The sequence below is a fragment of the Brachyistius frenatus genome, unplaced genomic scaffold (assembly GCF_029030835.1).
Source record: "Brachyistius frenatus isolate BFR_SWC_R1_liver_20210118 unplaced genomic scaffold, ASM2903083v1 Contig_11, whole genome shotgun sequence".
Taxonomy (NCBI): domain Eukaryota; kingdom Metazoa; phylum Chordata; class Actinopteri; family Embiotocidae; genus Brachyistius; species Brachyistius frenatus.
In genome coordinates this window covers 689,545-750,492 of record NW_027210610.1, presented here as the reverse complement: position 1 = coordinate 750,492, position 60,948 = coordinate 689,545, and the positions used below count along the sequence as shown (strand labels likewise).

The 60,948-nt window shown below is 41.1% G+C and overlaps 4 protein-coding genes across 4 annotated transcripts in view; 3 read left to right on the top strand and 1 right to left on the bottom strand.

The window, feature by feature from the left end:
• Positions 1 to 8,374: 8,374 nt before the first annotated feature.
• Positions 8,375 to 24,266, bottom strand: tex2l (testis expressed 2, like). The gene is made up of 12 exons (XM_069691336.1): positions 24,092 to 24,266; positions 18,525 to 19,963; positions 16,068 to 16,268; positions 15,177 to 15,492; positions 13,711 to 13,970; positions 13,392 to 13,541; positions 13,206 to 13,305; positions 12,145 to 12,280; positions 10,908 to 11,045; positions 10,187 to 10,396; positions 8,935 to 9,055; positions 8,375 to 8,855 (listed from the first exon to the last, which is right to left on the bottom strand). Exons 2-12 carry the CDS (start codon positions 19,920 to 19,922, stop codon positions 8,697 to 8,699), a joined length of 3,189 nt encoding a protein of 1,062 aa, XP_069547437.1. The 5' UTR covers positions 19,923 to 19,963; positions 24,092 to 24,266; the 3' UTR covers positions 8,375 to 8,696.
• A 2,692-nt stretch (positions 24,267 to 26,958) lies between these two features.
• neurl2 (neuralized E3 ubiquitin protein ligase 2) lies at positions 26,959 to 28,550 on the top strand. Its single transcript, XM_069691337.1, has 2 exons — positions 26,959 to 27,727; positions 28,254 to 28,550. Exons 1-2 carry the CDS (start codon positions 26,971 to 26,973, stop codon positions 28,367 to 28,369), a joined length of 873 nt encoding a protein of 290 aa, XP_069547438.1. The 5' UTR covers positions 26,959 to 26,970; the 3' UTR covers positions 28,370 to 28,550.
• Positions 28,551 to 29,886: 1,336 nt separating this feature from the next.
• Positions 29,887 to 32,586, top strand: msrb1b (methionine sulfoxide reductase B1b). Its single transcript, XM_069691226.1, has 4 exons — positions 29,887 to 30,068; positions 30,755 to 30,897; positions 31,013 to 31,130; positions 32,021 to 32,586. The coding sequence occupies exons 1-4, from the start codon at positions 30,014 to 30,016 to the stop codon at positions 32,035 to 32,037; spliced, it is 333 nt and encodes a 110-aa protein (XP_069547327.1). The 5' UTR covers positions 29,887 to 30,013; the 3' UTR covers positions 32,038 to 32,586.
• Positions 32,587 to 51,436: 18,850 nt separating this feature from the next.
• The window catches only part of LOC138616703 (heparan sulfate glucosamine 3-O-sulfotransferase 6), a 21,340-nt gene continuing 11,828 nt past the window's right edge, over positions 51,437 to 60,948 (top strand). Inside the window, exon 1 of the mRNA XM_069691225.1 lies at positions 51,437 to 52,233. Coding sequence (XP_069547326.1) covers positions 51,761 to 52,233 — 473 coding nt within the window. The 5' untranslated portion in view covers positions 51,437 to 51,760. The remainder of the gene's footprint in view (positions 52,234 to 60,948) is intronic.

Genomic DNA, 60,948 nt, shown 5'->3' with positions numbered 1-60,948 from the left:
ATGCAACAGACTTACTGCCATATTTATCTTTAAAATAATAATATGAAATATTAAGGTTCAAACTTTATTTTTATGTTATGTTAGTTATATCTGGATGAGTTTTGTCTGCCCACCTCCAGTGTGATGAGTAAAAGTAGCACCTCATATGCTCAAAAATATGTTTTCTGTGAATCATAATTATGTAATATATAAACATACTTTGTGACTTGTTTGCAGAGGAAGAGCTAAAAGAAAATATTGACACAGGGGAAGATCCAATTTCCTTTAACCATTTCAAATTAATAGTCCTTGTTTCAAATTTCACTGTATGTGAAATTACCTTGTGTGACTTGAAACATGGGTAATAACTCATCACTGATTATATTGTGCTTGCGCCATAAAACGTGACAAGATGAAACAAAAGTTATATGTCATCATTCATTTACTGCACTGAAAATGAAAATAGGCCTGGGGATAAGAATGGCGATAAGCCGTCCGTTTAGTTCAAAGAAGGCCTGATAATGTCACAGGTTTTACTGCTTTTCCTGACAACTACAAGGAAATCTGTGGTAGATTATTACATGAATTGCATTGCCTGTGTGTGTGTGTGTGTGTGTGTGTGTGTGTGTGTGTGTGTGTGTGTGTGTGTGTGTGTGTGTGTGTGTGTGTGTGTGTGTGTGTGTGTGTGTGTGTGTGTGTGTGTGTGTGTGTGTGTGTGTGTGCATGTGTGCATGTGTGCAGGTATTGTTTTTCAGGAACCTTACAGGAACTTTGGACATCAAGGAAGCGAAACTAGTTAATTTTTCCTGCAAATAGTCTTTTTGAAAAAGTGCAATAAATCACTCCATTAACCACAATAAAAAGCATTCCCGTGATTTACGTTTGGTTTACTCCCAAGATAATTTTGTTCATAGTAAAAAATAACTAAAACATGTAAAAAAAAAAATAAAGAAGATCTGAGGTGGTGTTCAAGTGCACACAAAAAAGAAAATATGCACACAAATGGAAAATTCTTCCATATGTTTGATTACAAAGTATGTGATTTTCATTGTGTAAAAAAAAAAAAAAAAAAAGGTATTAAAGTGCTGCAACTCTGCAAAAAAACTGCAACATTATGAAACCTCTGCAAAGTATAACATTTAACCAATGTTATTATTGGTTACACTGAGATTAGGCTCACTTTTTACAGTGTTTCGTAGCAGTCTTATTTTAGGCACTCAGCTGATCCTCGTAACAAAAGCTCTAAAGCTTTGATAGTTGCTCAATCTAAACAACCAAGAGCATTGTTTTAATATTTGAGTGGGCAAAATTTAGCTCCAAACCAAACTGGACAGTTTGGTTTTATTGCAGTTTCAAGTAAGAAAGAAATGAGGAAGACAAACGAATCTAGCATAATGAATTAACTGGAACCGTTTTTCCTGTTTCCTTGACTGTATGATGTACAGTAATGATCCACCCACATTGAATTACATCATACCATACGTAACCTGTGGCAATCAAAAATAATGTAATGAGCACACAGCCCCACTATTAAGGTTACAAATTCAGGTTACTGTAATTCGATCTATGAAAGCCTGTGACCGAAGTGTGGTGATTCATCAGTGATCGTCTTGTCATTAAACCTGCATATCCTTGTAGTGGTGATGGTTTGGGTGTGATCAGACTAAAAAAATATAGCTGTCATGTAACAACCTACAAACAGTTTGACAGGACGTACCAGTGTTCGAAACCATGAGTAAGAAAAAGTCAACAGATTTCTTTAATGTAAGCAAATACTCATGTAACATTACATATTTAACACAATAACATACATGAAGTAACTTACTGTATATGACGAACGGAACGTTTCTTACATTAAATGATCTATTGTATCCCAAACTATGATCAATTTGAACCCTAACCAGGTAGTTTTGGTGCCTAACCTGATCCTAATTGCAAATGTGTCATATTTAACCCCAACCATGACCTTTTCCTAAACCTGCACTTGGATTTTGGCGCCTAAACTCAAGGTAAACTTGTGTGCATTTCTGAGAGGCCAACTGGCTGTAACAAAATATCAGTATTTGACGCATTGAGAGGAGAACAGGTTGAAATTACATTTAATACCGATTAAAAGATTGGTTCCAATTTTTCTTTAAGTCTGTCTTAAAACAATACTGACATGCCACTCATGGAGAGCTCTGTTGGGACCTGGAAACGGTCTCCCATGCTCCAGTTCAAATGGGGTGTGTCCAGTGGTCCTGTTGACTGATGACCTGATGGAAAGCAGAGTCAGTGGCAGAGCATCTACCCAGTTCAGACCTGTTTGTGCACATATTTTGGATAGTTTAGCTTTGACAGTCTGATTCATTCTCTCCACTTTTCCTTGGTACTGTGGGTGATACACCGAGCCGAACCCATGTCTCAGCCCCAGCATTGCTTCTACCTGCTGCAGATCCTGATTCTTAAAATGTGTACCATTGTCTGACCTAATTTATTCAGGAAAACCATGCTGTGGGATGTAATGGTTAATCAGGCATTTTATCACAGTTTTGCTGTCCTCCTTCCTTGCTGGCCAGGCTTCAGGCCAGCCAGTGTATGCATCAACACACATCAGTATGTATCTGCATCCTCGTACCGGCTGGATCATATCTGTAAAATCAATGATTATTTCTTTCCCTGGTACAGTTTTCAGTTCATACCTACCCGGGCCCGGTTTATAAGGAGGTTTGACGTTGTAGTTTGTGCACTCTGGGCAGGCTTTTCTCACGTGTGCTATCATGTCCTGTAGATATGGATGCCACCATTCCTCCAGGGTTTTCCTCATTTGCGCTGCTCCATGGTGACCCACTCCATGGGCTTCCTGTAGGAGAGATTCTCGTGGTCCTGGAGGCATGACCAGCCGGCCATCTGCGCTTCTCCAGATTCCATCAGCTTTCTTTGCTCCTCTTTGCACCCATACTGATTTCTCCTGCGGGGATGCTTTGTCCTGTTCTTCTCCTATTTTGGAGAGATTCAACATATTATGCCGGTCTTCACAATCATCTCTTACCATGCACATCGTGACCTGGTATCCTGCCGCTTTTTTGGCAGCTGTATCCGCTGCCTGGTTTCCTCTGGCCTGTGGGGAGTTGCCGCTGTCGTGTCCTCTGCACTTGAGTGTAGCCACCTCTTCCGGGAGTTGTAGGGCGTCCACCAGCTCTCTCATTTCTTCTTCATGTTTGATCGGTGTTTGACTGGCGGTTCGAAATCCCACCCTAATCCATTGTCCTAAATCTACCTGGGCTGCATGCACTGCGTAAGCCGAATCAGTGTATATGTTCACCTTTTGCCCTGCTGCCGATTTAAGTGCTTCGATCAGGGCCACCACTTCTGCTCTTTGTGCCGATGGGGCCCCTTGAGGCGTTCAGCTGTCACTGTCAGGTAGTCGTCTCGTTGTCTTTTTATCACTGCATATCCTGCTTTGAGCCCCTCTTGTGGGTGTCTAAAGCAGCAGCCATCTGTATATTTGATTTGATTTTTGTTTTGATTTTATACACTTTATTAATCCCCGAGGGGAAATTTCTTCACTACAGCAGGGGGGTTTTAGGGGGGGGATGCTGCAGCAGGCTGCCACTAGCGCAGCGCCAGGTAACCTGACCTGAGGTGCATGTTTTTGGATGATGGGAGGAAGCCGGAGAACCCGGAGAGAACCTACGCAAGCACAGGGAGAACATGCAAACTCCGCACAGAAAGGCCCAGGACCGGATTCGAACCCGGAACCTTTTTTGCTGTGAGGTGACAGTGCTAACCACTGCACCACCGTGCCGTATACACGTCGTCTGCCCCGGCTATTGGGCTTGTTTTCAGGTCTGGTCGCGCTTTGTCTTCTAATGTCACTCGTGTCGCGCACTCGTGTGTAGGTCCATGTCCTATTCTGTCGGCCATGTTGATGCCTTCGTGTGTGAAGAGCAAATTCGGAGCTTCGAGAACTTTGGATAGTCGTTGTTGTCTCAGTGAGGTCATTGTAAATGTCTGTGAGTTTACATATGCCACGATGCTGTGTGATGTCAGGACGTGCAGTGGGTGTCCCATGACTATGTGTGCGCACTTAGTGATCAGTTTGGCCACTCCTGCTGCGTGTCTTGTGCATGATGGATGTCTTTTTTCCATTGGGTCCAGCATTATGCTGAGATATGTCAATGTTGTTCTATCACCCCCTTTTTTCTGAAACAATACTCCATTGACCACGGAGTCTGTTTCAGAAACATCCAAATGGAACGGGAGGGTGTAGTCAGGTATGGCTAGGTCGCAGGATTTAGCCAGAGCCTGTTTTAATCGAATGAATGCTTGTTCAGCCTCCAAAGTCCAGTTAAGAGAGGCAGTGAGGTTGTGCATTCCAATTTCGCGGACTAAGGCCCGTAGCTGTTGTGTGAGACCGGTAAAATTGGGAATGTAATGTCTGCTGCAACCGACCAGGCCCAGAAACGAGAGCATGTCTTTGACAGTGTGTGGCTGAGTGTGGTGCAAGATGGTGGTGCGGTGTGCAGGAGACATAGAGGCCCCCTTTTGAGATATCAGTCTCCCCAGGAATGAAACTTGCTGTCGTGCTATCTGTAGTTTACCCTTACTAACCTTGAACCCATGTGTGTTCAGATGTCGCAGGAGGTCAGTGGTGGCAGTCAGGCAGTCTGAGGCTGTGTCAGATGCGAGGAGGAGGTCGTCAACGTACTGTATGAGGACAGTACCTGGTGGCAGCTCGAGGTCAGACAGACAGGATTTCAACACTTGATTAAATATGCCTGGGGACAAAGCAAAGCCCTGAGGCAGACGCGTGTATCTCAACTGTTTGTTCTGATATGTGAACGAAAAGATGTCACGTAGCTCCGGGGCCAGTGGGAGGCAGAAAAATGCGTTAGCCAAATCGACACAGGTAAAATACTTGTGAGTAGGACTGAGGTTATTCAGAGCTACATAGGGGTTGGGAACTGGCACCGTGTTAGTGGTCAATATTTTGTTAATGGCTCTTAAATCGTGTGCCATGCGAAACCTGCCTGTCCCTTTCTTTTCCACCGGCAGGATGGGCGTGTTCCAGGCCGATGTAGATTCTTCCAACACTCCGGAATTTAGGAGGCCTTGTATCGTTTCTGCAATACCTGCCACCGCCGCTGGTTTGTGTGGATATTGTGGTACCCACACAGGGGAATCTGTATCGATAGAGAATGTTACTGGTGTGCACTGGACAGAACCCACATCTGTCGGGCCCTGTGACCACAGAGAGTCAGGCAGCGCTGTCAGGAGGGAAACTGCGTCAGAGTGATCAGATTTGTCACGCCCGTGATCCCTGGGGATCAACAAATGCTCCAGTGTTTGCAAGACCTCTCAAGCTCCATCAGGTTGGATGGGGAGTGTCGGTGCACAGCCATTTTCAGATCTCTCCAGAGATGTTCAATCGGGTTCAAGTCTGGGCTCTGCCTGGGCCTCTCAAAGACATTCACAGAGTTGTCCCGAAGCCATTCCTTTGTTATCTTGGCTGTGTGCTTCGGGTCGTTGCCCTGTTGGAAGATGAACCTTCGCCCCAGTCTGAGATCCAGAGCGCTCTGGAGAAGGTTTTCATCAAGGATGTCTCTGTACATTGCTGCAGTCATCTTTCCCTCCATCCTGACTAGTCTCCCAGTTCCTGCCGCTGAAAAACATCCCCACAGCATGATGCTGCCACCACCATGCTTCACCGTAGAGATGGTATTGGCCAGGTGATGAGCAGTGCCTGGTTTCCTCCAAACATGACGCTTGGCATTCAGGCCAAAGAGTTCAATCTTTGTTTCATCAGACCAGAGAATTTAGTTTCTCATGGTCTGAGAGTCCTTCAGGTGCCTTTTGGTAAACTCCAGGTGGGCTGTCATGTGCCTTTTACTGAGGAGTGGCTTCCGTCTGGCCACTCTACCATACAGGCCTGCTTGGTGGAGTGCTGCAGAGATGGTTGTCCTTCTGGAAGGTTCTCCTCTCTTCACAGAGCAACGTTGGAGCTCTGTCAGAGTGACCATCGGGTTCTTGGTCACCTCCCTGACTAAGGCCCTTCTCCCCCGATCGCTCAGTTTGGCTGGGCGGCCGACTCTAGGAAGAGTCCTGGTGGTTTCAAACTTCTTCCATTTACAGATGATGGAGGCCGCTGTGCTCATTGGGACCTTCAATGCTGCAGACATTTTTCTGTACCCTTCCCCAGATCTGTGCCTCGATACGATCCTGTCTCGGATGTCTACAGACAATTCTTTGGACTTCATGGCTTGGTTTGTGCTCTGACATGCACTGTCAACTGTGGGACCTTGTATAGACGGTGTGTGTCTTTCCAAATCATGTCCAATCAACTGAATTTACCACAGGTGGACTCCAATCAAGTTGTAGAAACATCTCAAGGATGATCAGTGGAAACAGGATGCACCTGAGCTCAATTTTGAGTGTAATGGCAAAGGCTGTGAATACTTATGTACATGTGATTTTTTTCGTTTTTGATTTTTAATAGATTTGCAAAAATTTCAATGTTTTTTTTTCTTTCACATTGTCATTATGGGGTATTGTGTGTAGAATTTTGAGGGGAAAAATGAATTTAATCCATTTTGGAATAAGGCTGTAATATAACAAAATGTGGAAAAAGTGAAGCGCTGTGAATACTTTCCGGATGCACTGTATCTTTAATGATGCGAGTAGTCTGTTCACAGCTAAATGATGAACAAGTACTGTCCTCTAATGTTTGCCTGGTCATGAGGTACAGTATATGATCACTTCATCAAGACTGTTTAATAGTACATGAACTTGACTTTATTTTCTCAAGGCCGGCTTTCATCATAAAACTGTAACATTGGGTTGAAAACCACTTGATATAAATTTTGAAGCATCAAACAAACAATCCTGACATAGTGTACATCCTACTAACCTCCCACTGCATTGATTGCCATATAAATGCACAAACACTAGTTTCCATAACATTCAGTACTGTTTTGAATATAGCTGCACTCATCAATTTATCACTTTTTAGATACGGTGGCTGTGCATCTGACCTTGAATCACTGAGGTGAACATAATTGGACATAATTTTTACATCAGATTTGACTTTAAAGCAACTTATTTTATACGTAGAGACATGTGTTCTGAAAGCTGTAACGATGGTCCTGTTTAAAGTTATCGTTATGGTCAGTAATGACCTCATAAAAACATTAACACTGTAGAATAATTACATTCACATGCAGCAATGAATTGCATCTCATAACCACTTCAAACACAGACTGATGGCCTGTCTAATGAACCGTACAGCAAATAATTCAACAGTGTCCCACAGAGTGACATGTGCACACTCACACACGCACCTTCCCACACATTATCACACTGTTTTACCTCGTGATTTCATTTCATGCATCAGGTTTCTCCGGCATTTTGTGCTGGCTGATTTTTCTCACCATGTCCTTTTGCCTTTTCAGTGAGCAGTTAATACGTATCTCTCCACCCAGACGTTTGGACCACTGATCTGTTTGTTCTTTTCGTCAGTGAGCATCTGTTATTCCTTTATTGCATTTTCACCAATATGCTCCCATGTAAAACTAATCCTAGCCTTGTTAAAGATTCTCTTTTACGAGTTTATTCAGTTTCTAGGCCAGCTCAAGCAATTGCTAAATTCATCTCTTACTCTGGTGCTTTAAATTCAGGGACTTTTATTTGGATAAATTATGAGGTAAAAGACCACTGAAACAGCTTTGACAAGATTTTTCAAGCAAAAGGAAAGAATGCTCATTTCCCCTGGATTATAATTCACCTGTGTGTATTAGGCAGTGGGAGATGATCTCGAACCCCAAACTTTGCGACAACTGTTTTAGAGTCATATTTTTCTTATAATCCAAAACAAACCAGAAAAAAAAAATCTCCCTGGACATTAGAGTATTTTTGCAGTAAAAGTAGGAAAGTGAGCTCTGCACTTGATCTGTGATTTATCTGAGGTTGATGCTATCGGCTTTCAGCGTCCGATCATCTACATTAAAAAATTAAGTCATGATCTAAAAATCTAAGCAGCATTCGATGCTTTACTTAATTAATAACTGTGAAAAAGAAACTAAATGCAGCCTTATAATTAAACTTAAAAATATACATTAATTCCTGCCACCTTTTTAAGAGTCTGATAATGATTACATGCTGTCATTTCTTTTGTTTGTCATAATTATGTCAATAGATGTTTTGCTACATTTTCATGCATTGGTGTTTGACTAAGGAATACTTTTAATTATTATTATGCCATTGTCATTAAATTTATAATAGCTCCTTTCTTCTGTGTCTCTACACTGTGATTGTAATTAGGTAGAAAAAAACAGAAAAGTGTTTTTCCAGCTTTTATTTAATAATATCCATAATCTTATTATCCAAAGCGAGACTGAGTTGTAAACATCAAATCTGTATATATGTATGTTCTCATAGGGATCATTCACATGTAAACATTTGTAAAAGGTATCACTTGTAGTTGTTTTACAGCATTCACTCTGACTACCAAATCATGAAGTTATCTCTTAAAATGACATGAACAAACTCATCAGCAATCACAAACAATCATCCACCTGAACACACAGTGCTAAACATCGGACTTTCACAAACCCCTGGTTCTGACACAAGGGTTAGTAAGTTTGCCTAAGAGCTACTGAAGTCTATGGAGGCAAATTGGACTTCATGTAATGTGTCTGAATTCATTCTGCAGGTTTCCACTGATCTTCAACAGTGAGGCACTAGTCAGATTCAGCCCCGGAGACCTCGGGTGGGATCCTCTCCATGGACTCTGTGGACGAGCTGTGGGACTGTCGGGACTCGGAGGCTTGAGGACTGTCCACCCCAGAGTGCATCAGGGGGAAGTAGATGTCATCCATGTTCGGCAGCACAAACACTTTCTGGACATGAAAACAGGGAGGCCATGAAGAGGATATAATTTGCATACTAAGATAGAAGGTGGGTTTGTTTTTTATTTACCTGAAACTCATCCTGCAGTTTCTTTTCAATCCACTCAGTCACATGACAGAGAGTCACCTCCCTCTCCCCCAGTTTGGGACGGACGCGCAGATCCAGCTTGGGTGGCACGCAAAAACTGTACCTGCAGAAGACATTTAAATTATCGAATGCAACACGTTCATAATTAGACCGTTTCAGACGTAATCAACCACATTTCAATCTCACCCTCGGTACTCGACTAAATAAACTGGGTGAATAAATAAATGTTCTTTTGGCAGGAATGAGGTGTAAAAAGTGAGTCATGCCACAAAAAGTCACAAACACAACAGCTGCTGATTTATTTTTGAGCATTGTTTGTGAAGTAAAAACGATTGGTGCTTATCTTTATTGCAAACTTTATTGGTCATAGTAATTATGATGGGAGCCATGGAGGCAGTGTAAAGATAGGTAGATCGATAGATAGTTTCTTTATTAATCCCGAAGGGGCAATTTTTTTTTCGCTACAGCAGCATTTATAGATACAGGAAAGAAATAAAATAACAGTAAAAAATATTAAATATAAAAATGCACAGTATATACAAAAAAATTGAATAAAGATTAGATGTCTGAGGTAACGATAAAGGGTCGTTACACCTCGGGCTTCTCTCCAACGGTGAAATTACCTAATCTGTCGTTCATGTGCGAGGAGGTGTTGCTCCTATAAAGAGCACTTAAAGGTTTAGTGTGTGGGATTTATGATCTCTTTTTAAAGTAGCTCAGAAGGGACAAACCAAACACTGACTCTAAAAGGGGGCTTCACGGCCACCGTAGATTCTCTTACATGTTTGGAAGATGAAGGTGAGGTGAGGGGTGTTCACCTGGTTGCAATCAATCGCCATTAAATGCTTCACACTGCCCCTTTAAAGTACCATGTTGTTTTGGGAGTCAATGGACACACACACACACACACACACACACACACACACACACACACACACACACACACACACACACACACACACACACACACACACACACACACACACACACACACACACAGGCATGTTTGCGTCACTTGAGACGACATTACACGGACTAGCATTCATGTTAGTGGGTCGTATGAGTTGTAAATGTTCCAACCCTTTTAATCTGGTTGTTGAAAACAGACAGATTAAAAGGGCAGATTTTAAAACATAAAACATATCATCTGATCCAATACTGAAAGATGGCCCTGCCTCACACTTCTCCTATTATCCACCATGTTACCGTACGGCGTCAGTATGTCTGTTCGTACCATATCCTATCTGTGGGGGGAGGTGGGATGTTGACGACCAGACTCCCTGACAGTTCTTGAACCTCCACAGTGAGCAGAAGGGGCGTGTTGGACATCTCCTCAAACTTCTTCTTAATGAACTCGTTCTCCGTCGCCTTCTGGAAGTACTTGGATTTAGCGATTTTGTCCACAAATCTCAAAATCTTCCTCCCCGTCTTCCCTCCCCCTGTCCTGTAAGAGAGGATTACAGGAGAGGAGAGAGTGAGCAGGATCCTACGTTCTTCGGCTGATTTAGTGTTTCCATGCTAAAGTACAAAAATCTGAGGAGAGTCTGATATGTTAATCAGAGCAACAGCCTTCTGGAGTGTGATCTCAGCACAGAAACGAGCATTCACAAGACAGATGGGGAGAAGTAACACTTCATGGTGCTACTTACGAAAAGTTACACCTTCACTTAATCATGCTGATTATCTCTCAGAACGTGATGGTACATGTTCATTTAGAAAGTAATTCATGCAACTTCTGTTTCGGTTTCAGCACTTCTTATGATAACATAATGATCATTGTATTCCCCCCCCCCCCCCCCCCCAACACACACACACACACACACACACACACACACACACACACACACACACACACACACACACACACACACACACACACACACACACACACACACACACAGGCAGTATCTTTTATCTTTTATTTAATTCATGACTTTATTTAATTCCGTTTTTACCCTTCGGCTGCTGCTGTGGATCCCTTTTCTCCAACCGGACCCTGAGGCTCAGAGAGAAGCAGCTCCTCCTCATCAGATGAACCAGCACTAGAGGACTCCTCATCGCTGTCTGCCAGCACATTGAGGACGGGCCTGCAGCTGGGAGGAAACACAGCCAGACAAGTTAGGAGTGCAGAGACCCAGGAAGAAATAAGGTATAGATAGAAGCATCGATTCACTGTTTCATGTCCATCCTTTAAACCCCCAATTTACATCTCCAGGAACCTGTGTATGAGAGCAAATCTTAAAATTGATGTGAGTGAAAAACTCTCAAGATAAGATTTACAAACACAACTACAGCTTTTCTGTCTTGACTTTCAGCTTCAGACGCAGCACAATGACAGCTAGTGTGAAGCTTTGCCTGGACTTTAATCCCCATTGCTGTGGGTTTATGACAGGCATGTCTACGCTGTTCAATGTAATGTGAGGCGCTGTAGATCAGAGACGGGAGGGATCAAGAGAGAGAGAGAGATGTGTAGGTGTGTGTTTGTGTGTATTTGTGTGCTACAGATAGGATAAAAATATAAATCCCACATTTACAATTATTTTGAACATCACTCATGCTACTTGGGCCAGGAAGCATGATGAAATATACATTACAGATCAAATAAATACAGAGGTTTTAGCTTTTTAAAGGGGCACTCCATAGATTTGACCCCAAATAGGGAGCTTACATGCCACGAGGAGATCTTCTCAGCCTTTAAAAACAGCATTATAGTGCCTCCCTTAGTTTTGGAAGGAGTTTTCTAGAGAGGGTAAAATGAAATTAAGCATGCTATTGTGTTTTATTAGAGGGATTGTAAGCTCTACCGTTTTTGTAGCTTGACTCAAGGAGTAAAAGTCAGGAGCCTGTGCTGCTTAAATTCTCACCATTTACTATTTTTTTTTTTCTCACTTTCATAAAATCCATTAGCTTCTTAATCACTGGAAGGCCTCTTAAATATCTCTAATTGTATTTGGCCATTACAGATAATGTTGCAAGTCTTAAATTGCTTTAAGGGAACATTTAAATATGTGTTAAATTAATGGGATTAACCATAAACAGACATACACCACTTGTTTATTCATACATATAGTATATAGTATTTACTAAAACCATTCAGAAAAGCATACAAAATAAAAATGGACAGCTGGAAGAGGTGTTTCGTGTGTGTGTGTGGGTGCATATAGTGTGCGTGTCTGTGTGTGTAGCACTGACCGTGGGCTACCAGTTTCAGTCGCACAGTTCACCGTGTCCGGACCGCCCTCTTTGCCCAGTTTGGACAGGTTGAACTTGGTCTGCAGGGTCATCTGCAGGTTCCCGGTGTAACCCAGCTGCAGCTCCAGCCACAGGCCTGCGGGGGGCGCCACAAAGAGGTCAACACCGGACTACACAAAATTAAGACAAAACTCCTCTACACACTACCTAATCTGGACACAGGGCGTTTAGTAGACAGATTAAACAGCTTTCACTGTGATTATCGGACCTTGAAATTAAATTTGCACTAAATTACGGCAGATTATTTATCCCCTTTGGCGGATGGGGACTGAGCCTGAAAATTTGTTTGCGCCAAGGTTGTGAGAAACCGAGAAAGATGAAAATCATGAGGTCAGACACCGACACTTATGTTGACGACCTTGAATTCCCGTCATCATTAGGAGCTGCCAGAATGCCTAATTTTAAAGCACACACACACACACACACACACACACACACACACACACACACACACACACACACACACACACACACACACACACACACACACACACACACACACACACACACACACACACACACACACACACACACACACACACACACAGGCGTGTTTGCGTCACTTCAGACGACATTACACGGACTAGCATTCATGTTAGTGGGTCATACGAGTTGTAAATGTTGCAACCCTTTTAATCTGGTTGTTGAAAACAGCCAGATTAAAAGGATTTTAAAACATAAACACACACACACACACACACACACACACACACACACACACACACACACACACACACACACACACACACACACACACACACACACACACACACACACACACACACACACACACACACACACACACACACACACACACACACGCTCTAAATGCTTAAGGCCATGGCGTAATGGCTGCCCTGCCTGAGATTACGACAGGATAACATTGTCTGATCTGATGCTGTGCGGTACTCGGCTGTAATCACACGAGCGTCTCTTGCTGCTACTGTGTCTGTGTGTTTGCCCTTATGTTTTGCAGTGCGTGATCTCTGGCCCGTACTCACCTCTGGGGTTAACCTCTGGTCTGGACGTAGCGGTGATTTGTGGCATAGAGCAGCCCATATCCAACTCAGTCAGAGTCAGTTCATTCATAAAGTAAGGCAGCTGTAAACAAGATGTCAGAGTTCAAAATGTAGCAGATTTATGGTCAACTTTTCTGTGACTCTAACTTTCACTAAAACTGCTCTCACTCTGATTTTGCTGAGCTTCTTCTGGATCTTCTGGGAAACGGCGTCGGCCCAGTGCTTCTCTCGCAGGAAGTCCCAGAAGATTCGACCAATTAGAGCATTGGCCCACGCAGTCTGGCTCTTCCCTGGGTACTCGGCTAGATCACAGGTACACTATGGACAGGAAAAGTGCAGGTTCAGAACAAAAAATTGGGGAAGAAGAGTAAAACATTTCCCATAGAAGAAGTTTTTCAGTCTCTTATTGCCCTAAAACATGAATAAATTTAGCTTGTTTTATTCTATATACTCTCCAGCTTCACTTAAGTGAGCAACTGTGACTTACATTTCCTCTGATGGTGGGGCTTGTCTCTGTGCTGCTGGCTCCAGGAGTGGAGAGGGGGGTCCACTCCTCCGCAGCCAGGAGACGAGTCATGTAGCTGGGGTAGTCGAGTACGGAGAGGCCCCTGGTGCCGCTGGAGGGAGCTGCAGAGATGCAGGGGACTGGAGGTGTGGAGGGGGCGTCGTCGTCGCTGCTGCCCACTCCACTGGAGCCTCTGCTGCTCGGGACATGAACTTGTGCTGTGACGTTCTGTGTTGGGTCAGCTGGAAGAATGCGGTAAACATTGTTCTGGTTTATTGATCATTCATTAATATTTAAAGACACAGGCTGACAATTTGCAAAATTAAACTTTCTTCCTGTCTTTGTTGATGGGAATTCAATGACAAGATTGAGTCTACTTTCATGTCTGTGCAGTAATTATGAAGCTGCATTATACAGCTGGCTAACTTAGCTTAGAAACAAGACTGTAAATGGGAGAACATTCAGTCAGGCTACATCCAAAGGAAAAACAAATCCACCCAATCCACTCATTCTCATCCCCAAGGCATCAAATGTTTGTTTTGTCAAAACCTGCTGTCATAGCCTATAACTTTAATGTTCGCTCAGCCACTCTGATCTCTCTGAGATAACATCGAGCTTTGACTAAACGCAGTATTTAATACCTTACATCAGGGACTGGGCTGCACCAGGACTTATCACTGTGTCATTAAATCTGGATAAAAAGTGTAAAATTAACATTATATTTTTAGGAAGTGCATGAGTATGGCCCGTTGTCATCTTTAAGAGGCTTCCTACAGGTAACTACAACCCGCAAATTAGGTTCACTTTACCTATGGGCAGCAAGTTAGTTGAAAAGCAATTGTGTTTACTTTTACTGAAAGTGACCGCATTGGCTTTTTACTACAACAGCATTGAGCAGTTTCCCCCTCATTATCAATTATTTGTCCAGCACACAGTGTTTTCCAAGGACAGTTGTGTTTTGTCCAGACAAACTAGCTTTAGGCTAATGAAAATTACCCACATTAAGCCTTCCGTGTCACAAAGTGGTCACATAACTTTCACTTTTGACAGAGTGAGCTAAACCTGTAGGCCTAGATACACGAGACGGGTGTCTCTTGTTTCAACTAACAATTTTAAAACATGGCATGGATTGAGATAGATGACAGATTTTGTTTCAGGAATTAAAAAGCAAGTGAGTATTATGGTTGTTCTTCTAACTCAGTGATTTCCTCCAAAACAAAGCTGTTCCCTCTAATAGATTTTTTTTTTCCTGGTGCCTTTGACCCACCAGGTCACCAAACAAGTGAGAGATCTGTGTTCCCTTGAAATGGATTGGTTTTGCAATGCAAAGAACTGGAGCATGTAATCCATAATCCACACATATCTAGCATTTTGTATGGATGCCTTATCCAGAGGCCTTCTCTTCTCTAAAGCCTTAATAACGTTTCTCATATTCGATCTGGACGCACATCTGCCAGGCCTCTGTCGGTCCCTCTCCCGCTCCCTCTCCGTATCCATGGATGTGAACAGGAAATGACGAAACCACTCCTCTTTCTCTCTTCCCGTGCGGCCAAAGAGGTAGAGAACGGCGGGAAGGTCCTGGGGATGTTTGGAGGAATTTTGTTTCGGACTTGCTGGATCAGCTCCTGGCTCCTCTACCCGGCTCTCCTCCGACCTTCCTCCTTCATCCTCGTGGGGTTTTGTCCCTGCAGCCAGCTGGATGCAGATGGGATACTTTGGGTTCCACAGCCTCTTTCGAGCCAACACAGATGGCAGCAGGAATACCTTTGAAGAGCAGTGGCAGAGTTGAGTTATGTTAAAGCAAAAGAAAACTATTAAATTATCAATATGGTCAGATGCCATATTCATAAGTCAATAACTGATGCTGAAGAGTTTACCTCATTTTTTTTTTTGTTGCTTTTAACCTTTATCTTAAAATGTTGTTTGTCTCCTGGGCATTGAGTAATTTCCGGCTCAAATGTCACTGTAAATGTCAGTCTAACATCCATGCATTAATTATTCAAAATCATATGCATTTATTCATTAGATACTGAACACATTGATTAAAAGCTCTACTTTACTTGTTTAGCTGGTGATTTCACTTTTATGGTGTCCAGAATTTCCTGAATCCTGATTGTGGCAATCCCCTGAATTTACCATGATGCTGACATTTGTCATTAACTAGATGGACCTTCTTAGGATAAATCTTGAATTTGACTTCTCATGTCTTGACTAAAAAGTACAAGTACATTAGATTGAATCAGATCTTCACTTTTTATATTCCATTTATAAAATTCAATAGCCTAAAGTACAGTGCAGATATTCCCTCGAACCCTGTTACTTATCAGGAGTCTTCATACTTTGCTCTTTGCAAGCTGAAAGCAGCGTGACTTGACAAAGGTGGCCTCGTCGACTCTCTCATCGTACGTGGCCCTGCGGCTGATGTTATTACGCGGGGAGTCCAGACGGAGACATGAGCCCTCCAGAGTGGCAAACACGGAGTGAGTCAGAGCCGGGTGGCAGGTTTCTGGGTCGTAATCATGAATCTCATTCATCCAGCCCTGAAAAGCCAGAAAACAAGAGTTAATTTAAATCAGGACGAATGTTGATGTGTTTTCAAGTGAGAAATAAATACTTCATCTGGAATTGTTCCAATCTTGAAAATCATGTGGGGAGGGAGAGCAAAAAGTAAATGTTTTTTTTGGGTGAAAGCTTCAGTGACAGAGTTGTGAGTCGTCTGGTCCTCAATTCACCCCGGTGGATGTCAGTATAACTGACTGAACATGGACAGTTTAGTTCAGTGATTTCTGCAAACTGCATAATGTTTGTACTCAAGAATATGTATGAAATACTGAAGAAAAAACAACCTTGAAAAGTGCCTCAGATTTGGCGTGCCAGGCGACGCATCTTTCCAAGCTCTACACTGCTGTCAACAAACTCTACCAATCAGAGGCTTTAGGGTAAAGATAGCATGAGTGGAAAATGCGCTACATTTCTATTTGCTAAGCAAGCAGACTTAAAGGAACAGTGTATTTAGTGGCATCTGGTGGTGAGGCTGCAGATGGCAACCAGGTAAACACCCTCCCTTCCAAGCATGTAAGAGAATCTAAGATGACCATTAAAGACGCAAAAACACAAAAGGTCCTCACTGGAATCAGTGTTTGGGTTGTCCCTTTTGGGCTACTGTAGAAACAAGGCAGTGAAACATGGTGCACTCCGTGATATGTAGATATCAAGAGCTCATTCTGAGGTAAAGAAAACCAAATAATTATTCTACACTAATGAAAACACATGAATGAATATGAATATTATATTCCATTTCTGCCAAAAGATCCCACTAAAAACGACACACTAAACCTTTAACTTGGCAAGTTATGTGCAAAGTTGCATAACCATTATTATGGAATATTAGCCGAGCTCATTGACTTCCTAGAGTCTCCGCTGGATGCCTGGTAACCTCAAAGCAACATCAAGACCCCAGGAAGTGACTGTGATCATAAAGGAAAATCCTTTCTGCAGTTAATACTCCCTAAAACCACAAATTATTATTTTTTTTTTTATCAATGGACAGCTAGAATAAACTGTTTTGTCAAACTCTTTTTGTTTTGCAAAGCTTAATTAACCATCTCCTGACTCTATAATTAGTGCACAAACACAAAAGGGGTATCAATCTTCTTATATAACTCTAATATATAACTAATATAACTGTAAAAAAAAAATGTCCCAACAAATCAAACTATTTCTTCCATCTGGGCTTACGTAAGGTAAATGCACTGTATAGATGCTTTATCTCTTGAATTTTTAATGACATAAAAGCATAAACACTGGCTTTAACAAAGAAGACCAAATTTAAATTCATAATACTTTGTTCCGGTTCAAAAATACCCTGACATGTTCAGGACCAACCCTTAGTAGCTCGACACTTTCCTCTTCACGCTCAAAACAATTATTTGGCAATGTGTTAACAACAACTGAAATTCTATTTGTATTTAATTAACTACAGTCATCCTCTGCCGTCACCTCAGATATCTGCCTGCTATCAAACACAGTAATTGTTCTTATTCTGTCATCAGATCACAAGATGAATTCTGAAAACACCTCACAAACCTCAGAGCTCTGACTTTAACAGCCTTCAAACTGAAATCAAACCGCTAATGACCAAACAAGGGAATTATCCCAATACAGAGATAGTGAACTCTCATCTCCACCACTCTCCTCCCCCAACCTGCCTCGCTCCCTGACAAATTACACCTTATTCCTGCCTCTATTCACCACTAATTACCACTGGAACTGACAAAGTCTTGAAAGTGGCTGTCCTTTCCAGCTGCCTTGTGTCAAGCTCAACCAGGAGGAGAACAGTAATTATCACTGCGGCTCCAGCAGTTTTCATTATTGAGGGTTTTAATTGCGTTCTGGGCACCTCATGTACTGTAGTTGAACGCATCTCTCAGAGGCTTTAATCTGTGAAGAAAACAGTCAGCGAAGTCGCTGGAGCGACAGGCCGACTTGAGGCTGCTCTGTTAATCAGCATGAGTAAAAACTACGAAGAAGTACTCTTACTGCTGGAGTTTTATTGGAGTAGCTTTTAAAACTGCATTAAGGAATGAGTCACTTTCACCAAGTAAGTCCTAGTCTGAATTTGTATACAGTTTTTCGGAAAGTCTGCTTATCAGAGTAGTCAGCAATTATACTATTATGGCAGTTCTCTTATTCCTCTAATGTTTTTGTGGAAGACATGGTGAGAACGTGTGAGTACTGGAGTGGAAAACAGTTAAAAATAAGGTGACATTTTCCTCCTTGATGACTCATCTATTTACCTGGAGGGTGTCAGGCTCAGAGATGACAATGCCGCCCGTCAGAATCCCTTCTCCCAACATTGTCTGTGCTGGTCTGCATGTAGGGTCTGAGCAGTTGGAACTAGAGGAACCGATCCTGATGAGCAGCAGTCCTAGCAAAAAGCCCAGTGCTAATCCCAGAGCCAGGCCGGAGAAGTATGTACTGAGAGGTAGGATAAAGTAGCCATAGGACAGCACTGCCACACAGAATAAACTCATTCGTGGTAGAGGGTGAGGGGGCTGAGCAGCACGGGAGGTCCTGACCGAAGGTGCAGCTACAGCCTGAGAACCAGGTGACCTCCAGGTCGCCTGCCTGCGAGTCTCGATGGCTAACACTTGCATCATATCCCCGTCTGTACATATTTCCAGCTCCTCGTCCCTGTGATTCTGTCTGTGGTGATGCACAGGGCAGGGGCAGCGCTGAATTCTCCCATGATGTCTTACAGAAGGCCACTCAAAGACAGGACAAACATCACCGTCTGTTTTTTTAGCGGTTCTCACAGGAGACTCCGAAAGAACCGTGTCGGTGCTACCTTCTCGCCCCAAACCTCTGGAGCTGATCTGGTGAGGGCCCTGGCTCTTGCACTGGTGTTTGGGGCTGCCCACGCTCTCCTCTCTCATGATCTTGCTGAACATGCTGCTCAGAGGTTCCTGTACAGCCTCCGAGAGCTTTCTCTTGGTGTCCTCCAGCTCCATTTTGAAGAAGCCACTTTTCAAACCCTCTGCACTCGGTGACAGTGAACTCGGAGATGGGGGAGCAGTACGAGAGTCCCCGTTGCTGCGGGTTTTTGGTTGGGTCAGCTGCTTCCACAGGTGGAGGTTGAGGCGGGAGTCCGATTTGGACTGGGACACCTCGGGATCAGAGCGGGACATCTCTGTGGAGATTGACTTCACCAGGCTGAGAAAGGGCTTGGGTCTGAGAGTGGAACCCTCTTTCAGCTCCAGCTCTGTGGAGAGAGACTTGACCAGGCTTGCCAGGGGCCGGCGGCTGGGTGAGGAAAGCCCGGGGGAGAGGAAGCTGGGGCCCGCAGTGGAGCAGTTCCCCAATGAACCAGGTGACGAGGGAGAAAGAGGGACGTGGAAAGCTTGGGACTGCAAGCCTCTGTCATCCTCAACGGAGAGCTGCCTCTCCTTGGAGAGTGATATAGACGGATAGTCCTCATCGTGGTCAAGAGAGAAGATGAGCTCGCTCTCGTCCAGGCTGTCCCACTCTCCTTCCGTCCCAGTCAGCTGGATCACAATCCCTCGGGGGAGATGGCGCTTTGTCCCAAGAGAGGTGGCACCTACCGGGGAGATACTACGGGGCTCCTGGGGCGGTATTCCACCTCCTCTCCCTTTATCCTCGCTTCCTCTTTCCCCATTTATTCCACTCTCTGCCATTTCTTGACTTTACATCTCCAAGTCAAGGCACCTATGTGTCACTGAAAGAGAATAAATAAAGAACATGGTCAGCTACATTATTAAGCACCGGGGGCAGAACAAATAAAAGCAGTCAGGGGATGAGCTGTGGAAGGAGAGGAGGGGCATCTTCTCTGTGCTTGTGCCTCACTCTAACAGAAACTGCTTGCTGGTGCCAACTGCGCATTAATGTGTGAATGTAGCTCTGAAGAGTTGGGAAAATCGACATTAATCTGACGACTATTGAACCTGAATCCTCGCCAACTAAGCACCTCTCCCATGGCTGTCGCTCCACATACCGAATGAGTTTAAGGGACACACAAAAATAGACGAGACTTTCTCCCCCAAATGTTGCACAAACTAGGGCAGCTCAGGCTTGGATCTAATGTCTATTTGGGCTGATTGGATGTCCATATTAAATGCAAGAACAATCTGCACAGAGTCACGACACAAAAAAAGCATTATTCAAATTTGAAAGCAATCTTTTAGTATAAAACATGATGAGGAGATTTATCAAAATGTTTTTTTTGAAAATTGTAATTCACAAACAAATACTTTGTGTTTTAATGGAAAATATTGCATTACCACAATCACTCTCTGAAGTAGTATTCAGCATGTTAGCTCCCCAATGAAACAGCTACATTGTCTTGGAGCCTCACCTCCTAAAGGACCGGCTGTCAGCCGTAAAAACCCAGAGCCACGACGTTCCCTATGATGTTTTCTCAAACTGCTTTAAGAGTAACTTATGTAACCCTAAGATGAATAGTGAGGGGAGTTCAAAGATGCTCTCTGTCATCCCCCCCACATGTGGCTCCTGTGTGTCACCACCGTTGTGTTATTCTACATAAAACAGTACTAAGCCACAACCTACTGACTTGTCAAAATAATCTTCGCAAAACCCACCACAAAGTAAAGAGTCAGCGTATTATCAGCTGTCATTTTGTGACTGAAAAGAGCAGCTCTGCATCACTGGACACATCACTGGAAACCAGCACAAACGCCCAGTGGGAACCTTTTTTTTTTATTATTTATTTATTTTATTTTTTTGCTGTCACTGGGTCAAGTGCCCTGCTCTTTATGCAAGTTAAACCCTACCTCGGACTGGTCGTATTTACGTAACTGTATTACAACCCTGTGTGACACAATTTCAGCCAATTCCACAGCAGCTGGTGGATCCTGACTAATCTAACCAAAATGGATGGTGGGGGAGATAAATCTAACAGACACACATGCAGCCAGGCGGCATCTGACCTTCCTCACTGCTTTTCACGGGGTGGACAGAGGGACCAGAGGCTGCAAGGTGCCAAATGCACTCGCACACACATTAGACAAGCTAGACTACTGTTAAACTAGCAACGTTTTGTCCGAGCATATTGTGCAACACTCTCGGGAAAGTGGTGCCTCACTGTTATGCGAGTTTGAAATCTTCTGCATGTGGACTCCAGCTGCTGCTGTATTTTTTACACTAATCCAAATGTTTTAATATCTATCACTGCAGCTATAAGTCACCTTTGTGGATAACGTCATAGTAAAGGGTTGAGATAAACATGTTCTGGTACTGAAAGGACCAAATCATATTTACCATTTTCAACATCTTAGCCTCGCATGCTAAAGTTTGCTAATTAGCCAGCCCGTCATACCAAAGTGTGTAATACACCTGTCGGTCCACCAGAGGCCACCAAGCGTGAAAAGTACACATATTTATGACCAGCCCACACAAAGAGAGCTCAAGTTTGCATTAGTGGGACGTCAGGAGTGGTTGAATGGAAGAAACACAGACCTTCAACCCAATAGGCAGTTGTGAGTCCATAATAAAGCAGAAGTCATTGCAGATTTCTTATAAAGTACATACATATGTGTATTCAGTAATTTACGTGACTTATGTAACCATACTTACGTAAAATGACCAAATTTAATCCAAACCATGATCTTTTCCTGACCCTAACCCGGTCTTTTTTGTGCCAAACGCTGATAAAATTGCGATCATGTCACGTTTAACCTAACCCATGAGCTTTTCTTAAACCTAACCATGTGGGTTTTGGTGGCCAAACCTCGGTAACCTTACATTTCATGTGAGTCAAAATGTTACACTGACATTGTATGCTACACTGATGGTTGTATTGCATGTTTTGATGTGATATTGGGTTGAAGTATCTGGAAAACACAAAAAATACAACTTAATTTTACTGGTCATAAACCAAAGTAGTGGAACAGCGAAACTCTTGACCTGATAATAGAGCTAGAGAAAAAGTCAAACTGTTGGTGCTTGAGTAAAGGTGATCATATCACCAGAGTCAATAGAATTTACCCTCTGTAAACCATGAATGTCTGAAAATGTTTTTATTATGATCTGTTAAATAGTTGTAGACCAACTCATATGTGACTAAAAACATGATCCCAGTGAAGTTTCTTAAGTACAAATGATTCATGTCACTTTATTGATAGGAGTTGCTGTGTGTACATAACTTATTCTTTTTAAAACTGTTATACTATCTCAAAAGCTCCCCACACACACAAAAAAAAATCTCTAATCTGTAGAAAAGTGTTTGTATGATCTCTGTTGACTCCCAGGACTCTGTCCTTTGGTTTTTAGTTTAACTGTGCTGTTGGAAGTATTCAGCTGTGACAACCCCAGAGGCCACAGTAGACTGTGTTAAACTAGCTGGTTTAAACCAGGACAGGCAAAGAAAGACTAAAACTGAAGGATGAGTGGGATGAAGGGTCCTGGAAATATACGACATGGAATGTTTTTAATCAACATCTGCATGGTTTTAGTACCAGTCCTGCTCCTACCTGTTAAACTCCTTCATCTGGCAGAGTGAGATACAGTGATCATGTGACAACAGCAACATTAGACACGCAACACATCTGCTCAATCAATCCGTTTCCATTCACACTGAGAGTATCAGCCTAACAGCATGTGTATCATTAGGAGTGTGTTTGTGTGTGTTGGGGTTTGTGTGTTTGTGTGCCACCCTCTGATCAGACACGAACAGTAGGCAAACAATCTCAGATTAACATTAATGCAGGGTTTTACTGTGAAATCTGACAAATCACAGAGCCGGATTACGGGCTAAACCAACATTTGGCGGGGTTGTTTCCAAGCTCGCTCATCTCCGTGACCCAGTGTCGATTGTGGTTATTAGTAACGTCACAATCATTCAGACTCCCCTCGCTATAAGTGATGTTATTCTCAGACTTAAACAAAGAGGAGAGACATGGGGTAAGGGCTGAAGGTTGCGTGACTCATATTTTAGTCCACAGATTGAACACTGATGGGAGATTCTAGGCCGACATGAAGCTCTTCTGGGGGCTTGTATTGACCCAAAACTCCACTAAGATACCCTATATGTACCTTCATTTTACCCCCCCCCCCCCGAGATACTTCTGATACCTGCAGGATAAAATATTCCCCACTGATTTCTTGAAGCAGTTCATATCTTAACACATGAAAGCTCTGATCACTGAAACTCTCTACCTCTGATGTGCATTCATAAAACTGAAAATTGCCAATCAATGAATTGTTGAGTCATTTTTCAATCAGATGTCTGCTTTTCCTAATTTGATAATTGAACATTTTCTTTAGAGTTTTGGATTTAAATCAAACGTACAACTTGAAGATGTCACTTTGAACTCTTTTCTCTTCTTTATGACAATTTATGAACACATTTATGAATGTGTTGATTGGGCAAATAATTGGTAATACTCAACAATAAAAAAAAATAACTGTCAGTTGAGGCAGTGTTTAGCCAAAAATGTGAGATTGATGTCAGAAAAGTCTGATGGGTCGGCCACAAATCCAAAAACTGTTGTGTCATGTAAAATATAAAAGCAAACATTACAGCATGTGCAGTTACCATGCAGGGTAAAATTCAGGTCAACACCTTCACTCCACCCTTTATCAGACCATTCACAACCACAAAACAGGTGTGACATGAAGACACCACACCAGGATAGGAAGTAAAAGTAATTCTGAGTGCGCATCGTTAGCAAAAGTGCATTAACTTTACGCATACGGAAGAATATTTTGCACAGATAAAAAGCGCACTTTCGGGGTCAAACTGCAAACGTCTGCTGCGCTGATGATGCTCTGCACAAAAGAAATAAAGCAACAACAGCAACAGGAACGAGAATGATGGGCGGTTACTTACCCGGCCAATTATTCTGTGTATGGAAATGTGACTAAAGGCGCTGGTCAGTGTTGTCTTCTTCTGGTTCTCTCTCCATTTGTGCGAGCAAGGACCGCGAAATGAGAAGCTCCCCTCTTTATTTATTTCTTACTCTCTCTCTCTCTCTCTCTCTCTCTCTCTCTCTCTCTCTCTCTCTCACACACACACACACGCACACCCAGCCCACATCCAGATGTGTCATGCGCTGAGGAGAATCATAGCTCACCAAACCGATTATGAAAAGCGTGGCCGCGCACTGCATGATAATCCAGATTAAGGGTCCTGCAGCCCCAACAGACGCGCACACGAACTCAACTCGCACAGACATGAATGCGCAATCTAAATGCCGTTTTACTGGACAAAACAGGGTGACAGCTGAAGTTCAGCCTGAAGGTAGAACACTACCATGTATTCTGATTGAATACAAAACTAAATTACTCACTTTATAATAAGGTGCAGCATCACCCTGAGATCTACTGATCATCAGATAAAACCAATGTGTCTCACTTTATAATGGGTTCAATGGCAGAAAGATGGATGAAATGTTTTTGTAGAGGAAAAAAAGAGGAAATGATCATAAATTACCCCTCTCCCTCTCTCCCTCCATCTTGGCCTACATAAAACACACAGGAAGCCCTAGAAATGACAATATGAGGAGGAACGGGGCAGAGTGGTCTGCAGGCTTCAGACATTAACCCCCATCCATCACTGACTGGAGGAGGGACTCACTCAAGACCACTTATGACAGGGATCTTTCCATTTTACTGACAACCCTCTTAATCTTATTCAGTTATTTGCTCCCTTAGTTTTTCTGGCTTTCTTTATACCAGTATGACATCAAAAGGGTCCTCAAAAATGTCTTTTTATATGCAATTTTTTTTTTTTTTTTTTTTTTTTTTTTAATGTTGTTAGAGCTTCATGCAGAAATTACTGTGTGCTGAGATCAGAGGCTGAAATACTGTATGTTCAGATTAAAACACTACAGACACTTTAATACTAGATATTAACTGTAGTGACCACAGCTGCATGTATTTACTTGCAGATTCAGGTATATGACAACATGTTAAAAAAGGAAGAGGGAGAAGTGAAGCTTGATATGTACATGGTCCAAATTGTCATGCAAAGCCTGAGAGGTAATATAAACTTATGCATAATGGTGAAATGCGCTTTTTAATATGTTTATGTCACTTTCTAATGACAGTGTGGGCACCTCTGCTTCATCTTGACAAAGTGAAAGCAGCACACAAGCAGAGAGGCTGCAGCAGGAGGCGTTCAGGCACAATAGGTCACCAACGTTTTGGCCCAATGTGAGAGAAAAGGATGTGGAAGCGCTGCTTAAACCACAGCAGGGGCGGAGGTGAGTGGAGGTGAGATGGAGCTTAACTAGTAAGAGAATTGCCAATGACGGCAGAGACTTTTGAAGGAGTCTGGGAATTTGTGCCAGCTAGAAAATAGAATGAAAACTTAATGAAAACTTTAAATAGACAGAAAGATATTAAATATTTAGCCAATTGGGGAATGTAATTAAAAGAAGTACAGTTCTATGTTCTGTTAATTCATACTTTGAATTCACAGCATTTCAATGGAACATTGGACTGCATTTATCTGACAGTTATATACGGTGCAGATTAAGATTAGACATACAAAGCTTACATGAGAAGTTACTGCAACATTTTTTTGCAACCAGACTTTAAAACATCAAACAGAATTTTTTTTTTTAATCTTGTCATTAGCATATTACTAGCATGGTTGCTTGTCAGTTAAACAGCAAAATAGAATACATGTATTATTTGAGAGCATTAGACCCTCTATGCTTGTGGCCATATCAAACTAAGAGAGGCTGTACGCTCCATTACTTACTTCAATATTCAAACCGTATATTTAATTCATATTCCAAATTGTGCAATTAAATGACTTCTTATGTCCACATGAGAAATTAGTTAAAATTGCCCCTGTTTTGTAACTTTAATGAGAGCTTAATGAGAGTTTAATAGCAAGTGAGGATTCACCTCCTATTTATATATAATATGACCTGAGGAAAATACCTGATTGATTACCTGATAGATTCTAATGATATTTATTACAAATCAGCAGTAATTAATACACTATTGAGGTCTATATGCTCAGGTATACATAATGATTATAAAAGTAGAGCTCACATTTTCCCTCTTTATGTATAACTTCCCTTCATACTTTTATGATATAATTCCATTTTCATAATAAATCTCCAGAGACCTCTCTATCTTGTTATATCACTTTAATTTCTGCTTTACATATGAAAACCCTGTCTATATTTGCATGGACTATATTTAGCGTGCAGCAGCTATGAAAAGCCTGCTGTTGAACATATCTCCCTGGCATATGGTATTATGATAATTACGCAGCTATTACTTCAGTACACCGGTTTGTGAAATTAAATGAGTGCCATGTTCCCGTGGGCTTCAATGCTGCTTCCATTAACCTCAACTCAATCTCTGTGCATGATTGTGCATAAATTTATATTACCTCTTGGGCTTTGTTGCCATGTGTGTGAGTGACTGTGGGCATGTCAGTGTGGCCACCCCCCTCAACACGCGCACACACACATACCTTGCCATCTGTTGACATATGCAGCTGTTCAAAAATAGCCCTCGACCAGAAGCTTCCCAAAGTGGCCAACAGATAGGCAGAGCCTCCTGTCGCGCCTGTTGTGTTTCTACAATGACCACGTGTTTGCCGGCAAAAGTCCAAAACCACTGCAGGTCTGTTTGTTTGGAAAGATTTGGTAATTCTTTTTGTTTGTTGAAGCTGTCCAACTGAAGATTTCTTGTTCATAAGTCAGTCCTGAGTGACTGCTTGAACTGGTGTAAACAAAACTGGAAATGGAGCCTTTTCCTGAGCAGTTCATGGAATTCCACCCGATCCACGGTACCAATGTCATACTGGACCTCTCAGGAACCCAGGCCACCCGCGTAGAGAGCTTTGCCAACGGGGTTTGTTTCAGCAAACAGCCTCTGAAGCCTGGAGAGATTTTCCTCATAGAGATCGAGGATAAGGAGCTGGGCTGGTGTGGCCACCTCCGGGTAGGTCTGACCGCCACGGATCCCGGGAACTTAGAGGTGGTACCCGAGTACTCCATCCCAGACTTGATGGACTTGGGGAACAGCTGGGTTTTTGCTATCACTCGGAATCACAACAAGGTAATAGAGGATGGTGAGCTCCAAGAGGCTGGAGAGGGAGGGCTGGCTGGGGGACACAGACTCGGGCAAGGAGAGGTAGAAGATGGAGGCAGACGCATCAACTTAAACCCAAAGACTTTCTTCACTGACACTCACTTGCACATTGAGAATGTTCGAATCCCCAGAGACAAGCTGGTCGGTCGGAGCAGGCCCGGACGCTTCAGCCACATTTTGGATGACTTGTATAAGACCAACGCTCTGCCTCCCACAGCCAGACGCAGCAGGATAGGAGTACTATATGTGCCTAAAGGGCAAGACCTGGCTGATATGCACATTGTTATCAACGGCGAGGACATGGGAGCTTCTGCAAAGGGAATCCCCACCATCGAGCCCCTCCATGCTGTGGTGGACGTTTTTGCTGCTACCAAGTGTGTCCGAATAGTCCAGGTGGAGTACGGATGTGAGTGTCACACTGATACTTTTGATTTTGGATGGATTATGAGATAATGAGCACAGACAGATAACTGTATGTTACTGAAAGACACAAAATGACTACAAATTAATCATTGTAGTTATTGAAACTTCATAACAATTTGCAGGTGAACCAAAACTTTCAGTCTCTCAAAGACACAAAAAGTCCCTTTGCATCTCTTTGAGTCTCTTCACAGTTATTTTTGTCTTGAGTTTATTCTGTATCTATTTTAGTTGTTTTGTACCTGTTTGTTGTCATTTCGAGTCTGCTTTTAGTAACCTTTTGCATAATGTTGTGTCTGATTGTGATAATTCCATTGATTTACAAGAAGAAAAATTAACTACGACTTCATGCAGAGGCTTCTGCTTAACTGGGCCTGATCACAATTTGTATGTTAAGCCATCCATGCTATTAATTCATCTTTTCTTCCTCGTTATTTCTTTTAATGATTTATCCACTTACTTTATTCTGCTAATCCACAGCTTTTTTTGTCCTTTCTTTTCTGTTGCTCCAGTCTCGTCCTTGCAGACTTTGTGTAGGATGGCCATCCAGAAGCACATTGTCCACAGGATGGCCATTGATTGGCTGGAGCTTCCAGAGGCACTCAAGCAATACTGCAAGTATGAGTGAAGGATGTAGACCTGCAATGGACATGAACATCATTTCTGAGACCTCTCCCAATTTCTACCAGGACAATATATTCAATTTCACAATGGAAATCAGTGCTTCACATATGAAATAAATTGGAAAGTGTTATGCTATTCAAATGCCTGGCTGGAGCTGATATCATTCATTAAAATAAATTAATGTTTTAGTATTGATTTTATGCCACCTGATACCACAAGGTGGTACAGTGAGTCACTGCAGTTACAGCTTGTTTTGTTTTCTAACTTCCTGCTATGATGAATGGAACTATAAACACAAGAATGGCTGAAACTTATAGCAAAAAAAAAAAAAGAAGCACATGGCTGACCTTGGAGAGTAAAGGGTCGCTATGTTTCTGGTGAATAAACAGCTGTTAATGCTAACAGAGGCAAATAGCTCATGAAGGCAGCTAATAGTTAAATGTCAGCAGTGGTCCTACCAGCGGTCATACGGGGTCCAATATCAGCATCTGCGGGGCGGTGAAGCATTAAAAACTCCATTGCGTTTGTTTGAGTAACTTCACCGATGGTCCTGTCTGTCTGTCTGTCTGTCTGTCTGTGGCTGTCCAGCCGGTGTGTCACTGAAATCTGTCCCCCATCAGATTATGTAACATGTCCAGAAATTGTTCTCCTCACTCCTCATACCTGACCAACTTTACCAACACTGTCAGTCACACAACCCCGTGTCCCTCTGAACTGAGGGCAGACTGCCTGGACGCCGTAGTGACTCACTACCGCCCCCTGATGTACAAAGAAGTGGGATTTTATTCTTACAAATTACACCTGTAATGAGAGACCCTCGAATTTGTTTATTAACTCAACTAAGTTTGGGATATGTCTTTAGCAGCTTAGAGGTCCCAGGGTTCAGACTTCAGACTTCAATATGAGCAGGCTACTAAAAACCCTGAAGTACAATCTTCATATTATTTATTTTTTTTAAATGTTAATTTTTCGAGTAGAACAAGTCTCCTCTTGAGGCTGAAATGAGACACACTGAGGTGACAATGTGATGGAGAGACAAATCTTGAAGCTGCTCCACAGACAGTGAATAATGGAAGAACTACTTAGAGAGTAGCAGTGGTGATGCTACAGGGATATTGGCACATTTAATGATTCTAGATCATCTTAAATTAAGTAAAACTCTGGGATATTCCTGACAAACCCACTGTTGATAGGCCTGACTGTAGCCTGAATTAGTTTCAGAAGTGCCATCTGATGACACTACTAAAATAATGGAACTTAAATGCTCTGATTTCTAGCAATTTCCGTGTTATAGATGTTGATTTCATTCTTCAGACTCACGGGAATTACATATAGTATCCTAAATCTGTTTCCAGTCAAGTGTCTTGGGGCCAGATGTTCCCAAACTGTTCATTAACACCACCTTCAAAAACGCCTCCATAGCCGTGACCCTGCGCTCCCGTTGTCAGACACTGCCATCTAGTGGCGGCGCTGATAACAGCGGTGGGCGGAGTTCACCGTTAAATCTCCGGCCAGGTTCACTTCACACGAGAGGAGGGAAACGGGAGAGACTGTCCCGTCGTCTGTCGCCGCCGTTTGAAGAAACCCGGAGCCAGATAAAGATTGATATTTTGCCTTCAGCTGATCTGTGAAGACACCACGCCTCATCATGTCTTTCTGCCAGTTTTTCGGCGCTGAGATGTACAAGGATCATTTTAAACCAGGTGAGCCGGCGCTGACTGTTGGAAAGCAGTGATGTAACCTAAACCTTCCTTTAGTCTGGATTATGGAGGATCAAATTAACATTACATTTTTATTTTAGGCTCATTGTAGGGGTTGTTCAAGCGACTTTCTGGCTGTATAGTAAAGTATATGCATAGCAGGCTAAATATTGATCTACATGTTGTGTAACATCCCAATGACAGGACACAGCGAGAGGACATGCGATGTGACAAAATCTGCAGATATAGATACTTGATTACCTTTATTTTTTATTTCATTTAATAAATGATGTTATATATTTCACAAGGTGAAGCTTCCAGAAGAACAATAACAACAACAATAATCATACTCTTAACCACTCTTAAAAATTGTTGTGGTGATTATTGTAAAAAAACAAGCATTAATAATTTCAAAATAAAAACCCGATTTACATTCTTGTATTTAATTCTCAATAGGTTCTCATGTAAACATCTCAGACCTTTTGTTAAGGGTTTGAACTGCAGAAGACACCTGTAGCATTAAATGTATATTCATAAACTACTTACTTTTACAGTGAATATAGATATTAACATATTTTCCTCTTCCCCTTCTGTCTCCTGCATGTTGCCATATTAGATGATGGTGAATGAGTGGCTTTTTTCAGGTTGGAAATGAATCAATGTACCAAACTTTCACTGTCCCCCTGCAGGAATGTACGTGTGCTCCAAGTGTAACCATCCCCTGTTCTCCAGTCGGTCCAAGTTCCCCCACTCATCTCCGTGGCCGGCTTTCACCGACACCATCAAAGAGGACAGCGTCACCAAGATGATGGAGACACTCACTGCCTACAAGGTCTGTGTCTCATCTAGGCTGAAATCACTGATTCTATAGGCCTATGTACTGTCAGGTTATGAGTCATGTAAACTTTGACAGGAGGTTAATGTGTTATGGTGTTGTGTGTACTCAGGTCCTGTGTGGAAAGTGCAGCAGCGGACTGGGCCATGAGTTTGTGAACGATGGTCCAGAGGAGGGAGTGTCACGCTTTTGAATATTCAGCCACTCGCTCAAGTTTGTCCCCAGCAAAGGTAGGACAACCACACACTGTATATGTGTGAGGCTCTGTGGGTTTACTGCTGTTTCATAACACTTTAATTTGAAAATCCCCGGCATGCAGTCCAAAAGGGTCAGTTCACCCAAATCATAAAAGCCTGCCTCCACAAACAATGCTCTGGGTTCTTCAGGACAATCCACAGACCTCAGTGTGGACACTTTTAATTGGGAACCGTTTCTGCTAAAAGTAGAAAATAATGAGGTCTGTCAACAGCGAGGTCTGTTGATTCTCTCAAAGGAAGTAGGGCATTGTTTCCAGAGAGAGATGCTGGTTTTGAGGGTGGCATGTTTTTTTCTTTTTTTATACAATCCCTTTCACTGATCACAAATAAAATTCCATTCAACTCCATAACACTGCGGCTGCTGCAGCAAATTGTGCGTAAACCTTTGTAAATAAAGCCATAAAAAGTTGATTTACACTGAAAACAGACTGAAATATTTGTCCTACACTGGCAAATTTGTTTGAAAAAATAAACTAAGGATGCAAATCCACTGGATGGATGTGGTTATCCATCCATGTATGTTTTTTTTTTTTAGAAGGTACATCATACTGGATGATTTTTTTTTTTTATGGAAAGAAATATACTAAATATTTATAGCAAGTATAGTATTTGTGTCTGAGATGAAGTGGAGGGCCAATATAAAGTTACATAAGTACCTCACTCCACTGCATTTATTCTGTTTCTGTATTTGTGTTCAACTTGTACTTTTTCTTCTCTAATGTTCTGCTGCTCCACTACAAACAAATCTATTTTTAGGATTTCACTGATGTCTAGTCTGTCTAACTGTGACTCGGCATTTTTCTGACTACACTTCGCTTGCTCTTAGCATCATTAAGTGTGTGTCTCCTCCATCTCCATCCCAGGCAAGGACAAGCAGTAAAGAGCGAGTGAGCAGTTTCCACTCCAGCTGCTGCATCTGCTGCTCGGTCTGAGTCCTGTAAACGAGTCGGGTCGGTGGGTGACGTGGACGGGGGAAAGGCCTGAGAGGGGCATCCTGTCCACTGAAGAATCTTTGACCGGACAGGTGACACAGGGACCGGACCGCACCTCGGCAAATACTCCTTTACAAAACTCTTTCTCAAATACCTCGTATTTAAATACTTGAACTCTGATCACTCAGTGGATCAGTAGATGCATGTCAGTGTAGCAAGAGTTTAAATATATACTGTAGAAAGTTGCAGCAACAGCTAAAAAGATGTCATTTAAGCAGGCTCCTGTCATTAATTGCTGCTCTGATCACTTTGACTATTTATTACATTTTACATGAAGGTATTGTATCATTTAGCCTGCTGTACTAAAACTGGGAAAGCTGAGTACGGCTACATCTGAAACTTAACTATTTATGCACTTGTCAGACCACTGTTTATTTCAAGATCATGCAATAGCAAAGAAACTATGAAAAAAAACCAATAAATTATATTTGATAGATTTTTCACTTGTCTATTATTATTTATTTGCAATAGAATACGGAAGTAGTTACGTATTTAAATTGTATGCTACAAAATATATATATTATACTTATTATAATAAATTTCCATACAAAACATACACTAAATGTGCACTGTATTAAGTACACCTGTACAATCCAATACAACAACACTGCTGTAACATCTGCTGTATCTTGCCAAAGCTCTTAATAATTAATTATTTGATTGAAACATGTCAATTAAATTAAAAGTAAAACCACTGAGGCGATAGTTTTAAGTGAGTTTAACTGAACATGAGACTGTAAAGTTGTATCTGTGTGTGGTGTGTATTCAAAACATTCTGCATTCCTAGAGATTAAACTGACCAGCAGGAATCTAAAATAGTAAATTGATCTGAACTTCCACCAAATGTAAAAGTAGAGTACCACTTACCCATCAATGCAATAGTAATAACAGCCTGGTATTATCACATTTCAATTTGTAACACTCGCTTGGGACATTTATCTGGATTGCACACTTATATTTTTGAAACTTTAAGTGCATTTTACTTTCATCACATTTTCAATAGGATTCAACAGAATAATTGTACAGTGTAAAGGATCCGAGTACTCTTTCCAATATTGTTTATTTGTCTCAAACTTTCAGGGGCAGGAGAACTGATGTTCCCCAGTTTGACCTCTAGATGGCGACATCATGCTCTGAGATCACACTCACTTGGTCTCATCAGGTGAACTGTGACTAAACAGTGATACCATCTATTCTCGTGTACTACAGTACCTGCATATTTTGACCGATGCATGAGCATCGACTTGCTTGATATATGAAGTCAGCCTGTGAGTGTGTGTTGCCTGGCATTAATTATTGAGTTTGGTTGCTTCGGTAACCAACAGGAGCTCGGGCGCTCTCTGTGGCCCAGCTGCAGGCCATATTCTCTGGGCTTCGGGGGTTGGCAAAGACCCTGAGGTTTAGAGGAGTAGCCTGGCCGCCTGTGAGAGACTAAGGGCTATCATTACAAAGGAAGTAAACACACACACACACACACACACACACACACACACACACACACACACACACACACACACACACACACACACACACACACACACACACACACATTTATACACACAAAGCTGGAAAAACATGTGTGCCAGTCGTCACGCTCCTCTTGCGCATCACGAACATGCACCACTACTCCAAAGTGAATCTCTTTCCACCTTTTGTTATCACATGCAATGATGGCTCGCACACTGCTTTCACATAGACACACACACACACACACACACACACACACACACACACACACACACACACACACACACACACACACACACACATGCCAAAACACACAGAAAAAAACACGCATGTACTCAATTTTATTGGTCTCACCACAGACAAGTTAAGTTTGAAGCCTATTTTCTTTCAAAACATCACTTCTTGTAGTGTGCAATTACAAAAGGTCATCATAACATTCGTAGATGTCGTTGAACTCTCAGCATCAACAATTTTGAATATTCTGGAGCGCCACTCCAACTTCACTCCAACTTCACTTCTACTCACTGCCAAAGGTATTTCAAATGAAGTTCAGCCCTCAGAGTGGCGCACAGGCCTGACCTTGCATTGAGGTTGTTATGGCTGAGTAAATTTCTTCTTGTGTTGTCTTGGCAGGCAAAACACTCAGCGGCTTATTCTTTCAACATGGTTTATTTGGTGGATGTTTTTTGCCGAAGCTGCCTCACTGTACTGCATTTTTTAGCATAGGTGGTCCCCCTCGTAATCGAACCCACAACCTTGGCAGTGGCCGTGTTTTGCTCTGCCCGTCATACTGTACAGCAGCAACTTTGTCAGATAAGCACAAAGCAAACACAGGGAGAGGAGAATGGGATCGCTACATCAGATAACCGAGGTGAAGTCCGTAATTAAAGAGAAACGCTCCCGGTGGATCATCTTATTCCATCAGTCTGTGACATCTGGTGCATTCCAGTCGTAACTTACTTTTTTTTTAATCTACCCATTGTACCCCAACATGTCATTTGTATTAAATTGAATTTCGCTCAGGTTTCCCACAAACGTTTTCTTCGAAATCCTCAGAGAAAATAGATGCAAAAGACGGTTGTCCTTATCATTTAGAATCAGGACTGAGACCTCAGTGAAGCTGTGCTTGTAGATCAAATCATCAACATCGTAGCACTCAATGGCAATGCTGACACGCTGATGTTTGTCTCCATCTTAGTTAGACACACAAACATGCTAACATTTGCCCAATGGTGCTACATACTCGTCAAATGTAAAGGGATGACCAGCTTTTACTCATTTTCGGTGCAGTTTGTCTGTTTGTCAGCAGTGTCGTGAAACTTGTTGGAAGAGTGTAGCATGGGCCAAGAAAGAACCCCTAAAATGTTGGAGCAGATACGAATTACGGGGCGGATCCATTAATTATTTTTCTCTTTCTTTACTGCTGCGAGATAGTTGGCCTACAAAATGCAATGTATGCTAAATCCAGTAAACGGTAGTAAAGTTCAATAGTGACAAAACATAGGCCATTCTAGACATGCAAAGACTCCACATCACAATCTAAATTCACAGGTAGCAGTAATCCTCTGGGATACAAATTAAATGGATCTGCTCAAACTTAATAAAGCGAGCGGGCGTTATGGAGATCTCAGGGATGGTGGTTTCACAGGGAAGAACTGGAACCAGTACAACAGCTGAGATATGAGGCTCCGGCGAGGCAGAAGCACATTTTGACACCATTGTAATAGTTTTGGAAATAAATCCAGACATATCTATAGAGTGGTAGAAGGGCCACTCTTAAGCCTTCACGGAGGTCTACACTCAGTGACCTCCAACTATCAAAGTGTGTTCAAATGAATGTTTTGTACAAAAACTGACGGATTTTTTGTTTTTCAAAATAATATTACAGTGTTTTCTCTCTTTTTCTCCTTGTTAATCTATATTTTTTTTTCTTTTTGTAGCCTGACTAAACGTGTGCATTTCAATTAAATTATGTCATCTGTGTTTAGCTAATTATCAGCACGAAGAAAAACATGCGTAATGTAGAACTGTGCTTACATGTTTTACAAAAAATTGTCCTTTAAGTTAGATAACCTTCCCGTCAGTACTTTACAGTCCTACAGGAAACTTCAATTCAAAGGAGTGATTTAACAAAAACAAAGTGGCATCAGTCTGGACCACAAATACGTTAACTACCATACTGGTCTGAACAGCTCTGTGGTTTCGTTACAGGCTTCCTCTTGTCATTTTGTGCTCAACTACTAGACAGATACCTCAGGAGTAATTTATCTTTTCATCACTGTCATTTCTGTCTGCATGACTCACGTGCATTAAGCAACATTTTGGGTTTCTCTTTAGGCTTTCATTAACGAAATAGAAGAGACGACTGAAAAGAAGCACTTTGTCAATGCAGTGTGATCCATCTTTTTCCCCACTGAGCGTTTCTGCTCCACAAGCACAGTCCCTGTATTTTATTGAAAAATTTGTTAAACTTGACCTTATTAAAACATATCTACAATTTGCTTTAGGCATGTTATGCTAAAACAAATCTACTAGATATCACTGAGTCTTGAAATAGAGTTAACCAATGTCAGCAACAACAAAAATTCACTCCAGAAATGAGAACAGTGTTTGGTTGAATTTTCAAAAGGAAGCATTGTTTTTGTCAGAAATATAATGTTTTCCTGTGTTTAAATTCTAAGCACTAAACACTATGAACTAAAATATACAAAGAAAAGAATTTTGTGAGGACAGTAAAGAGTTAATGGTGAATCTCCTCAAACAGCAGACAGTATGCTGTTGTGTTGCACAAGCACTACTTTAACCTGGTTGACCTGAGTCATTTTAAAGACCGGGTTAATGTTTGATTCAGAGAAAGAAAATTGTCTGTATAAACATGGAAGAGCTCGATTATACTGTATGTTACCTGCACAATATTACAAATAAAAGGGTATTCAGACACTGCTGCATCTTCTAAAAGGTCATTTCAGTGCATTTTTATGCACCTTTCCTCTTCCGTCCATTCAGATGAATCTTCCATGAAATATGAACAGCTTAGGAAGATATCTCCTGCCACAACATGATTGAAAGGGTAAATGAAACAAAATTAGTGTATTTTATAAAAGGAAATTTTCATCTGCAATACAAACACATTTCAGACATTCGAAACATTATTATTTTAGAAAAACATAGTGAAAGAACCTTTGTCCAACTGTTTTCCCCAGTGTAGATAAACCCCCAGAGTGTATTGGAACAGATGACTTTTCCCGTTTGTGTTTTGCATTTTTGCTCGGTTTTAGCTCCTGAGCTCCAGATCAGATAAGATGATTATTCAAAATTGTCCCATCAGTCATCGCTGCCCCTGAGCCAAGAAAACAGGTGGATGACATCATGGTTATTAAGGTATATTAGAGCCACTTGTTGTGCCAAAACACACACAAACACTAAGACACGCAGACATTTTGCTCTAGGACAGTGAAACACTATTCTCTCAAATTCAGATAAAGAGTTTGATTTAACCGTGAAACATTCAAACTGAAATGCCTCGTCTGATGGCAGAGGCTGCTACACACTGAAGAATTGACAGGCATATCCCTTTTCAGGTGTATTAAACAGAACCTGACCTGATGAAACCTCTCTGAATGACTGTATGACTGTGAAACGACCGCCTTGGGCAGCAGTAACTGTCATGGTGCCTTTGAGGCTCAGGCTTTAAGACACACTCATGCTTTTGGAATTACAGCAGTTACTGTAAGTGATGAACGTGCATGTGTCCTGTCGCTAAAACTGTGGTACACCTGTCACTGGTACTGTCCAATGGTCTTATATGTTGTTGATAACAACTTCCTGAACCTTCTGACTGGCAAGGATTTGATTTTGAAAACAATGGTTAAAATTCAGAGCAGGATAGGCTGAGAGACTGGATACTATATCTCCATAGTGCCACTAATTAGCAACTTGAACTGAGTATTTCCTGGCTGGTAAATACCTGTGTCTTCGGAACTCACATTTAAGGTCTGCTTTTATGAAGAAATTCTCAAGGCAAGTAATAACCTTGATGACATCATCAGGGTTATTTTTCTCAGACAACAAAGCTTCTCCAGAGCTTTGTCAGATGACGTTATAGGTGTTTTCACAGACTGAAAAGTACCGACATGAGTTAAACCGGTAGAGAGACCCTTTAATTTGTGTGGGCACTTTAATATTAAATTTCACTTCTGTCATCTAAACTGCTGAAATTACTGACAATTAAAAATTCTCTCTGAATTATACCTCTCACTTCACTCTGACAACCATTTAGTAAAGTAAATCAAGAGAGGGAAAATCGCCCCTACTCGTAAAATCTGTCACCACTAGCTGTTTATTTCCAGTGTTCTGGCAGTGATAGACTTTAGTTCAGAAAAGCGCGCCTGTTAACAAAAGCTATAAATTTGTATAAAAAATGTGAAGCCATTTGAGTGAAAAGAGACGAAACGTTTCTATGACCCTTTACCGCTGAGTGAAGATTGTGTGGTGAGGAGTTAAATCACATACTGGCTGCGAACAGCATCAACCCGCAGGCAGCTACAACCAGCCATTCAGTGGAACAAGAGTCACTCAGCATCTGGGCTAAATTATGCTCCATCCCCTGGACACAGCAAATCTCCACCATCCATCTTGATGTCCTGACATGAAGTGCCTGTTGACTGCAGTGCCCAGCTCACCGGACCTGCTGTGTGTCCCCCTGGTGTCAGCGGCATCCTCTCAGATCCCCGCGGACCCCACGCATGTATCCCCATACATCATACTGGGAGATCCAGAGCATCGAGCGGCTGCTCAATAAGTCAGCCCACAGGCGGCACAGACAGCAAGGTATCGACAGCTTTCAGCTCCAGATGTGATTTGAGTTAAAAATGCAACAAGGCTTTACTGACTTATTGTCTTTCTTCCTGGATATCTCACGATGGCTCTGACTTTCAAAGGACTGGGCAGTATATGTTATGTGTCTGTATATATATAATGTCCTGGCGGCTCATACTCTATATACCGCTACACTATTCTGCAGTATTTCTGAGTTTGTGTTTCAGATGTACACCAGTTTCATTTTAGCAGTCTAGAAAAGTGAAGCTTTGGGCAGTTTGAATGTGCAGTTGAGATTAACTACTTTGTGCAAAGTGTCGCCCAGTTATGTCTAAAGGCATAATTAGGGCCCGAGCACCGATGGTGCGAAAGCCCTATTGTTATCCAAGCGATTATTATGATTCTCCGTAAACAACTGCATTTTTGGAGGCTTTATCATATTAAAAACCTGATGGTACACCCATCTCTCCTGGCAAAATTTTTGTTATTTTAGTGGAGTTGCGAGTGGGGGTGGCCAAATGGCTCGCTAGCACCCCCTAAACAGATGCCAGATTTCATAATTTGGATGATTTTTTAAAAGTCATTATAAAGGTGAGAATTGAACCCCCAACCCTTTTACTGAGAGGCAACAGTGCTAAACATTGCACCACCAATCTTCCCAGGTGATGGTCTGCATTGTGACAAATCTTTGGCTCACCCCAACCTATAACTCCGTCCACAAATATTCATTCAAATGCGACCAAAATTGCTGCAGATATTCTTTGGATAGTAGATATATGTGTTTTCAAGGGGGTCTGAAGTGATATTAAATATCTTCCTGTAATGTGTAGTGTATGCAAAACTTTTTCAATTTCTCCAAATGTTTTAACTTCACTAAAAGTTGAATCACCATCAACAGGCCGAGGTGGAATTTGAACCACTAATAGCAACCTTGGTGGAGTAGAATCTTTTACCTGTTGAGTTAACCAGACTGTCGGTTGAGTCACTGGAAGCTCTGACTGAACTCCGTGAAACTCTTTCTCCTGCGGCTCCTCCTCCAGCGCCATAGATAGTCCTGTGGTCTACAACGCCAACTCCGAGCTAGAAACAATCTCATGAAGACATGGGTTCGAACCCCGCAAAGGTAACACACATGGTTCACGGTTTACCCGCCGAGGTAACGCGCAAGGTTCACGGTTTACCCGCCGAGGTAACACAGAAGGTTCACGGTTTACCCGCCGAGGTAACACGCAAGGTTCACAGTTTACCCGCCGAGGTAACGCGCAAGGTTCACGGTTTACCCGCCGAGGTAACACGCAAGGTTCACGGTTTACTTAGGGCCCCTTAATAAGCCTCACGGTTCACAGATAGCAAATCCCTCCAAAGGTAAGGCACGTGGTTCACAGAGGGCAAGTCCCTCTAAGGGTAAGCCACAAAGGTTCAGTTTTGTACATGCAATCATATTAATACCAAACCAAAGGTCAACAATACAAAACTAAAAAAAAATTCAAAAAGTGACTTTTTTTTTTAATATATATTTCGGACATGATATAGTATGACACAGTGGTGTTAGAGCAGTTGCTCAGTGAGAAGTAACTTGAGGCATGCATGTCAGTTCAGAAAAAGGTTATACTCTAAAAACTCATGAAAAGTCATCCAAAATATCCAAAATATGTTGTCCAAAATATTCAAAGAAAAGTCATACTATAGCATGTCGTCCAAAAAGTGACCCAAAATTCATTTTTGTATAGAGTATAGAGTATAGAGTATAGAGTATAGAGTATATAGTATAGAGTATAGACTATAGACTATAGAGTATAGAGTATAGAGTATAGAGTATAGAGTATAGACTATAGAGTATAGAGTATATAGTATAGAGTATAGACTATAGAGTATAGAGTATAGAGTATAGAGTATAGAGTATAGAGTATAGAGTATATAGTATTGCCAGGGCGATCCGGCTAAGTTTGATGTTTCGCACAGAAACACACAGAAAGTTGATGTTTAAGATCAAACGATGCTCCAAACCTCATGAAACTTGCGTCAGGCACCAACTTTCATGAGTTTTTAAAGATGTTAAAGCCGCCAAAAAAAAAAAGCGTTTTTTTTTTTTTTTTTTAAAGAAGAATAAGGAACAAAATCGAGAAAAAAATAAAACTGCAAGCGGGAATGTGCCGACCCTTGCGTACTGCACGTCGGGGAGCCGGCGGCCCCGACCCGGTGGATCCCCGATGTGCAGCTGCGAGGGCCCGCATATCACTGCTTGCAATTTTAATTACATCTGTTTCAACCGGCCATACTTGAAGGCTACGTGAAAACTCTGCCATCACGGAGGGAGAGAGGCAGTAATTGCTCAAAATGGGGATGAAGGTGCACACTCTCAGACATCCTTTACTCAAAGGTTTTCAAGGTGTGTTTGTACACATGAAAACTGACAGGAGCATTTGTGTGTCAAATGAAAAAAAAGAAGTTCAAACCTTGTTTACCTCCTCACCTGCACACATATTACACATGGGCATGCTTGTCAAATTGTCAAAAGAGGAGGATTCAGGCACTGTAGTCTATGACAGTGCAGCAAGCACTTAACTCAAAGCATACTGACACCTTAACACCTTCAGCATTACTATCTATAAATATTCTATTGATGCTTTTCAATTTCTCAATTTTACAACATGTTGTACGACAACCAACCATTAAATCACCCATTGGTTTTCGAATTGCGTTTTTAGAGTTTGTCAATTCGCCCACCTGCAGAAACCCGACTGCACCTCCGGCATGTCAATCAAACAGACACGCCACTAAACATACCGCTTTTTGGGGCCTAATATCTAATGATGGGATTATTTTCAGATTAACCCCCAGAAAACGAATAAGGAGTGACTTCAGCGATTGACATCATTATGGCTTGTAGAAAAAAAAATATGCTGACTTTGTATTTCATTAGAGAAGTTGAATGGGAGCCTACGGAGCCTGATCCTTTTTGGAGCCAACCTCGAGCGCAGTTTAAGGCACTTCTGCATTGGCCTCACTTTTCAGACCCGGAAGCTACATCCACTTTTATATACAGTCTACAGCAGGGGTCTTCAACATTTTTCAAGCCAAGGACCCTCAAACTGATAAAGAGATGGAGCAGGGACCCCCTACTATATATATTGTATAAAATTGTGTTTTATATTAAACTGGAGGAGTGCAGGAGGCTTGGAGGGACAGGTCCAGGCTAGTCTCACTCTGAGTGAACCGGTGCCCAGTTTAAGAGAGCTCCTGTGTGTCGCTGAATGTGTGCATTTCTGACTGAAAGATAACATCTTCTGCCTCCATTTATCCATTTGCTATAATATATTGGATTCAAGTTAATGTGTATTTAAAGACAAATAAATGTGTGGAAAAAAACAAATTGAAAAAAAAAAAGAAAAATTGTCTAATTAACCAAAGATTTCACGGACCCCCTGCAGTATTATCTGGAGAGACCTAGGCACGGTTTCTGGAAATAAACATTTCTGTTAGGCCATTTGAGCACTATAAATAAAGTTTCATTCACCTCCACTGTGCTGAGTGGCAATCAGAAATATAAAAACAAATGGAGAATATCCACACTGGAAAAAGGGAAAGTTTTGATCCTGCTTTGTAATAATGAGGCCAGAAATCTGTCTTCAAATTCACACATCTCAAAACCTGGGCAAATAAAAAGCTGCTGTATCTGCATAGCTGACTTCTAGAGCTAAGTTTAGTTTTAGTCTTTAGTGAATTGACCCTTTTAAAGACATACATCAGAAAACAGACATAGATAGAGTATGAGTTTATACAAAGTTTACACTGATGTGCTTCATGGCATGTCTGGCAGCAGCAGGTAGAAGCACATCCAGGTTTCGAGCTCCATCTGTCCAATAACAACCATCTGATTTGCCTCCTGAGCTACATTTCTTCTTCACCATCTATTACTTCCAACATGGCTTCATACTGTTTGTAAACATCGGCTCTGAGTGCTGCTGTCTGACCGCGTTATCTTCAATCCGATTGCAGATAACAGAGAAACACAGCGACTGGCTTCAAAGCAGCTGAGCTCCCCGAGCCGGAGCAACGCACACTCCAAAACTATTTAATCAGGCACTTTTCTCCTGGCTTCTGCTGCAGACCTGGAACTGTGATATACTCTGTAGTGTGTGTGTGTGTGTGTGTGTGTGTGTGTGTGTGTGTGTGTGTGTGTGTGTGTGTGTGTGTGTGTGTGTGTGTGTGTGTGTGTGTGTGTGTGTGTGTGTGTAGTAGTGGTTAAGGGGGTTATGTTTGTTTAGGCTGCACGTCTCTCAGTGGGTCAAACTCAGACTCATAGAGGTTCAGTGTAATTCTGTGGTGAAGCTGCTGAAGATCTTACAAGTTGTCTAAGTTTTTCTGAGGCTCCTCGTGCTCCAGCTCATTGATTTCTGCAGCTTAAATAGTGAAAATAAAAGCCTGTAAGTCATATTGATTATATTTCTGAAAAGCTTTATTGAAAACTCAGACATCACACAAAGGCCATGTTGGAGGAGACCAGTGCGGGCATTAGTCATTTTTATTTAGTCCCTGGGTAGTAGGCCGACCTATCAGATGGTCTTCCAGTGTGTCGTGTCTCCATATTTACAGTCCAGCTTCTGATATATCATCCTCCGCTGTGGAATTTCATTGCAGAGAGAAGTGACCAGAATGATTATAGGCCGGTTTTTACTGCATGAATGACATCATGACCGTAGATCATGGAACGGTATGGTTTTGGAAATCCTCTGCACACGGCACCGTAAATCGCATTGGAGCTGTAGCGTGCAGGCCAAGATTTTAGACTGGATTTGATGCGGAGAGAAGTGAAAGGTCAACGAAGGGATTCAAGAACTCACAGACACACACATGAAATACATTCACGTAGCCTGGGAGTCGGGAGGAGTGGCTGCCGTGTGGCTTTAATCTGAACCTTTTACAGGGTGGTCTTATTACTTTGAGTTACACCTGTCAGATAACCTATCAGAGAGGCTGATTGTTTACTGCTGTCCAGTGCAGCTCGGATCGGCTGATCTCTCTGTTGTCATTAATAGCTCCTGACGTCACCTCTAACTTCAATCCTGTGTTTTGTTCTTGACTGTTTTAATTTGTTTTTGTCCAACATTGTGAGTCCTTGCTGACAAGTAAATGAGTTTTTTCATTGTATGGCACAACTCAACTCAGCTCGACTCTACTCACTTTTTGTAGTAGCTATCTTTCTGAAATTCGTTTGTAGATACTGCAGATGGTTCTGCCTCAGTGTAGCTGGTTGTCATAGCAATGCCGTATGAAAGCATGATGTCATCCTCAACGCGACACACACGCTCACTGTGTCCTTTTGCCAGCAACCGAACATATACGTCAAAACCTCCCGCAATGACCATGGTGTGGTTTTGTGGGGTGCCATTCATCGAGTAGTCCAGTAATTAAAAACATTTTGGCCGCTATAGTAACTTGGTTTGCAGGTTTGTGGACGAAGTCCCATGTCACGCAATGATGATGCAGGGGGGGATTTCTGTGATGGCTCTCTTTGACCGCTCAGCTCGCCTGGAAGCTTGTCAGAAGAGAAGTGATATAAAAGAAAAAAGTTCCAGGTACTATGCATAACTTTTGCCTAATGGAAAAACAAAAAAAGTCACGTAGAATCGAGTCGAGGTGAATCATAACATTTGGTAGAAAAGCAGCTTTAGTTTAGCTGGAAAGTATCTCAGCACATTTACTCAAGTAGTATACTTACAAAGACTGTTTGACATTTTGTGAAATACAATTATTTGCATTGTTGCCAAATGTCAGATGAAACAGTTGACGAAACCACATTGTAATGTTTGATTGGTAAATTTGAACAGACAAGTTAAGTTAAGCTAACAGTTAGCTGTCCTGCAGGTTCATATTAAGACTGGTATCACTCTTCTCAAATATTCCGTAAGAAATCCTCCAACTGTACTTCCCAATATGTTAATCTATTATTTTAAGACGGTGAAATTTGTCTTACTAAAGGATCATATTTAACTAAATAAAAACCTGCATTAAAGACTTTTTGAAGGAACTTGACATCTTAAATGTCTATTAGGAAATCAATCAGGAAAGAAGCACCATTTTTTCAAACCTTCTTATTTAAAAAAAGATTTTGTTCCAGAAGATTATATTTTAAGGCTTTGTAAATTGCAGTAGTAACTCATTTTATAATAACTCCTCATCTGCTGAGTGGGACCTTTTCCAGCCACTTTCCATCAAGAGAAATGTCAGATGTCAAGAGATAAGCTGATTTCTCTCCAAGTTGTTTTGTCTGAATGTCAACACTGCGTGACACACCTGAAGCCTTATCTCATCCTGTATTGTTACTCTAACAGGGTTGTGAATGGGCCCAAAATGCTGGGAGCGTGCAATTGGTCAACATGCTGTCAACAGAGCTCAAGAGATCATTACAGATTTTCCCCAATCCTATTACAGAGAGTACATTTATAATGACTGAATGAGACTCCAAATATTTGTCTTCGTGTAAAACCAGAATATTTCCACAAAGCAGGGACCATCTGAAGTTCATTTGTTCCCCTTCAGTTTTTCTCTTAAACCCAGAGGCTGTTTCTTTTTCACAGTTTATACAATCAAGTGTACAAAATCAAGAACTAATCAGAGGAGAAATAAACAAGTAAAACGCTGATACCGCTTCATTCAAACAGGAGAAAATTGAGTTTTTAACAAAGATAATGGCCACTGTTTGACCACAATGCACTGCAGTAAAAGTCTAAGCATGATAAGATAGTCAGGTATCAGGTTGGGTGTCACTGCTGCTCTCGCTTTTCCTCTCTGTAATGAAACTGCTTTAAACTGGTAAACAGTTTTTATGATTGCCCTCTGATTTCCTCGTGTCACACAGTGAGCCAGCAGGCATGTGCAGGCATGCCTGGCACTTTACGTGCCTTCTTTATTCCTCTATTGAAAACAGTTTTCTAGCAGCAAGCTCATAGCCACACCCATGTGATAATGTACAATGCTGCCGTGCCCTATACTTACCCAGCTCACCGCAGAGCTCTGCCCTGCAGTTATGGCTGAGAGTATGGCCCTGCCACTGGCTTTCGCACAACACACAGACTCCCTGCGCACAGATGCTGAGACTGCACGGACGGACTCTCCCATTGGTTGGTGTCTCAGCTTTGTTTGTGTGTAAAGTTTTCTTGGAGACATCTTTGGTGCTGAGCACAAATTTCTGCAGTGTTTTCTGAATGAGAGTTTGTCCTGTGCTTGCAGTAGCCTTTTCTTCCATGGATTTTTGTTGTTGTTGTTGTTGTTGATGGGGTAAGGGGTGCACCCAGAACAATCCATTTTTAAGGTGACTTGGAACAACAACCTGTAACAGCAGGGGGTAAAGCACAGATATACTGTATATTGTATTGCTGGGGCTCCAACAGCATTTATCCCATAGATGCCCATTATATAGGAAAAATCTGTAAGTGTTTTTGGTCCCGAGAGGATGAATCCTAATGACATTGGTGAACCCCTGACTTTTTATCTAGTGCCACCATGAGGTTGATCATTGTTGTTTGGAGTGAAATATCTAAAAAAGACTATATTATAGATTAATTTGTACCATGACATTTGTACAGACATTCATTTTCTCCACAGAATAAACTGTAATACCTTTGCTGATCCAAATCTAGCACAACCATCAAATTCTTAACAATAATTAACCTTAAAGCAAGCCATAACAACAGGGAATGAAAAACAAGTTAACAAACAGTCAAACTGGCAGCGGAAAATGTTGTCTACTCCACATGACGTCAAAATAACAGTCATTGAATCAAAACATTTCCTGTGTCATGCTTTCGGGCCCTCTGACCTGAACTGACACAAAACAATGTATTTGCATGGACGTAGACTGTTTATTGGAGTATCTCATTTGTGTGCAAATAATAAGCAGTAATCAGTCAAGTATTTGTCATACTTACGGGTACGCTAAATAACCAGATTTCCCTGTGTTCTTTGTAAATACTGGTGTCTGGGTGTCTGGGTGTGTGTGTGTGTGTGTGTGTGTGTGTGTGTGTGTGTGTGTGTGTGTGTGTGTGTGTGTGTGTGTGTGTGTGTTGGTCTCAGACACATTCCATCCAGGTGAGTTAACAGGCCATCTGAAGAGCAGCTCTTCAGTAGCTTGTCACATGTATTGTCTCTTCAGTGAACCACTACGATACTGGTACAATGCTCCGTATCCTCCTGGGGGACAATGACTACAACGCCCTTCTGGACAACTTGAGAAGGCTGGTGTATTCACTCTGACCTGAGAGAAACACTAAAACAGAAAGCTGTTTAAAAAGACACACAAAGCAGAATACAGGCATTGGTTGAACAGAAACTTGTCTCAGGGAAATCTTTGAAATGCCATCGTTAACTGTTGCAGACTTTTTTTATATTCAGTAACATGAGTTGGTCTCGTGTGATAACAGGGAACGATCCTGGAAGTATCAGCAGGGAACACGTGAAACAGATCCCGTCTTTGAAGCAGCCGCCGCAGGTCATCGCAGGGACTCTGTACAGCTGTCCGCCTTCCCACAGACACAGACCTTACAGAGGTGGGGAGGAATTCAACACAGACGTTGTCACTCACAGACACAGGTGTGTGCGTGCGTGTGTGTGTGTGTGTGTGTGTGTGTGTGTGTGTGTGTGTGTGTGTGTGTGTGTGTGTGTGTGTGTGTGTGTGTGTGTGTGTGTGTGTGTGTGTGTGTGTGTGTGTGTGTGTGTGTGTGTGTGTGTGTGTGTGTGAGAGAGTGGGAATACATTTTGTTCAGGTGTTCCTCTGTGAACTGTTAAAGTGAAAGTTCCCAAACAGTAGACTGTCAATACAGTACGGGGCTGCGATGGGCGCCTTAATACATACAGTAACACACATTGCAGATATGATGGTGTGTTTTTGTCCATAGATACAACATAGTTGGTAATAGTCCTCAATTTTCTTCTTTGTGTTTAACATTTTATTTATACAATTATGATTTGATAATTATTGGAATACAGTTTTGTCTCCCGGCCCTGGCAATTATGTACACCAAAAAAAATGAAAATGGTCCAATTTACATAAGACAAAATAAACAGTTTGATTTAAGTTGTGACTTTTTACCATCTGTTTCATAAAAATAAACAAATCAGACCATATGCCATAAAAATGTATAATTTCTGTGAGAACAATAACCACAAAATGGAGCCGCACACCAAACCACAAACTAAGTTCTGGTTTGATCGTCTCTAAAATCCTCCATGATAATAAAATGAATATCTTTGTGAGACATTAGGGTGAAGCTTGGGTTTTGGGAAATACTGGTCGACAATTGTTCCATTTTCTGACATTTTAAAGACCAAACAACGAATCGGTTAAATGAGAAAATAATCGACCAATTAATCAATAATAAAAATAATAGTTTTTTGCTGCCTAAGTGCAATTTATGTTTAATTGCCTCATAGTTAAAGACTCTTTAAAAACATATTTAAATGCGCTGAACAGTTTGTTTTGATTATAACAATATACTTATTTTAATAGGCCTATTAATAGTAGACAGAGATACATTCAATCCCTGCTAAGTTGTTTAACAGAAAGTTACTGTTGTAAAAATGAACTAGAAAGCTAAAAGAACACATATCTGTTTGTAGAATTGCTTTCTCCTTGTCATTTTTAAAGATTGTTCGAAGGCAACAAGTCCCGTACCAACTTATCTTGCAGACAAACAAATATGATCCTCTTGAGTGTAAAATGATCAGAACCAGATTCTTCAAATGAACTATACCGAAGAGATGACCACTCTATGGCATACATTAAACAACACAAAGCAAGCCCACATTATTGATCACTTGACAACAGAGTGGCACGTCTCCGATTGTTTTTTAACATCACAGCAGATCAATATGGAGGAGTGCTCGAAGAGTACAGAAGGGTAAATGATGTCTTCTCTGTTTAGAGACTAGGAAATTGACATACTGCCAGGTTGGAGGAGGCTCGGGGTCGATAGATATTGTCATCCCCTTCAGATTTTTCATCCATATGGACATGCTGCCATGTAGCACCTCACTTATGTTTCAGGATATAAGGTGAAGGTGCCAATATTCTGTGATTTATACTGTAACACATAATGTCAAGAACTATTTTAGGAAAATGGTTTTAGTATCCAGCAACATCCATCTCCGAACAATCTGACATTGGAGGCTCATATTATAGGTTTGGTATTTAAACTTGTCCTCAGTCCACATCAGCAGGATAACTCTGCACATTTAGTAGAACTGGAAAGTATCTGTCATTCATCAAGCATAATGTTAAACACTGTTTGTTTTAATGAAGAAATACCACATACTATGGTATAATAGGCAGTGAAATGTTCAAATTATAAGGCCAACGACAGACAGATTCAGGCTGGAGCTGCGTTGCATGTGGTTTCTGGGTTTTGGAGCTTGTCTGTCTGTCTCTCCTGTGATGGATCTTTTCCTGTACAATTATTAATCTTACTTATTACATATTCTTTGTTTCTGTGGAGCTGACACCAAAACCTGACTTGACACCGGTGTTTTCTTTAAGGTTTTTGGCTTCCTTTACTCCCCTTTCCACTTTACTTGGATTACATATAAACCTTAATGTAAAGAAATGCTATGTATATTTGGACAATTATTCCCAGAATTCATATTCACCGGTAGAAAAAGCCCATGAAATGCATGTAAGAGTACCAGTGAAACAGCATTTACATTCTCCAGGGCAACAAACGTAACATCAAGAGGTCTTTTTCATCAGTTTTTTATACTGCCTGCCATCTAACTGGTCCATATGGAACTATTTCAGTGACATGTTTTATTGAGACACTTACTTTCCGCCATAAAGTCAGTGATTACTTGAGGCCATACTGCCATTAAAAATGTAGTAAGTAAATGTTAAAAAGGCTACCATTGATAAAAACAAAATTGTCTGAAATATACTGCCGTAGAAGGATGTTCTGTTAAAAAATGTTTTTTGCTCATTATGTGACAGTTTAATTTAATGAAGAGTGTAATGGGACACGTGACTTAAGTTAACTTAAGGGCATAGCAGTGGCATTGTGGGTAAGAACCATCATGAATGCTAAGTAAACATATACAGCTCCAAGCAAACCTTACTCTGCACGTATACACGGCAGTGATTTCACCAATAATTGAAAAGTAAATTATGCACACTCAAAGCTCCCGATGCAGTTCATTCATTAACACCACAACATCAGTGACTTCTGGAGCACATTCCTCATTATCAGTGTTCTTAGTAAATGAACTGCATTGGGAGATTTGACTGTGCATCATTTACTTATGATGAGTGTCCTTTGTTCACTTTGACATTTAATTAATGATAAAAAAATCTGTAATAGTTTTGATTTAAATTATCCACATTTCCAATGCAGCACCTGATAGGTCAACCTCAATGCCCCCAAAACCCTCGACACTCACAGCTGAGACTGTTGAGGCTGCTGCATCCTCTGCTGGGGTGAGTATCTTTGTCATTTTTGTAGTTTTTACGGTGTCTGCTGACAAAAAGAGAGAGACAAAATAAATCTTCAAAATACATCAGTATTATTTTTTTGGACTAGCACTACAACACTTGTTGTAACAGACACTGTTAAAATCCTTCTTTTTTTTTACAACAGGTGTTTTGATTTTGACATTAAGATAAAATATGAAACAAAATATGGCAACATATTTTTTTGTTTAGCAGAAAAAAGAAGTCGTCCAACAACACATTAAAACTGCACCAAAATAATCACTGAGCAAATAAAAGTTGTCTTCATCTGTTAAGTGCTGAAAGACCTTTAGGAGCATAGATCACAATTTATACTTGAAAGTAACTTCTTATTGTATTTTAAAAAGGGACAAAATTTTAAGTAAATTATCTGGTGGATTGGACAAACCTTCAAATCCTGAAGTAACAGTGAAGCCACAAATTTGATATTTTATTAAAGGTATACTGTTTATTTCTATATTTTTAAAGCTCACCATGCGTTAATGTGATGATCAACATTGAACATTTTTCAGGTTGCTGTTTTTATAGTCTTTTCAGTGCAACAGTACACCTCCAGTACGTACACAAATATCACAGAGATCCAGACATTTTATCTGTCTGTGTCACTGCTGAAAATATCATGCGTGTCCTTAGGCTTTTTTGGCAAGATGAAAGAACAAAGACTTCCCACAGACATGTGAATCCAAAATCCTGTGTTAGGGGGGGAAAAAAATAGTAATATTTTCTGTCACTCAAACAGTCACATACATTTGTTCTTACAGTTCAAATGATTGTAACTAAAAATGATTTTTTTGTTCTAACATTTTAGCAATACTTATATTTACTGCAAAAGAGGAAGTAGGTAAAGGAACAACAGTGGTCTGGATTACTGCATGTTTCCCAAAGGTTTACTGCAGTCTGGCATGTATACACTCACAAGGAGAAAAGAAATAGAGAAAGCTGATGACACCTGTCTGTCCCAGTTGGCCTGGAGTGACAAGGGTTAAATGTGTGTATCATGGCTGGCACCATGAGGGTGTGTGGTCAGGCTGGCTGGCAGACAGCAGGTGGCCACTCGCTGGCCATACAGAGAAGCACGATCTGCCCAAGAGGCAACCTGGAGCTCAGTCCAATAAAGCTTCCAAATATACTGAAGGTTTAGCAGTGATGTGGTGATTTGAAAGGGAAATGAAGTTTAATTGCATCCTCCGTCTACAATCAAAAATTAATATCCCCTCTTCATCATTTTCCAAACATTTTCTCCCCTTCCAGCGATTAAATACAATTAAACTAACTGCCATATTTCTCTGAAATTGCTTTCCAAATAATGTGATATAAGAGTTTCTCATATCAACTTGGAGAGAGGTGAATTGCGCTTGTTAATTATTTTCCTTGTTATGTTACTGTGGCACGAGCTGAGGATGGAAGGGGCGTGTGCTTGATAAATAGGGCGTGAATTTGGCAGTCACACGGGAAGGGGTGTAAAGGGTTTTCTATAGTGTCGCAGTCAGAGCAGAGAGACACGGGAGCGCACAGAAGTCACGGAGCGCAGCGCGACACCAATTTATAAACACAGTCTGACTTGGACTTTGTTGTTGAAGACATCCGCATGTTGCCTCTGATGCTTTTAGGAGCTGATGAATCTCGAGACAGACACGAGGGAAAGTAAAATAAGCTGAGGAACATGTGGAGCGGCTTGACGCGCGGTGGGCAAGTTTTGCGCCACTTGTGGCACAAACGCGGTCATTTTTTTAAAGTGCTCTCAGTTTGAGTAACTTTTAAAGACAGTGCTATGAAGTCACTTGACATGACATGTTTCCTGCCTTGTGTCCTCGTGCTCAGGATTGCGACCCATGGGATGTAGTAAATGGAGAGTTGCGTTCAACTTTGGACACCTGAAGGTGCAGTCCAAGCTGTCCGTCTTCTTTACCATGATCATTCTCTTCACTTACCTCTTTTACTGCCTCAACGGATACTGTGACTCCCTGCCCAGGCCTGTATATGACCAACAAAGTAATCTTCAAAACAAAATTATCTTAAATGATGGGCAAGAAACGGAGCAGCTCGGCGCATATAATGCGTCCCCGGTCTCGTTCGTCCGGGAGCAACTGTCAGACTTGTCGAACAGCGATGCTCCATCCAATAATATTTCTATAGCTAATAATTTCGGCAGTAAAAAGTTCCCTCAAGCCATCATCATCGGGGTAAAGAAAGGTGGCACTCGGGCTCTGCTGGAGTTCCTGCGCATCCATCCGGACGTGAGAGCCGTGGGCGCTGAGCCGCACTTCTTCGACCGCTTCTATGATAAAGGGCTGGAATGGTACAGGTAAGGCATTTTTTTTTTTTTTACATTTTCATACAATAATACATGAAATATTCACGTAAAGTCAAAACTTTCTCTGCTGTCCCAAAACGGGAAAAATGACTGGAATTAAATGTAAGAGTCGAAGTTGAGGTCAGAGGTCATGGACGCCTGATTAGAAGTTGTAGCTGCTACTGATACTTCCTACTGTCACGAGAGATGTCTGGAGAAATCTTAACTTTAAAAAAAAAAAAAAATTCTAAAAAGCGTTTTAATCTTCTTTAAGAGCTGTGTGAAATGTGATTGAGCCCTTTATGTTCTGTTCATGAAGCTGACTGGTGGAAGGCTTGATAATTAACCAAATTAAAAAATAATTCAGTGTTAGGCCACTAAAACAGATTTTTAAGCAATGTACTGCTTAAAGTGTTAAAATATTAATGTACACGGGAGTGGTGTTTTCATAACCGGTCATAATTGTACAACAAAGGACTCAATACGATCCGCGATATCTTCTGGATTAGTTTGCTTTGCTTTTAAATTTGCTGTGTCATGGAAACTTTGCAGAAACACATCTTTTATCTTCAATAGCTGCGGTTTTGGTGGAGCTTGTTCGACCAGTCTGATGGGGTGGATGCTTAATTATTGGCAGATGATGAATCAAAAGAATCCAAGCTCATTTTGTTTTCGTCCGAATGACCTTTAAAATACAAAGTGTGTTTAGAAACATTAATAACTGTAACAGTATGAGGATTTAAAATTTAGAAGTAGGCAGCTTTTTTCTTTATTTTACCTTTTTGTCTGCAGGGCGGGACCACATATGAAATAAATGCTTAATCGTTATATGCACAATCCTTTACTAACATGCATCTAGTTCTCTTATCAGTTAATAATTAAATATTTTACTGAGCCTGATGTAGTCTAATGACAACAAAGTTAATTCTCCCGTATTAGTGCACATAAAGTCTGGTTTTGTGGGCAAAGAAGCCATCTAATGCTGATGTAATCAGTTCCTCTCCTCTCTTCATTATTATCTCTCAGCACCAATAAGGTGCTCTGCTGATAGCCTCCAATGATGGCAGCGTATTCAGTCCCCTGCCAATAAATTGCTGTTTATTGAGCTGACACGCTGCTTCTCTAAGTGTCTGCGTCGGTCCCCTGAGAGCCTTCGTCACTACCACAGAGGGAGGATGGGTTGTTGTGGATGATGGTGCTGTGGTTGACCTTACAGTCAGGTGGCCAAGATTGATAAAGATATTTCTTTAGTCACAGTTTGCAGTTTTTAAACTGAAAGCTGAACAAATTAAAAGCACGTATTTGGTGAGAGGAAGCTTCATAGTTTAGTCGATTTAACCACCTCGTGTTTGGTGAGGAGAGAAAAAGAGACCGTGAAGCAGGGACAGAGGAGAGAAGCACTCCAGGGAGAATGAGGACCTGCTGAGTAAATGACAGTTTGATAAAAAAATATGTGGAGAAGATGGAGGAGGACATGGAGGTGTGGCAGAAAAATACAGGCTGAGAGAAGACAGAGATGCGGGGAGAGATCAATAAAGCAGGGTAATGATCAGTTCACAGCAAGGCTCACGTGGAACAGTGCTAAGTGGGATCACGGATCAAAGTGTGTGTGCACAAGTGCTGCTTTGCTTTCTTATTACTTACTATAGGTTTCAGGAACTGAAAAAGGCTGGGTTTTTTTTCCTGCTGCTTGCATCCTTAGTTAAAATGACAAACAGTAGTTTCTTGAGGAAATTCGAGTTTAAAAGCTACACGTTTATAGTCAGAGTTTATAAAACTGTTCCCCTTAACAAGCATGTTTATTGATGTAGTTCTGCAGCCTGTAAAGCAGCTGTTTGAGAGCAGTTTTTATAAATGGGAAATGGAAAAATGCTGAATGAAAAAAACTGGAATTTAAGCTAACTAACAGCAATTTAATGTAAAGTCTTCCCAGTCTGTTTAAGTCATGGAGAAGCTCGCAAGTAACACTTTTCATTTCTCCATCAGTTATTGTGCAAAATATTTTCTCCGTAATCAATTAATTGTTCTGTCTATAGTTATTGTAAAATGCCAATCACAATATCCTGGAATTTAAGTGACATCCTCAGACTGATTGTTTAATCCAACAATTGGTCCATAAACTTTAAAATAATCACTGTATTGTCATTTATAATTAATAAAAGCAGCCTCACATTTCAGAATCAGAGAATTTTTGGTATTTTGTTACCTTTGAAACAGTTAAATATGTGAATTTGTATCATGATGCAAAACCCACTCCAGTTTTCATTTTGATGTTTAGGTGAAACTGAAAATAACTACGTTTAATCACATCTTAACAGTTTTTGTCCTTTTTCTTTCAATCATGACTGTCTGATTTTGAAAAGACATGATAGGGATCATGTACGTGTCATGAGGGTGAGACTGCTAACACCAGCATTGTTGTATACATTAGGCTATGATTCAGACATCAACTGAAAATAGATACTGTAAAGGGGATCTCTGTCAGTTTTACACATGCAGGAGCTCTCTCATGTTGAGGTTTAGACTGAAAGTTTGAACAGGAAGTCTGAGACAAAAGCTGGAGGTTTACAGTTTAGAAGAAGGTTAGGTTTAATAAATGAGCCTACTGTGTTGTATTATGGGAAATGTAGCATCCAATGTCTTTGGTCAGAATATCTCTGCTGCTCTGTCCCAACTATAAGGAAGTGAGTTCTCTTTCAAGCTGGATAACATATGTTTTCTTATATTTGGTGGATAATTGCTTGTATGTTTTGCATCACTGGCTCCAGTCTCTTGGTTCAAAGTATATATTTAAATTCATACTGCTGTGCAAGAGATGAAAGAATTTAAATGTGAGGATTTGTACTCTCCAATCTGAATGATGACAAAGCAGTACTGAACAGGATTAGAGGTGAGAAGACCAGTGACCTTTACATGTTCCTTTTACTGCTTTCTGTTGATAGGAAACTGACCTTACCTTGTACTCTTCTAACCCAGACGTGACGTAGAACACCTCTCTGTTTTTCCCTCTTCTTTTCTATTTTGAAGGTATAATGAAACGTGTGTTTTCGCTTCATCCTAATCCGCTGACAGCTCGTGTCAACACTGTGTGAATTGGACCGGTGTAATGACAAGTCAGGCATTAACACGGACAGCTCAGGGACATACGAAGGGCTTGAGAAGGATTAGGCCCCCGGTTGCAGTTAAACAAGGCCTTATGAAGCATTAGTCAACACCCCCATCGAGCCACCCCCTCACCTCATAGTGCTGATCTATGATGAGTGCTTCAGCCTTCCTCCACCTTCACCTTTAGGGCAACAGGGGCTGCTTATTTTACCCAGGGGCTGTGTAGTCTGCTGGCTTACAGGCAAGCAATAAGAGTTATTGGGACTTTTTTTTTTTTTTTTATTTTAAGTGAGACAGATAAATGTTTCAAGCACATAGTAAAGTCCAATTCCCAATGAGCGGTACGTGTAACCCAGTGGGTAGTACAGCAGAAAGGACATGCAAAGGCCATGGAGCCACTCAGGTGATTTAGGTGGGATGGGGACGGAAGGTGGAGGGGAAGACAAAATGTGATTTAATTTTAAATGATATATCCACATTTTCAATCCACCTGAACACTAAGTATGATGATTGAAAAAACATAGTATAAAGAAGTCTAAATAATTAGCGAAAGTTATGGATAAATAGGCTACTTAAAACAGTTCGCTAAAAGTAATCGATAAAAGGTTCAAAGTGATTGCTAAAAGTAGCAAATACTTGTTTTGTTGGTTTAATTGCACAATTTCAAATAAATGTTAGCTAAGCAGATACGAGCGGACTAATGCTTGGTTAGGCTATCTAAAAATTAAAGAATAAATTGATGAAGTAGACAGTTAAAAGTAAGATGTCACAACAAAAAGTTAGCTAAATGTCAGTAAAGTAGCTAAAAATATAGGCGAGCATGGTGTTACAATCAATATATAATGTATTGGTTATTGGTTAAAATATTTAAATAAAGGCAATAGACTTAAGGGTTAAACTAGACAGCTTAAAGTAGTGAATAGGTGTTTTGCTTGTATATTTGTGAAACATCCAATAGAAATGTTAGCTAAATTTGGGTAAAGTAGTTTAGGTGAAAGGATGCATCGCTAAAATGGAAGGATAAAAGACAGCTAAAACTAATGAATGGACAGTTGAAATTGTTAGCACGAGGTAGACTAATGTAAAAGTAGTGGATAGCAGCTGAAATAGTTAACAAAAAGAGACACATGGTTCAAATATTTAGCTAAAAATAATGGATAAATGGTTAAAATAATTGGTTAAAAGTAATTGATGAATAGGCTAGTTAAAGCTTTGGCCTCTCCAAGTAGCAGCACGGATGCTGGCCACCGAAGCATTTCTTTTCCTTTCCTTTCCTTTCCTTTCCTTTCCTTTCCTTTCCTTTCCTTTCCTTTCCTTTCCTTTCCTTTCCTTTCCTTTCCTTTCCTTTCCTTTCCTTTCCTTTCCTTTCCTTTCCTTTCCTTTCCTTTCCTTTCCTTTCCTTTCCTTTATTTGTCCCTTATACATCACTTTATGCATCACAAATAATTCTGATATCTGATATATTTCAATATTTTTACTTAAATGCTGTTCTTATATCACAAGATATGTCTGACTTCCTCATCCCCGCTTCCTCCACTGCTTTCCATACTCCCACATTCAATCTATTCCTCTAAAAGATATTATTCATTTAGTGTAATTACACACTAAGCAGCCAGTGTTTCACATATATCATTTTGAAACAGGACCGTAGCATGTGAGGCCAACATAATCATCTGAAACTGGGCTGGAAAGTATCACTTAAACATTTACTCTCTGACAGAGCTCTTCATTTCAAAGTGCTATCTGTGTCTTTGAGCTCGGGGGGGGGGGAGAGAGAGAGAGAGAGAGAGAGAGAGAGAGAGAGAGAGAGAGAGAGAGAGAGGGAGCCTTGGCCCCTGTCTTCAGCTGGTAACCAAGTAAAACACATGGACATCCTTAAAGGAAGCATTTGGCAAATTGCTTGAGAAAAAATGCTTATATGTGGAAAAGCCTTGGCTTTGCCATCCCCTGGAAATGATTCTGTGGTTTTGTGGTGGAGAACGAGGGTTTAGACAGCCATGGTGCGCAAATGAGTGAGTGTGAGCATGTGTGTGAGCTCAGGATTCATTCACACTGCTTCAGCTCTACCTGAAGTCCTTCCACTCTCCTCTTCTTCTCAGCATCTCTCTGCCTTTTCTTCCCACTATAAATATCCCGCAGATATATATATATATATAATTTCCACATATTGATCACCTAAAATAGTTTCTTTCTATTGATCTCCTTCTCTGCCTTTATCACGCTGTTGTAGCCAAAATAAATTAACTTCTGAATATTCAATCTTGTTGACAAGAAGCTGTTACTCCCGCCCACCGCTGACATTTATACCCCACAATCTGAGTGTCGCTGGAGTGGATTTATTGGCTTGTTTAGGTCACTCAAACTGGGTAATGTAAACCCACAGGACGCTTTCTTTCTCATGTCTCCTCATTGTCCGTGTTTCCTTCCTTCTCTTTCTTCATCGACCCATTTCTTCCTCTCGTCTAACTGAAGAAGCATGTTGTATATTTCAGCTGAGGGCTGGATGCTCTACCTAGACAGGAATGTCCAGGTTTTATTTCCTGTTAGATTTGTCTACCAATCACGAGGGATTGTCCGCTTGGATTCCTCCCATCTCACATTCTTGGAAGCTGCATGTTGCAGAGTGTTTTTCAGACTGACAAAAGGGTTTTAGGGGAAAAGGGAGGCTCTGGGTGAAGAATTTGGAAAAATAGGAAATGTATGGATCTAGCTGGAAGAAAGAGGGCTTTGTGCAGAAGACAGGGCTCAGTGCTTTGCAAGTATCTGAAGCTCTATCAGTGTAAGAAGGAAAAACTGCTCGGTTATATCCATGAACAGCAACACTATATGACGTGTGTCAGAACTAATACACATAATGTGACATGTGCTGCTATTTACATGAAAATAGATTTTTGCCAGAATTGATATAACATGTAAATTAAGCTGGAGATATGATAAGAGTGTAATCAAAAAAGACTTGATCAATTGTTGTGGAATAGGTATGGATTTTTACTCGTGAAAAAAGAAGGTCCGATGCAACTCCGTCATCAGTTTTTTGACAGCTCCTCACTGGCTGACCTTTTTCCTCCCAGCATACCGAGCTTCGTCCAGTCAGAAATAATAGAATCAAATGACTGATGAGAGACGAACAATGAGAGCATCACTGGGGGAAAGGACAAAACGCACCACATTTCAATCACACTAACACAAACAGATAGTTTGTGTTGCTCGTTGATGTAAAAACGAGTGATTTTTACATGAACTGTCCCACAAAGCATTTTTAGTAAAATACGCTTGTTACTGCTGTTACTTTTCTTCAGCCACAAACTTCAAAATCTGCCTCTCCTCATTAAGCAGACAGAGTCTATGGAGAGGCTGCGAGAGATCTGCGATACCAGGATGACTGATGAGCTGCCATCACTAATGGAGGACAATATAATTATCCTATTTCTACTTATTTCACCTTCTTTTCGCCTCATCATTTGCCTTTATTTCCAGCCAACCTCTTGCTTTGTTTTTCCTCCTTTACACTGGGCCATTAGTCTTTTATATTAGATGAGTGTGCATAAAGCAAATAAGGAAAGATGAGAACCAAATGGGAAAATAAGTGCAAGCACAGCAAGCGTGACTTACTCATGTGTGAAAGAGGACGTGAAAGAGGAAGAGGAAAAGATAATTGGTGACACACTGATATCGTAACAGTCATCAGATTGTGTAAGGTATGGTTGAGATATTAAAAGCATTTTTACATTACTTTATACTTTTACTCCAATATGCTTGTGAAATATTGGAACCCTATCCTTTAAAACTGCAACATTGATTGTTTTTAATGCGTCACTACAACATATACTGATATATTCAAAAATACAACACTTTAAAAGAGGCTGTTAAAAAAGGACTTTTAGTTCATTATTTATTTTCATATTATGAGGAAAACTTTCAAATCCAGAACAAAAAAATATTAGAAATGTTATTACTGCACCTAAAACAGTATAGTATTATTAAATGAACTGTATAATATTAGCATATCAGACATTTTATTATTGTATTTCTTAGTTTCAAGAGCATGTGATGTTACTGTAGTCTTAATATACGGTTCAAAATGCAATGAAATATCTTTGCTTTTCAAATCATCACTGAAAATGTGTGATAGTAAAGAGTAAATTGAAGCCTACTGAAATTGATCAAACATGAAAAAAAGCCTGTCACGTTAAAAACGTGACAACATTTTCTGGGGATCTGTTAATCACTTACAATGAATTCAAGATTATGATTTCAGGGAACTCAGGAGTTTTAATCAGCTTTTAATACACAATATGTTTCCCAGTGTTCATTCACAGTTAATGCTATTTGGTTTTGTAGAGTCAAATCCACACCCAGTTTACCATCACTGGTCTGTCTAGGGAGGCAGGTAATTATTGACTGTGTGTGTGTGTGTGTGTGGCCACGTCCATCTCTGTTTAATGTCTGACTCCCTGACAGGGAAGGGGGTCATGAGAACCTGACAATGCCAGAGAGAAACACACCTTTCTTTGTCTGCTATAAAACACTACCGAGAAAATGCCAGTTGGTTCAACTTAATCAACTTAGAATAACTGGTTGATTGTGGGGGATGCCCGTGCTGGTTTTGAGAGGAAAAATTAGGTGGATTATGCCTGAAAGTCTGGCGCAGAGATCCAAATTTACGGACAAGCAAAACATCAAACAAGACACAGTGATGGGCGGACATCTGGAAACCAACGCCAGCTGCCGCTTCATGTCCATCCAAACTCTAGTTTGTCTTGTATGTTTGATGTGTGCTTGAACATAGCCAAGGCATGCTGGGTCCACCCTGAAGAGCCTGATAGATGGCACTAATAGCACACCACTGAATGGACTGTTTCCAGTTGTAAAAGCCGAGCCTCTGCCAGCAGTGATTTCCGTTTTACAGTTTAAGACACTGCTAACAATGAGCTGAGAAACCACAAGGATGAAGGCTGAAACTGCTCGGAAGTGGGTTTTCAGGATCGGACAGTTTCGAATGTTCTTATTGGTCGAGATCTGGGGAGTTGCCAGACAAGCAAAAGTCCATATTGAGTCAATTACAGTGTTGCTGAGGTGTGTTTGTCCCACATGTGTGTGTGTACTCATTTAGAAGAGCTGTTTAATTAGTGGAAGCATGTTTGTGTTCTCTGTCGCCTGTACAGAGTCAAAGAGGAGGGTAAACATTACAGCTTGGTGCCTACATGTTGTCACACGTTTAATGTTTAACTGGACCGACTGAACTGAAGGGCAAACCAACTGCAGGTCAAAAGATAATAAACAACTCTTAAAAGAAGGAAGGCTGTCCATGTTTGTCTGTCTATCCGTCTATCCGTCCATCCGTCTAGTTAGCTATCTATCTGTCTGTCTGTCTGTCTGTCTGTCTGTCTGTCTGTCTGTCTGTCTGTCTGTCTGTCTGTCTGTCCGTCTGTCCGTCTATCCATCTATCCATCTATCTATCTATCTATCTATCTATCTATCTATCTATCTATCTATCTATCTATCTATCTATCTATCTATCTATCTATCTATCTATCTATCTATCTATCTATCTATCTATCTATCTATCTATCTATCTATCTATCTATCTATCTATCTATCTATCTATCTATCTATCTATCT

Coding starts and splice junctions, on each gene's coding strand:
- neurl2 (XM_069691337.1), top strand. CDS start 26,971: ATGGAGCCTTTTCCTGAGCAGTTCATGGAATTCCACCCGATCCACGGT. Junction 27,728..28,253: donor AGTCCAGGTGGAGTACGGAT/GTGAGTGTCACA, acceptor CTGTTGCTCCAG/TCTCGTCCTTGCAGACTTTG.
- tex2l (XM_069691336.1), bottom strand. CDS start 19,922: ATGGCAGAGAGTGGAATAAATGGGGAAAGAGGAAGCGAGGATAAAGGG. Junction 16,269..18,524: donor CTGAGCCTGACACCCTCCAG/GTAAATAGATGA, acceptor CTGGCTTTTCAG/GGCTGGATGAATGAGATTCA. Junction 9,056..10,186: donor CCCCCCACAGATAGGATATG/GTACGAACAGAC, acceptor TGTCTTCTGCAG/GTACAGTTTTTGCGTGCCAC.